We start from the raw sequence: 72089 nt of genomic DNA on the forward strand, positions 1-72089 counted from the left end.
ATTCTGACATTTTGTGGCATTTTAAACTATTGGGTTATCTGAGCAGGTGTGTACATATGACGCTACTAGGTTTATTAAAGTGAGCAATCTACATCTTTTTCTAATCAAAATTACATCAATCACATTTTAATCAGATCTTATGACCCAAGTGGTGTTCTTATGACATCTATCTAGATCTGATATTCCTAACTGGAGTGAGGTAAATCAAAATATATCACATGGTGGGGCGCATGCGCGGCTAAGACCAAGATGGCCGCTAACTAAGGGAGCTCCGCTCACGCCCGGATCTAATCCCGCACTCCGCTACAGTAAGCGCTCGTTTCGGCCGGGGAACCACAGACACAGCCTGCGGAGATGATGAAGAGGGGACAGGCAGCAAAAACGGACGCCCAGAAGGCAAAGCCAGCGCGCATAGACCGCTTCTTTGACGGTGTGCGCAAGAGCCAAGATGGCGCCGGCCGCCAGGGGACACAGAAAGCGGCTGCACAACAAGAACTACGCAGTGCCACAGTGAGTAGCAGGTCACCCCAGCCTAGCAAGGGGGAAAACGTCTTAGGGGATGTAGACTCTGTGCCTTCCTCACCCTCCCCGAGCCAGACCTCCTCACAACAACCCCAGTTAACCCACACTGCAGACATGCTTGAGCAGGCCCTGGAAAAACACAGGTCATCTCTCCTCACCACTATTAACACCATGCTAAATGCAGCAGTATCAGAGCTTAAAAACGAACTGACAGGTATTGGTGAGCGCACTGATGCCCTGGAAAAGAAAGTAGATGAGATGGTTCAAAACTATAATCTACTGGCTGATGAACACGAACAAACACAGGCTGACATTAAATCCCTCCGCTTGTCTCAGGAAGATCATGAGAACAGGGACAGGAGGCAAAACCTCAGGATTAAGGGGGTCCCTAACACAGTCCAAGCAGCTGACATCCGTCCATACCTGGTAGACCTGTTCAACTTTTTAGTACCAGATCAGGAACCTGAAACATGGAGAATGGACAGGGCTCACAGAGCCTTAGGCTCCGCACTTCAAAACTCACAGGCACCAAAGGATATAGTTCTCCGTATGCATTACTTCGAGTCAAAAGAGTTGATAACTACTGCCACACGGAATCAGCATTTAATATCCTTCCAGGGTGACTCACTTTCAATCTACAATAATTTATCTCCAATTACATTGGGAAAGAGGAGAAACCTGCGACAAGTTACTCAGGCCCTCAGGGAAGCGGGACTTTTGTATAAATGGGGCTTCCCCTTTAAACTTATTGTGACTAAAGCGGACCGTACTTTTGTACTGCAGGATATTGATGATTCAGACGCCTTTTTAAAATCCTTAGGCCTTCAGACGGCTGCCCTTCCATCTCCTAGGGGGGAAGCGTCTATATCTGAGCTAGCTGCATCACCCAAGCCCCCACGTATAACACCTACAACTGAATGGGAAACGGTCCCCCAAAAACCGTCCTCGCACCCCAGAAGCCAGAACTCCTCCCCTCTATGGAGCAGCTCTCCCCGGGAGGAAAGGCCTCCCTGATCTTCCTTGATCTCCGCAATGAGAATCTGAATGGTCCGGGCGGGACTGATCCCCTTGGACTCTCGGTCCTTGGTCTACGGCATGGTACCCCTCTTATGGAGACCACCCCGAGACCCAGCAATGATTCTGGGCGGGACTATTTTTTGTTTCATTTTTAGATTTGTTGCTTCAGTGTGTGATAACTTTTTTGGTCTCTCCATGACTTGGTATGATGGTGATAAACCCCAGTCATGGCCACCTGGTTTCCAGATGGTGCTCCCAGAAATGGGTTCCTGGTTCTTGTTCCTATTTTGGTTTATAGTTATACTGTTGGATGCTACTAACTCTTACTTTCACAGGCTTGGCTCGGGACTTCCCGTCCTCTCCTCCCCCTTAGATATACTGTATTATAGCAGGTCCATACCCCCCAATCTCTGAATGGTTTGTATAGTATCAATAAATGTTAAAGGCCTAAACACCCCCCGTAAACGACATTTACTACAACGAGAGGCCAAACGTTTAAATGCAGATGTGATTTTAGTGCAAGAGACACACTTTAAAGCTTCGGACCATCCGTCCTTGTCATCCCAGAATTATCCACAGGTGTTTTATGCTTCAGCCCCGACTAAGAGGGCGGGGGTGGCTATATTGATCCATCGTAGTGCCCCAGTACAAATCCTCACCTCAGTTATAGACCCTCGGGGACATTATATTTTATTACATGCTCGGATTCAGGGGATGGAACTTTTATTAGGAAATGTGTACGCCCCTAACACTGATCAAATAAATTTTTTCCGCAGGGTGCTTACCAAGGCGGAATCCATGTCTAGTTTGCCCTGGTTATTGGGAGGTGATTACAACATGGTAATGTCCCCTTGTGTAGATAGATCCGCACCGGCGGCAGACATATCTCAACGTAAAATAAACTCCCTATCCCGCCTTTTCCGACAAACGTCAAGAGAATACCATCTCCTGGACCTATGGCGTGTGACACATCCCACAGAACGAGGTTACACTTTTTATTCATCCCCACATACAGTATACACCAGAATAGACCATTTCCTGGGTAGTAGATCCCTTCTGCCTCTCCTGGGTAAAGTGGAAATTCAGACAATGACATGGACGGATCACTCTCCGATTACCTTCCAATTATCCCCCAATTCTAAATACATTAAACAATCAACTTGGCGCATGAATGAGTTTCTACTGAACGATCAGTTATTTGTCCAACGCACAAAAGACAAACTCTCGGAATTTTTTGAACTAAATGAGGGTTCAGTGACGGAGTTTTCTACATTATGGGAGGCCCATAAAGCCTTTATAAGAGGGTTCATGATGTCAGAGGCTTCCTGGTGTAAAAGACAGCAGACTAAAGCTCTCCAGGAGGCCATGGCTGGGCTGCGTAGAGCTGAGACTCTGCATCAGCTGAGGCCTAATCGGAGACATTATTCTGCACTTCTGGTAGCGAAAGAAAAAGTCAATGGTTTGCAGTTAGCCCAGGTTGAAAAATCCTTAACATGGCTGAAACAACATTACTATGATAAAGGGAATAAGCCACATACTCTCTTAGCTAGAAAACTTCGACAGCAACAAAGTTTGCGGATAGTACACTCTATGCGACTACCTAATGGTACCATAACTGCAGACCCCTTAGCAATCTCAGAAACTTTCGCAAACTATTATAAGCAACTGTACTCCCTCCCTCAGAGTTTGTCTCCAGAAAACCATTCAGAGAAAATGCTAGAATTTTTTTCATCCCTGTCCCTTCCCAGGCTGTCAGAGGCACAATTAAAGTTATTAAACGATCCGATTACACTAGAAGAGGTACTAGAGGTCCTGAAGTCCCTTCCAGGTAAAAAATCCCCGGGACCCGATGGCTTCCCTTATCTTTATTATAAAAAATTTTCGTCAACTCTCTCCCCTCGTTTGGTGGTGCTAACGAATTTGGTTCTACAGGGGAAATGCCTTCCTGACTCCCTTCAACGATCATTTCTTACGGTTATCCCCAAGGAGGGCAAGGATTTTCAGCAGCCACAGAGTTACAGACCCATTGCTTTACTGAATTCTGACTTAAAAATATTTACGAAGATCCTAGCTAATAGGCTGAATGACATCCTGCCATCCTTGGTATCCTGGGATCAGGTGGGCTTTGTAAAAGACCGCCAGGCGGGAGATAACACCCGTAGAACCATTGACCTGGTTGAGATTATGGGACGCGGTCGGGAGCCTTCTCTGCTCCTAAGTTTGGACGCGGAGAAGGCTTTCGACCGCCTTTCTTGGCATTTCTTATTCAAGACACTTGAGATGTTTGGTTTTGGGGGCTCATTCCTCACGGCAATCCGATCTCTGTACTCTAATCCATCCACCGCATTGAAACTACCTTACTCCCCCCCTAACTTTTTCACAATAAAAAATGGGACTCGCCAGGGGTGTCCGCTTTCCCCGCTTTTATTTGCTATAAGCATAGAGCCCCTGGCCCAGACAATACGAATTAACCCGGATATAAGGGGTATCAGGGTAGGAGACTCAGAGTACAAATTGTCGCTATTTGCAGACGATGTATTGCTCACATTAACCCAACCCCATATATCTCTGCCAAACTTATTAAAGGTCTTGTCCCACTTCGAACAGATTTCTGGTTCAAAGTAAACACAGACAAAACGGAAGCCCTTCCACTGAATATTCCACAGGAGTCAGTCGAGCTGCTCAAGTTAAATTTTCCATGCAAGTGGCAGTCTCGGAGCATCAAGTACTTAGGGATTCATATTGCTTCATCATATGATAAATTATTTGAGCTCAACTTCACCCCTCTTTTTAAAAGAATAAAATTTGATCTTCAAAAATGGATGCAGTACCCTATATCATGGATAGGACGTATTTATGCCCTAAAAATGAATTCTCTACCAAAACTCCTATACTTATTCCAGACCCTACCAGTAAAAGTTCCTCTGACGTCCCTCCGACTCCTACAAACTGATTTTTCTCGCTTTATTTGGAGGAATAAAAAGCCCAGAGTATCCCGTAAGGTAATGATGGCAGACAGAGAAAGGGGTGGATTAGGGGTACCCGACCTGAAGGCATATTATCTAGCGTCCCATTTCAGACAAATTGTAGAATGGACTAAACGACCTCCGCATGCGAGATGGGTTTCTCTAGAAAAAGAAACTATGCACCCCTACTCCCCCTTAGCTTTCATATGGAGGCACCCACATCAGATAAATCCCTCCCTCCGTACTTTTTTATCGTCAGTAAAATTCACTATTACACTATGGCGGCTGCATATGCCAGATGTAAACTGGTCATCAAGCCCTTCTTTACTAACCCCAGTGACCGGCTCCCCTTCGTTTGCTAGATCCCTTTCTAACACATTCCGGACCTACTGGAGCAATCTGGGGGTGGATTATCTCCTAGATATATGCCCCCCTCCCTCTTATAAATTTCTTTCATTTGAGGCCCTCCAAGATCGATACAAGATATCAGGGGATAAACTGTTTGATTATTCACAAATTAGGCATTATGCCCTGAGCCTTTCTCACACTTTAACATTTTCCCCCCCCCCAACGTGTTTTGAACATTTATCTAGAACTACGGAAAGGCAGAAGGGCATGATCTCCTTACTATATGAAGCTCTGACTCTGACCCCTGTGGAATCCCTCACTCCTCATTTGTATATGATCAAATGGGAAAATGGTCTTCCAGGACTGATGAACATTGCTAAGTGGCAAAAGATCTGGGACAATGCCCGTCGAACGTCCATATGTGTGACAGTGAAAGAAAACATATATAAACTTATGTTCCGGTGGTACCGCACCCCGGAGCTTCTCCATGGTATCTTCCCAACTGTGTCAGATAGATGTTGGAGAGGCTGTGGTCACAAGGGCTCAATAGAGCATATATTTTGGTTCTGCCCTAGAATTGAGAACTTTTGGCTTTCAGTCCATAAACTAGTGAGCCAAACCATCCGCAAGGAGGTCCCATATGAACCCTGGACCTTACTGCTAGGCCTCCCTATCCCAAACATTCAAATATCCACGCAGAAAATGGCTAATATTATTTTGGTTGCGGCTAGGTTAACTATAGCAGCCCTTTGGAGATCTAAAGCCTCCCCGACTTTAGACAGAGTCCGATCCAAGATTGAATTCCTTAGGAATATGGACTACCTAACAGCTACTAAAAATAACACAGTGCCTGCTTTTGAAAAGGTGTGGGATTTCTGGGATATTAATGTTGTTATGGCAGAAGCAATTCTTGATTAGATTTTACCTCCCTTTTCGGAAAGATCCGGCCGACTAGACGAATATGGAGGGGATGGGGGGAGAATGCTTGCGGGGGGCCAGGGGGGGGAGAGGGGAGGGGAAGTGCTTGATAATGCCTGTGTGTAATAGCCACTTATCCAACAGAATTAATATAGTGTTAAGGTTTATGTTACAACATGTTAACGGTACTTATGTGCATACGTATACTATTACTTACTATCTGATTTTATTCTCTTAAAAAAAAAGAAAAACTTTGTTGAGGACAATTGTAATTCGGACTCTTTTCATGTCTTGAGTATATGTATACTTTTACTGTATTCTCTTGTATCGCATTTTCCTCAATAAAAAAATCTTAAGTACCAAAATATATCACATATGTTCTTATCTTATTCTAAGAAATTGGCTTGTTCTTAGTTACATCATTAATTAACTGGGATTTTTGAACGCATCCTGTGGTCACAGGTTGTAATGTGTTGATCATATGGCTTATTTTTTCGGTTTTGTATTCATAATAAACAGCCATCTGTTTTAATACATGCTAAATTATATAGAAAGCAAACTTATTTACCTTAATATATAGGTCTATTATTGATCAACTCATTCATTAATAACTCTATGATCACTATACATGATTAACATATATTAGGGTATAGCAGGCTAAGCTTCTGAAGTATGTGTCTCTGATGTTCATAATATGATGAGTGACAGTGCTCCTCTTCTAAGGCTCTTTTAGTATCTGCAAAAAGGTAAACATGCTACACATAGTGCACTACGGCATAAAACACATAGATCCTTTTTCTCCCAGTGACAAAAGTGCAGCACACGTGATCAACCAGTGTAAAATCACAAATCCGGACCCCCAGTATAATTGGCCGCTCACCAGATGATTACCACCTCACATCCAGGTGGATCTAGCGCTTTGTAGTCAACCAGAAATTAGGCATCAGGCTATTTCATTGCAGACAATAAAGTTCTTTTAATCCAGATTCCATGTAAAACAGAAGCAATAAAATTTTCATAGCGTAACTTGATAAAAACTAATGTACACCCTGCGCTATACAGCGCACTTACTCAGTCCTAGTGGGTATTGCACATATCGGGCTGATCAGCCCAGCGGTGATCACTCCCTTGTGTGGCGTCGGCGTCCCGCTCCTCCACCGTGGTGTGCCCGCTAGTTTAAGTGTTTGAATCCTGGCCAGCCGGCGAGTGTTTCCGCAACCTGGTGACGTCAGTCACACCCGACTCCGCCCTACGCGTTTTGTCCTGTGGACTCGTCAGGAGCTGACGTCACAGGTGCGGTCGACGTCTTTTGAGCCTCCAAGTCCCGCCCCTCCCTTGATGGAACACAGTGCATCATAGGGGGCGTAACTGGACTATGATTCTCCTCCCTTCATTTCAATCAACTTTATTCAGCTCGTTTACACATAGCTAAACCCTATTCCCGGCGCCATCTAGTGGCCATTTCTCTAACTGCTCATCCACTTTTTTAACTTATATAGGCAGCTATGCTTGAACAACTAAAGGTTAAAAATTAAATTTAAAAATAGATAAAATGCATTTAGATAAAAACATTAATTGCCATATACCCTCACTATCATCAATTGCACTTGTCCAGTTCATCTGCTATAACAACCCCTTTACTAGTCTAGTTTTTTATGTATCTCATATATCCGTTTTCCAGATTACAACCTATAACTTAGTGTATAAATGGATTATAAGTGTCTGTGTATGCAAAAACTGATGGGCTAACCGCCCCTATTATGGTGTATCGACACCATACCACTCTCTATCCACAGAAACAATTCCATACTGCCCCTAGTGCCTCTGTTTACATCTCACCACTAGACACTAGTGGTCGCCACAGAGGGAGAGTCGTGTATCCCCCTTGGTGATCTCGCCATGCCTTATCCTTTCCCCCCATGGTCTCCACATATCCCATGTCCCCTAGCTCTATGCAGTGCTGGGTCCCATTTGTGTAAAACAGGGTCACAGGACTCTCAGCAATACACCTACTACTTGAACCCCGAATTCAAATATCATTACTAATGAAACAGTTGAGATCAAACTCAACATTTAAACCTCCTGGTGCAAGTGTTTTTAAATAATATATCCAATGGCCCTCGGCTTGGGATATATCCCTAACTAAGCTGGAGCCTCTCCATTTCTTAATGTGTGCTTCTATCCCCATAAACCTCAGACCAGTGGGGTCACAATTGGATGGACCATCGGAACAGGTGGGAATATTCCCACTTATATCAGAACGAAGAATGGGAAGGGGGAGAGAAAAGAACAGGAGAGGAACTAGGGGAGGCCGAAGAGAGAAATATAAAAAGACACAAGTAAAAGGAGAGGGGATTTTTAACATAAGTGGGATCCCTCTAACCAATCAGCAGCTTAAATTGCTGGATAAGGGCCTCAACTACGCTCCCCCCAAGAAACTTAATAAATTTGGTGTCTATTTGGACATCAACAAATATATAAGATGAAATAAATCAGAAAAAATATTTTTTGAATAAAGTGGGCCCAAATACAAGGGCGAACCCGGTTCCGCAAGACTTTGTACATACGGGATTGAAGAATAGATCCCTGTTTAATCCCCAGGACCACACGAAAGAGAGTACCACTGAAACTTTTAAGAAGGCTGTCCTTCAGGATCTAGATAAACTGGAGATCAAAGCACATAAGAATGGCAGAATAATTAGCCAGCAAATTATGGAATTGGCGGAGAACAAAGATTTGATTTTAAAACCCGCTGATAAAGGGGGTGGGTTAGTGGTTATGAATTCACAGCAGTACAATGGTGAAATGAGCAGATTATTGAGTGATCAGCTCACTTATAAGAAATTGACTAGAAACCCCACATTGGAATATAAGATATTAATACAAGGGGAAAAAGACACCATCATTTCCACTAATGAATTGAAATACCTACTGCCCACAAACCCCCGGATACCTGTTATATATTTTAATCCTAAAGTGCACAAAAATGTGGAAAACCCCCCGGGGAGACCCATCGTCAGTGGAGTGGGTTCCCTCACTCAAAGAGTGGGGGAATATATAGACTGGTTCTTGCAGAGTGTAGTTAAGACCTTGCCATATTTATTGAAAGACACGAAACATCTGCTACAGAAATTGCAGAATATACAGATTAATGAGGGAGACATGTTCGTGACAGGGGATGTAACATCCCTCTATACTATCATCCCTCACCAACAAGGAATGGAGGCAGTAGAAGAAGCGCTGATACAGCAAGCAGAGTTAAAAAATGAACAAATCAAATTCATATTACGGCTGCTAGATTATTCATTGCAGCATAACTACTTTTGGTATGACCATACTTATTATCTACAAACCACAGGATGTGCCATGGGGGCCAAGTTTGCTCCATCAGTAGCTAATATATATATGGGCAAATGGGTGGAGGAGATTTTATTATTACCTGGGGCACAGAATATAGCAAGCTGGAATAGATTTATCGACGACCTTGTCTGGAAGGGGCCATTACAACAATTGGATGACTTCTGTGTAGCAGTAAATAATCATTGGACTCCTGTAAAAATTTCGTTTAATATAGCTAATGAACAGGTGGAATTTTTGGATCTGGTTATTAGGAAACATAACAATACGCTAACCATGAAAACGTACTTCAAGCCAACAGACAAGAATGGATACATACCCAAAGGGAGCTGCCACCACAGGAGGTGGTTGGACAACATCCCTAAAGGCCAGCTGCTACGTTATAAGACACAACTGCACTGAGATTGCAGACTTTAAACAGCAGAGCCAGGTATTGGCGAATAGATTCATAGAGAAAGGCTATGAGAGTACGGATCTAGAATGTCAGGTCAACCAAATAGCTACTATAGATAGGAGGATTCTTTTGGAAAACCATGCTGGAAATTATAGTGCCAATAATGAAAAAAATAGTAAGAAGAAAAATAGAGACTTCGATATTTTGTTGGACTATAATGGCCAACATAAGGATGTAGAATGCCTATTTAGGAAACATTGGAACATTCTACAATTAGATGGCACCCTCAATAAGGTCATACCAGGCAAACTGGGCTTTGTATACAAAAAAGCACCCAATCTCAGATCTCAGTTGGTCTCGAGCTTTATTAATCCTCCCCGGATAAAGGAAACAGATTTATTGGGCCAAAAAGGCTTTTTTCCGTGCCGGGGCTGTCGGGGATGCTTAGAGGCAAAACTCAAAAGGGAGCCTCTATTGTATCTAACAACACGGGTAGACAACACCTGATTAAACAATGCATTACATGCAACACGAAGGGAGTTATCTACATCTTGTGGTGTCCGTGCAATTTGGAATATATAGGACGGACCACTAGGAAATTGCATAAGAGGATAGGGGAGCATGTGGCCAATGTAAGGAAGGGCCTAGTCTCCCACAGTGTTTCCAATCATTTCAGGTTGTTTCACAATTGTGACCCCACTGGTCTGAGGTTTATGGGGATAGAAGCACACATTAAGAAATGGAGAGGCTCCAGCTTAGTTAGGGATATATCCCAAGCCGAGGGCCATTGGATATATTATTTAAAAACACTTGCACCAGGAGGTTTAAATATTGAGTTTGACCTCAACTGTTTCATTAGTAATGATATTTGAATTCAAGGTTCAAGTAGTAGGTGTATTGCCGAGAGTCCTGTGACCCTGTTTTACACAAATGGGACCCAGCACTGCATAGAGCTAGGAGACACGGGATATGTGGAGACCATGGGGGGACAGGATAAGGCATGGCGAGATCACCAAGGGGGATACAAGACTCTCCCTCTGTGGCGACCACTAGTGTCTAGTGGTGACATGTAAACAGAGGCACTAGGGGCAGTATGGAATTGTTTCTGTGGATAGAGAGTGGTATGGTGTCGATACACCATAATAGGGGCGGTTAGCCCAGCGGTTTTTGCATACACAGACACTTATAATCCATTTATACACTAAGTTATAGGTTGTAATCTGGAAAACGGATATATGAGATACATAAAAAACTAGACTAGTAAAGGGGTTGTTATAGCAGATGAACTGGACAAGTGCAATTGATTATAGTGAGGGTATATGGCAATTAATGTTTTTATCTAAATGCATTTTATCTATTTTTAAATTTAATTTTTAACCTTTAGTTGTTCAAGCATAGCTGCCTATATAAGTTAAAAAAGTGCATGAGCAGTGTAACGATTGTGGAACTTTCTCCGTGATCAGCGCACAACGCGTGCGCTGATACGGCGGAAATCCTCCACAAGCGTATAATTGCAGGAACCCAGCAAAAGGTGCTACGCACCCGTAGAGGGAAATTCCTGTCGGCAGATGGCGCTGAGGAGTGCAGAGGAACCAGTCCTCTGTACCTCCACAAATGCCAGACAGGAATTGTACGAAGCGCAGAACGCAATCGCAAGAGAAGCGATTGCGAATGAGAACGAGCAAAGGGACAGGTTGTATGTGTGTGCGCTAACCTAGTCGCCACCCCGCGACAGTGCACACACAACAGCAGATATGAAATAGGAACGCAATCGCGAGAGGAGCGATCGCCAGACGTGACACAAGGCAGATCAGAACAGAATACGAGGTTAGCAAAGGCACAGCAAATGATACAATGAGAATAACAAGGAAAATAACAAACGCTAACTGAACGCGAACACCGCACTCATTCGCAACAGTGCACGCGTTTGTACGCGGTCTCCACGTGATAAGCACAATAGAGACAAGCACGCCTAACTAACCATTGACAGACAAACATGAAACAGAGGACGCGAGCGCTTGCTTAACGGTTACCTCACTGAGCCTCCAGCAAGCGTTCGTAGCAGACAAGACAGACACACGAAAACAGGGACAAGCGAGAGATAGGATCCACAGCACTAGCGAAAGTGGCTAGCGCGATCCAGGTACAGAGTAGAAGAACAGAAGGATCCACAGCACTAGCGGAAAGTGGCTAGCGCGATCCAAGGAGACAGAACAGAAGGATCCACAGCGCTAGCGCAAAGTGGCTAGCGCAATCCAGGGAGACAGAACAGAAGGATCCACAGCGCTAGCACAAAGTGGCTAGCGCGATCCAAGGAGACAGAACAGAAGAGATAGCTGGTAGCAACCGCTGCACCAGCTATACTCCAAGAACAGAGATCAGAACGATTTCCTGTCGACCACCATTAGGATAGGACAATCGCAACAGACAAACAAAACAGATAAACAATCCTAACTGCACTAGGGAACCTGCCTAGCACAGTTTCCAGGAATTACTCTATGCTGATCTTCAAACAAAGAGCATGGCTGACACTCTCCTCCAGGAGTGTTACACAGGACAAAATCCTTATGACCAGCCAAGCATTGTGGGAAAGACATAGTACTTATAGTACACGCCTCCAATGAATGTGGCCAGGCAATTTGCATGACAACGTATGCAAATTCCTCTGCAAGCACAAGCTGCAAAACTGACAGAAGCTCTTCTTTCCAGAGTCCTGCAGCATGCAAACCTAAACAATTGTCAAAAAGCTGCCTGCCTGCACAGGCAGCTAAGCGGATTCTCACAGTACCCGCCCTTCTAGGGTCGAATTCCAGACGACCCTCAAAACTGATATCTCCAAACCATTTTAACAGAAGACTCATGAAGGTCGGGACAGCTCGACAAGGTCCAATTCCAGAGTCAGTCTACCCGAAACCGACCTCATCGGAAACAGAGGCCACCGAAACATGCCCATCAGCACTGCAAGTCTCAGCGTAACACTCATCAGGACTGTGGATACCAGAGAGGAAGCCATCGACACCCTCCAGACAATACCCACCACCTTCCAAGGAGCGTCCGAAAATACCAAACTTGCCACAATACCTGTTCGAAGTGTCCCTTACAACACAAAAGCCACCGTTGATCTTATCCAGGGTACCAAGCAAAATTTCTCCCGGAATCTCCCAGAACCTTTTGAAGCTCCACAGAGATCCCAAGAGGGCAGAACAATCACCAGGCTCACATGGAGAATTACCAAGAACCCCCATGGAACCAATGACAATTCCGGATTCAGAATTACGAGGACACCCATCAAGATCAAGACTTTCAGGGACCACTTCTGGTCATGCAAGCAGGCAGGCTAAATCAGAACATGTCTCCACCAAGGAAGCATCTGAGTACGCTGGTAACCGAGGCACACTTGGGCTTTCTGGGTCACAGAGCACACTGGGGTACACCAGCACAGGAGAAACCTCAGGACATGTTGGGGAACTGCCAACCTCAGAGTCCAGCACGACCAGACCAAAACCAGGACCGGGCAGAAAATCATCACGAGTAGAGGTGACGGGTACTGGTATTTCAAAAGAAAACTCGGTCTCAGGCTTAGAGATCTCAATGACTGTAATGATATCTGACAGAAATTCATCATTGACTACCCATGACTGAAGCTCCACCAGAGCTGAAAAGGTAGCCAGCAAGGCAGCAATGCCCACGGAAGAGGGTAACACCTCCGAAGGACTCGGGGGGCAGGAGACATCTCCCACAAGTTCTGCACCCTTTGGGAGGAACTCGGAGACCTCCAGAACATCAAACAAGACCTCAGGAACATCATTTTCCAGGTTTTCTAAGCAGGATTCTGAAGTATCCATGTTACAGGGCTGAACATTAAATACCTCCTGCAGGCAGGGCAGATGTCCCAGGAATGGTTCCACCATAACCTGAGACTGAACTTCATCATAATTAGTGGGATGTACAGGAATATTTACTGGAACACACACTGACTCCCTAACTTCATTCTCACTGTACCCAGAATTCTGTGTGGCAGTCAAACTAGCTTGTAACTCCAAAATTGCAGAAAAACAGGTGAGTATAGTGGCAATACCTAGACGAGCCTCTAGGGACACTGCAGGGGATTCTAAGCAAGGCCACATTGACTCATCCAGAGTACAGGGTGCAGAATCAGCACTTCCCTCAGAACAAGAAAGGGGCTCACAAACGTCAGTGTGAAAGGAAAACATGTTTTCATTCATGGTACAGGGCAGGTTCAGAGAAAGCGTCTCTGAACAAGGCAAAGAAGGTTCAGCATCAGATTCGCAAAACCGAAGCGCTGTCTCTCTCTTAGATTCGGCTAACAATGTCGAATCCGAGGAATCAGAACGCAAAACCTGCGAATCAAAACTCACTTTAGGTTGTGAAACTGATGCTTCCATAGCGCAAACCTCCGCGATCTGCGGAGCAGACTGCAAGGCATCTAGGACCGAAACACTGGAGCAACTGTCATCAGGCAACGGGTCCTTACAGGCGTGAACAGGGTGAGACAGAGACTCATTTGCAGAAGAAATAGTGACATCAACAGGATAAACTTTATTAGGCATATTCATTTTACTTTTGACGCTGCATAGTCGAGAAATGTTCCCCTTAGCAGGGTCACAGACGGAAGATCTCAAAGATCTGTTACTAAATGACAAAGGATCCCACACATCCTTGAGGAAACCGGCAAACTCATGCCGATCACAATCTGCAGGAACTCCTGAGAAACAGGCATCAGATCGCACAGATTCAAACTGCACACTGTCAGGAGAGAATCCTTCAGGATTCGCACAGGAATCAACCACAGCGGCACACTCATTCATTTCAGATTGCACAAAGTCAAGACTCTCATGCTTTACCCCAGAAAGGCAGGAACAATCATCCAACAACGATGTCTCTTTATTGGAATCAATTGGTTGGTGTGTGTGCAACTTATCCAAAATCGTCTGCCACACATAGATCACCAGATCCACATCATCCTTGTCACATTCATCGGAATCAATCAGAAGGTACATAGAATCGAGACAAGCATCCAAGACATCCTTGCTTTTTGCGATGTAAAAATCGCAAAAGGCTTTCCAATCAAAATAGGAATTCCTCCAGCAAGGCCCCAACATCCCAGGAAGCAAATGTGGGTTCAAACAGGCCAGTATCCAGATAATCTCCATATAGGTGGAGTTCAGGAACAAGAACAGATTTTTTAACTGCTTTAATATAGTGTGCGATCCTACCTATAGCAGGATCCACATAAGCTTTGGATTGGGGCAAAAAACCTGGAGATTGAGCAACATCATTATACACATCGTTAGGGAGTGTTTTATTCAGATGCTTGCGCTTTTTAGTTTTTCCCTTTTTTGCAACTTTGCATGTCTGCTGTTTAAAACCTGAAGTGGCAACAGACACATTGAACTGATTGTCATACTGAAATGTTTTGCATGGAAGGGAAAGATCAGCTGACTTATCAGCAGCTACATACTCAATCAGAACAGGTGGTAAGCCAGGCAGTTTAAACCAGTGAGAGAATATCACTGCAAGAAACTGATACAGATTATCATTCCAAGAATTGGTTTTTAGCACATCATATGCCCAGGTGAACAAATCGTCTTTTAAGAGCACATAGGCAAACAAAAGAGCCGATGTGGACGGATCAGAAATCTGAAAGGTGGGATTCAGGCAAAACCTCACACATTCATAAAGAAATTCCGCCTTGGTCTCTGAATTTAACCTTTTAAAGCTCTTAAAGTGTCATTTTTTTTTTTGACTTAAGTTTTCCTTTAAAGACACAGAGGACCCAAACTCGACAAAATCGTACAAATCAGAAATTCCGTCTACACTGGGGTTTTGGGTTGGGCTGGTCATACTGTAACGATTGTGGAACTTTCTCGCGTGCGCTGATACGGCGGAAATCCTCCACAAGCGTATAATTGCAGGAACCCAGCAAAAGGTGCTACGCACCCGTAGAGGGAAATTCCTGTCGGCAGATGACGCTGAGGAGTGCAGAGGAACCAATCCTCTGTACCTCCACAAATGCCAGACAGGAATTGTACGAAGCGCAGAACGCAATCGCAAGAGAAGCGATTGCGAATGAGAACGAGCAAAGGGACAGGTTGTATGTGTGTGCGCCAACTTAGTCGCCACCCCGCGACAGTGCACACAAAACAGCAGATATGAAATAGGAACGCAATCGCGAGAGGTGCAATCGCCAGACGTGACACAAGGCAGATCAGAACAGAATACGAGGTTAGCAAAGGCACAGCAAATAATACAATGAGAATAACAAGGAAAATAACAAACGCTAACTGAACGCGAACACCGCACTCATTCGCAACAGTGCACGCATTCGTGCGCGGTCTCCACGTGATAAGCACAATAGAGACAAGCACGCCTAACTAACCATTGACAGACAAACATGAAACAGAGGACGCGAGCGCTTGCTTAACGGTTACCTCACTGAGCCTCCAGCAAGCGTTCGTAGCAGACAAGACAGACACACGAAAACAGGGACAAGCGAGAGATAGGATCCACAGCACTAGCGAAAGTGGCTAGCACGATCCAGGTACAGAGTAGCAGAACAGAAGGATCCACAGCACTAGCGGAAAGTGGCTAGCGCGATCCAAGGAGACAGAACAGAAGGATCCACAGCGCTAGCGCAAAGTGGCTAGCGTGATCCAAGGAGACAGAACAGAAGGATCCACAGCACTAGCGCAAAGTGGCTAGCGCGATCCAAGGAAACAGAACAGAAGAGATAGCTGGTAGCAACCCCTGCACCAGCTATACTCCAAGAACAGAGATCAGAACGATTTCCTGTCGACCACCATTAGGACAGGACAATCGCAACAGACAAACAAAACAGATAAACAATCCTAACTGCACTAGGGAACCTGCCTAGCACAGTTTCCAGGAATTACTCTATGCTGATCTTCAAACTAAGAGCATGGCTGACACTCTCCTCCAGGAGTGTTACACAGGACAAAATCCTTATGACCAGCCAAGCATTGTGGGAAAGACATAGTACTTATAGTACACGCCTCTAATGAATGTGGCCAGGCAATTTGCATGACAACGTATGCAAATTCCTCTGCAAGCACAAGCTGCAAAACTGACAGAAGCTCTTCTTTCCAGAGTCCTGCAGCATGCAAACCTAAACAATGGTCAAAAAGCTGCCTGCCTGCACAGGCAGCTAAGCGGATTCTCACAAGCAGTTAGAGAAATGGCCACTAGATGGCGCCGGGAATAGGGTTTAGCTATGTGTAAACGAGCTGAATAAAGTTGATTGAAATGAAGGGAGGAGAATCATAGTCCAGTTACGCCCCCTATGATGCACTGTGTTCCATCAAGGGAGGGGCGGGACTTGGCGGCTCAAAAGACGTCGGCCGCACCTGTGACGTCAGCTCCTGGCGAGTCCATAGGAGGAAACGCGTAGGGCGGAGTCGGGTGCGACTGACGTCACAGGTTGCGGAAACACTCGCCGGCTGGCCAGTATTCAAACACTTAAACTAGCGGGCACACCACGGTGGAGGAGCGGGACGCTGACGCCACACAAGGGAGTGATCACCGTTGGGCTGATCAGCCCGATATGCGCAATACTCACTAGGACTGAGTAAGTGCGCTGTATAGCGCAGGGTGTACATTAGTTTTTATCAATTTACGCTATGAAAATTTTATTGCTTCTGTTTTACATAGAATCTGGATTAAAAGAACTTTATTGTCTGCAATGAAATAGCCTGATGCCTAGTTTCTGGTTGACTACAAAGCGCTAGATCCACCTGGATGTGAGGTGGTAATCATCTGGTGAGCGGCCAATTATACTGGGGGTCCGGATTTGTGATTTTACACTGGTTGATCACGTGTGCTGCACTTTTGTCACTGGGAGAAAAAGGATCTATGTGTTTTATGCCGTAGTGCACTATGTGTAGCATGTTTACCTTTTTGCAGATACTAAAAGAGCCTTAGAAGAGGAGCACTGTCACTCATCATATTATGAACTTGGCTGAACCAATTTAATAACGAACACTCTGATTGAGACTAGTGTGGGAAATTGGAACTGATAATCTGGGGCAGGCGCAGTTTGCTTGTTAAGATGTGTCTCTGATGGGCAAGCCTTGCTATGCAGGTATTACAGCCAGAACTTAGTAAAGTCAGAACATTTTTCCAGCGCTATTTTAATATAAACAAGACCTTGTATAGGGAACAACTGGGTTAAATCTTTGGGGAGGCGCCCAATAGAGTAAGAACTATAATAATATATAGGATACTATATAGGAAAAAGGAGGTGTCTTACCTCCAATGAAGACTCACTTGGGTGGGAAAAAGGAGTCTTTATTGAAAAACGGTTATACTGTAGACAATGCATTTCACAGGACTCAGCCCGCTTCCACCGGTCAGTACAAACAGATAACCTTATCTATGAGCCGTGTGGTGCAGGGGCACATAGGTAAAAAAACACTCCTTGTTCCAACCCACGTGAGTCTTCATTGGAGGTAAGACACCTCTTTTTTTGATATATTATCCTATATATTATTATAATTTTTACTATATTGGGCGCCTTCCCAAAGATTTAACTCAGTTGTAACTCCAGGTGAGGTGTTAACCCTCACTACTTATTGACCCAGTCCGTGAGTAGACAGGACCACAGGAGGAGACCGACCGCCCAGTTCCAGAAGATTCTGGGATTACCGAGCAGAAACGGTTTCTTTCCGCATGCACTTACGGTGGTTGCAGGACTGCAACCCACCTTTGTGAGTATTATCACCCACAACATACTGCAATTACAGTGGTTCAAATGATATTGCACCATAAGAGCTCCCTGTCTTCCCTTCTCCATAGGCTAAAGGTTTCCCATTCCCTTTGTGAAGGGATTTCCTGCCACCTGCACCAATACAATATCTTGTACAGGGAACAGACAGCTTACTGCAGAAAATGACACAGGAGGATTATTCTAAACAACAATCTAATCCTGATTGAAGAATAGCTCTGCTTATAATCAAAAAATCTTGTAATTCACTCAGATAATTTGCAAAACATATATAATCAAGTTAATATGACATTTTCTGATGACTCATTATCGTAGTGGGCTGTAATCATTTTTGTGGCAGCTGCCAGATCAGTATCTTCTGTATTTGAGAGGTTTAGCATTTGGCTCCTCAAACGTTGCTGGGATCCATTTGTCTGGTGTGGATGGGGTGAAGGAAAGTGCTGCACAATCAACTGCTCTGAGCCCACGTTGTGATGTACCAGGCTGATTCAGGGCTGGAATAGCTGAAGTTGCATCCGCCAATTTTTGGGCCTTGTTTAGCAGAGCTGACCTGCAACAGCCCCAGAATAGTTGCTGCAGCATGGTCTCTGGCGCTGTTTTGGTGGTCTTCCCCTTCCTTGGCATGTCCTGCACCGTATGCGGGGATAATATAGCCACTCGCTGCAGCGTTACAAAGCCTGTGTTCCCCCTTCAGGCACAGAGCTGCCAGAGCTCTTATCTGCTCTCCACGCATGCACCCCCTTGTAATGAATAGCGGAGATGCCGCCGCATGGGCAAGCAGCATGGCGGCTATCTCCGCATTCCAGCCGGCGGCTTCTGCCGCGCAGCAACATGTTGCTGGTTCGCCTGGTCCTTCTAGTGCACACAGATTGAGAGCTATGCACGTGCGTGCCAGGTGACAGGACCTTTATGCTAGCAGAAGGGGAGTCAGCTGGTCATGCCGATCAGCTGACCCCAGCTATGCTCTGGATTGGCTGAGTGACTGGGGCCGCGCTGTGGAGCGCTCTGGGTATATATATGACTTGCTTGTCAGTTGCAAGTTGTCTGCTGTTGCGAATGCTTATGTGTGAGCGCTCAGACCCCAGTCAGATCTTACAGTGTGTTAGAACCAGCCGGAGCTGGGAATTCACACTTAGTCAGATTCCATTGATAGCCTTAAAAGTGTTATTGTATTAGTCTAGTTCCCAGGTGTTGAAACCAAGGACTTCACACCTAAGACTAGGAGATTGCTACATTGCTATTGTTTATGTATTAGACTAGTTCCCAGGTGTTGAAACCAAGTACTTCACACCTAGATTAGGATTGTTATATATACTGTTACCTGTTATGATCTCTGGCTTTCCTGACCACTCTCCTGCTTACTGATTCGGTACCTTTGCCTATCTGATAACCTGTTGCCGACATTGCCTGTACCCAGATACCGAATCAGTCTTCCACCTCTGTACTTTATCTGTCCGTGTGTTGCCGACCTGGCTTGTCTGACCTTTCTGGCTGTCACCCAATCCTAGGGTGATCAGCCTTACTGTACTTTCCGTGACACTTGCTCTTTAGGTGTTCATTAGCTGCAAGGGTCACCTGCTCCTCAGGAGACCATCTTGCGGCTCAGTCAGTGGTCTCTACCCACTAGGAGTCTACTGGCTGCAGTACAGTCTGATTCCCTGTCCATTAGGGAGTCTCTGGCTGCAGCCCGATTGTATCTCTCGTTTCGCCAGTTATCACGCTTGCAGTCCAGTCAGTGGTCCCTGCTCCTCAGGTGTCCACTGGCTGCAGTACCATCTGATTTCCTGTTCCTCAGGAAATCCTCGGCTGCAGTCCTATCATATCTCTCTTTCACCCAGTTCTCTCTCCTGCAGCCCAGCCAGTGGTTCCTGCTCCTCAGGTGTCCACTGGCTGCTGTACAATCCAAGATTCCCTGCTCCTCAGGGAATTCTTGGCTGCAGTACAGTCTGTATCTCCTCTACATAAGGAGATCATATTGCAGCACAGTCAGTGGAAACCTGCCCCTCAGGGGTTCACTGGCTGCAGTGCAGTCTGGTTCCCTGCTCTTCAGGGAATCCCTGGCTGCAGTAGTGTCTGTATCACCCGCTTCTCGGGAGATAACTTCTCTGATTACTGTTGCACCAAACACTAAATCACATTGGGTGTCCTGTGTCTAGCGATACTAGTATTATTGGTGATTCTGCAAATCACCACATAATCAGGTATAGCATCTGTATTATTGGTGATACTGCAGATCACCAATAATCAGAGAAAACTCTGTGTTGTTGACACCGATCGTTACACCTCTCAACTTGCATTTTTAAATACAAAAAAATTAAAATAGTATGACAGCCTAAATATCCCTTTCATCACAGGCAGATGTATTAGTACTGGAGATCATCCGCTGAAGCCATGAGAGGGCCCAGGGCTGTGGGGTTCCCCAACTAATTAAACTCCCTCCTTCTGATAAAGGGTTCCCCCTCCAGAGCATATGTTGAGTTTATATTGGTGTTTGCTCTGCATATACTGTATATAAGAGTTTAAAAGATTAAAGAGACTCTGAAGCGAGAATAAATCTCGCTTCAGAGCTCATAGTTAGCAGGGGCATGTGTGCCCCTGCTAAACTGCCGCTATCGCGCCGCTAAACGGGGGTCCCTCACCTCACAAATACCCTCTGAGCACCCGGGGATCTCTTCCTGGTTGAGGCAGGGCTAACCGCCGCAGCCCTGCCCCACGCACGTCTGTCAGCGCGTATCTCCGCCTCTCCCCCGCCCCTCTCAGTCTTCCTGCCTCTAGGAGCAGCAAAATATACAACTAATTTGGGCGTTGATTTTGCGGGGGTGGGGGGTTGGGGGTGAAGGGACCCCCGTTTAGCCGCGGGATAGTGGCGTTTTAGCAGGGGCACACGTGCCCTTGCTAACTATGAGCTCTGAAACGAGAATTATTCTCGCTTCAGTGTCTCTTTAAATTACAGTGTTCCTATGCATAGGTGCAATCTCCGTAAAATTGCAACATTGTGCACTTTGCAATTTTAATAAAATAAAATCACTCTACTGTGAAAACTGATTATATAGTCAAAGCACTTTGTGAATCATCGGCAATCAGAAAATTTGATAAAAAAAAAAAAGCACTTGCAGTGTGAAACAGCTATAAATGTGTCCATAAACAGATATAGTTACATATGAGATGTATAACTCCTCCTCTTCTGATGTCACACTTCAAGTGACCCCAGTCTCCTCCATCAGCACCAGAAGTTATAGTAATAAAGCCAGAGGAGGTGCTCCCTATCTGAGTGCCAGTTAGTACTGCCCAGAGAAATCTCATACGGGTCTAGACTGTGCCAGCAATTCAGTTTGTTTGGATGTTTTGTTTCAATCAAGGCATCATGACACGTATATAGCCGAAAGCTTACTCTTATATATTTTTAAGTCAGCCAACAAATGGTATCATCCCGATTCAAAACTTCTTGTTTAGTCAAAACTGCTAACACAGCCAAATCTATTCAATCAAAACAGTGAGTAAACGAAATATAATTCAAGTTAGGGTAACAACAATGGTTCGATGCATAAATAAAGTAATGTAACATTCCCTTATGCTAGGAAAACTCAGCTTCCAAGTCATCTTTTCATTTTTATCATTACTTGTAAACATGTCTGACAGCATCTCTTATCAAAGAAAAGGGATTAAAATGCTTATTTGTACCTATGTTTGTTGTGCTAATCATTTGCAGCAATTATAGCACCCCCGGAGAAGAAAGGCGCTTATGTCAAGTCGGAGACTTCCTGTCTGTACTGAACTGCTCTCAGATGAGCAATGTCACTGATCTATTTATTGATTGGTTTCTTTCCTCTTTAAATCATGACGACTTTCTGGAATGCTGCCATGCCATTGTCATAGTGTCGTCACTGTACAGTAAGTATGTACACACACACACACATATATATATATATATATATATATATATATATATATATATATATATATATATATATATATATATATATATATATATATATATATATGGGAGTATAAGCCATATTTCCTTTAGTTTAAGTAAAGCAGAACTAAAATTAAGCCCGATTTTACTCCGCAAGGAAGAAAGTAAATTCTCAGAACAAATGTGTTAATCAGAGTAAATTATGTTTATTGCATTTTCAATATTTTATTTAAATACTCCGACTATTCCAATAAGGTTTGCTTGCAAGTTCATTCAACTTGCATCTAGAACTTTGCTTTCCAGGGAGGTAAGTACAAACTTACCAAAACATTTAAGAAATGTTTTAATTTTCTTTAGGGTGCCAGGCAGTCTGCCATTCTGCCCTGTAACCTTTACCTCCATGGCTGAGCTATCTCTTACTGTGTGAGAGCATGTTTCTTCCTTTCAACATATCTTGTGAGGCGGGCAGACTTTGTCCTACTAAAGACAATGAGAAAGTCCCCTGGTAGGATGCAAGAAATGCATAGCCTTCAGTGTATGACGTGGATGTCATCCAGTGGTGCTGCTTGGCCCAGGCAAACTAAGTAGGCGCTTAGGACCTCACCCACAGCAGGGGCATCCCTTGCTTCCAGGGCCAGCCGGTCTGTGACATTTTAGATGTGGGTGTCATTTCCTGCATTCAAAGTGTGCAGCATGGTTACTGTGCGCTGCTCCCCTCTCTTTGGGTTGCTGCTGATCTGCAGGTCTGTGTGTGTTGGGGATAAAGGCAGCAGGAAGTTACATGCCCTCACTGACACTAATGTGTTATATGGGGGGGGGGACGTTTGGCTAACAATTCATGGGGTGGCTATATATACTGGGGAGGGGGGGGCACCTTGGCTTCCTATACTGGGGATTGAGCTTCATCTGAGCAATAACCGAACATTAAGGGTGATGCTCCTGTAACCCAAGTGATGGTAAGCAATATGGAGGAGACATTTGTGCCATGGAGCTGTCCTTCAGCACCATGGCACTGCTGCTGCCTTACTTGAATATCAAAATAAAGTGCAAAAGCTCATACAAAATAGACCAGCTTTAATCAATGTCAAATACAAAAATAGACAAACCTGCCTTAAAATCACATTAAAATTGCTGCGGAGCGCTCCTCATTGCATAGCCCAACATACATCGCCATGCCACAACTACATTGGTACCAGTGCCACCCAACACCGATTTATCTTCAGAGTGGGGAGACAGAGATTGTTGAGGCATGCGGATGAAAAGCAAGCTGCATATGACATTGTAAAGTCATCAAGCAAATTTAGTTAGCTTCCATGCAGGCATAAATGCAAGCGGATCACAGCTGGTATCTCACCACTCCTGTGCCCGGTCAGTAAGTCACATAGGCCACCCGCTCTAATAGGGCACATATTGCAGCCATCTATCTTCAAAACTGCCGCTCTACACAGCTATAAAACACCAGCGGGGAGCAGTAGTAGGCAGAGAAGTTCCAGTCACAGTTTCAGCCTGTGAGAGCGCTCAGGGCGCAGTGCAGGATGTGATCCCACTCATCGATGCATTGCACCCGCCCCCTGCTGCCTTATTTCCTTGGGAGATGCACATGTGCCTATCACTGTCGCTTGATGTCAGGCGCTAGAGCCAGCAGGCTCCCAAACACTCCTCGTCCGCGCTGTATGAGAGGAATCTGACATTATTGCCTCCCATCGCTCTGCGCTAGCCAAGCACCAGCCGTGTAGCCCCCTGTGCCCTTTTCTCTATCTGCCCTGGAACCCCAACAAAAACATCTCTGAAGCTGCCGCTGAGGCTGCCCATTTCTCCACGAGGTGGACCAATGAGAATCATCTTCATCATGATGGTATCCTAACTCTTTGAAACCTTTGAGTGAAAGTGATGGATTACTTAAAATAGAAAATTGTCTCCTGAACGATGGTACAGTATTCTCAAAGGTTTTTCCAGATTTTTTCCCAAAAAATCCTTGTGCCATTAAATACTACAGGCACAGAAAAAAACATCTTCTTTTTTCTTTTTATTAATATATTGGAAATTGCAATGTACTATAAAGATGTCATATGACTGTATCCAATCATAACACATACAATAAGCTGACATCAAGTGCATGCAGCAGAAAGAAGCTTATATCAAAACAAATATCCCTAGTTATGATTATTAAAGATGAGTGTTCTCTAATTAAGGTATATTCAGAGATCATTAAGGTATATTCATAGTTGTAATCAGTAAAAGAAAGTATACCTAAATGTACCCATAAGGTGTTGTGAAATGTATCACCCAGCTAGACAAAATACATGTTATTGCAGAAAAATAAATGAGCCATTCTAGTGTACATTCATGTAGCTATCAGTGTACTTGCTTTATAGTTGTATGAAATCAGTGTTTACACAATAATGGCCTATTAAAGAGAAACTCCAACCAAGAATTGAACTTTTTCCCAATCAGTAGCTGATACCCCATTTTACATGAGAAAGACAATGATTTTCACAAACAGACCATCAGGGGGCGCTGTGTGACTGATTTTGTGCTGAAACCCCTCCCACAAGAGGCTCTGAATACCGCGGTACTGCTGGCAAACTGCCACAATGTAACAATGTTCAGAGACAGGAAATAGCTGTTATTAGCTGTCTGTAACAGACAGAGCAGCTAGAAACAGCTAAATAACCTGCCCACAGTAACAATGTCACCATGTAATAAATGTCAGAATGTTAATCTGGGAGAGGAAAGATTTTACAATGAGCAAACACTGACTAAATCATTTATACATAATTATGGTAAAAAATGAAGCACTTTTTTTACTACATTATTTTCACTGGAGTTCCTCTTTAACGACACTTTTTCTTTTATTGTGCATGTTTCATTTTGTTCAAGATAAATCATGTTGTTCTACAAGTTATGGGTAAGGTCAGCATCCAGACTGTTTATGAGACGCTGCAATTACTTTTTGAAGCTCTGTCCTTGGTCCTTCAAAGAACGTTTCCATGGTTGCACATGTTCCAATCATTTAAAAGGCGTGGAGAACAGAAGGTATGATCATCTGGACTAGTAACAAAGCCTGCACAACACTCCCATCAAGCGCAGCTCTGTAAGTACAAGATCTTTGCCCATACTTACAGCTTCTTTGCAGACTAGCACGTTTGATCTTACTATGCATTTATGCATTTACACACACACACACACACACACACACACACACACGCACACGCACACGCACACACACACACACACACACACACACACACACACACACGCACACGCACACACACACACACACATTTTATTGTTACATCTGATTCATGTATTTTATTTGGCATGGCATTGGGCAGGCAGAGTAATATTTAAGTTATATATTAGTTCTATCTTTTTTATTTTAATGAATGTACCAATTAATGATGAAAGTCGATAATAATTAAGATAGGTAGGGGGAAGGTCATTCTTAATTTTGGCATAACTAGTAATATATCAGAGGCCTGCCATCTAATAAAACATGTTATATTGCTTTAAAGACTAAAATTCATGTTATGAAAATGTAATGATACTTTGCATGGGGACTTTGTCCAGTTGTGAGTTTTCCCAACAATTAAATCGATTTATAATCATCTGTCCCTTTTTGATTATAACCACAGGGACTTTGTAAGAGCTTTGCAGAGCAGATAATGGGCTCAATGTATGTTTTAGACAATATAGCTGTAGGCAAAAAAGAACCTGAAAAGAGCACTATGAATGATACAGCACATGTCATTCAAAGTAAATTAAAATAAAAAAGTCAACATATTGAGGAGATGAATTGGTGTAGGAAGATCTTAACATATGATTTTAAGCTTAAAAATGTCTACACCATTCCACAATAGTTCATTTGATTCTTATATTGCTTTGATTGGAAGTGTTTGCTTTACCCAAAATCCTTATGATCTATTTTTAGGGACACTAACATGCTTGTTTTCCATTGGGGGACAAATTCTCCGCTAAGTGGAACTGTGCCCACACACTGGATTATCTTTGAACTTTCATTCAATAAGGTGCAGGTTTATCTATATCATATGATTCAGATACTATTTAAAGAAATGTGGGTAAACCAATTTGTAGTTGGCAACAGTTCTTGGACTATCATAGTGGATCATTTGACGGCGCAATATATGGATCAACAAAATATGGTTTCCATTTATTTAATTTATTTTCAAAATATGTTTCTCTTTCTCTGACCTAACCTTTAGATCTGGAAGGGAAAGGCAAGAGTTGTTAAAAAAGCCAAGGCACACACAGACAAATGCCCGCTCAGCAACATCTTTTCTGGTGATAAATCAGCAAACCTTCACATTGTGCCAGAAGTCTCACTAACTACTGAAAAAAGCAAAGCCTTTTTCTTTTTTACCTTTCTGACACATTCCTGTCAATGTTTCAGCTAGGGATGGAGCAATGATTTTCCTGTTACAACGGGACTGCTGGTTTAATTATAAAATGATGGAGTTTGTTCTCAATCAGTGATCATGTGTCACCAAATGGTGTAACATTATTATTCATGTAACGCCATAAAGTATTAACAGTGCTTAACATTGTCCCGTAGGGAACTGCTTTCAACTTAAACGGTAGTAAGCCTGTTTACTAGCTTTATCAGCACAGCAACACTGAGTCCCCAAAGGCTGATGAAAAATAATTTATAGACTTGAAAGACCACTTGATGTTCTAACACTCTGTGGGAACACTGTTTGGTCTTTGCACTGGTGCAGATTTCAGTCTATGAAATGCTTGAGAGTAAGTGGGACATGACCAATGCTGAAGGCAGTATAGCCAGAGTGGAAAAAGGCATGCCATGGATGGGTAGAGGTGGCCAGCAAAACTTTCTTTTTAGCACTTTGTCATTTAGGTGCCATGTGCTCCTCAGTATTGCATGTATCAGTGATCTTCTTGTTAGAGAGCTTAGAAAGGTCAAGGAAGGTTTAGGTTAGGAGGCTTAGGATAAAGGTGTCCACCTATTGTACAATTTAGATAGTATAATTTCACCAAATGTTAGAAGGGTAAAATGCGTGAATATACTTTGAATGGATACTTAAAGTAGTCCCTCATATTACATGCAAGTGGTATCATTAGTGGGCACCTTTAGGATCTTGGGAGGTCTTAAAGGCAAGGTAAGGTTAGGGTAAGCTTTATTCTTTTGGGATCCCCACAGCTCTTTTTCTGTACCCCATACATTGCTGTTGTTGCTGTTGCAAAGTTGCTGGTTGAGGTGGACTAAGTCCTGCCTGACTCACCAGCAAAATAAATGGAAGAGAAGGAGTGTCTTTGCCCTAAGTGTGCTATTTCCCTGACCATAAAGTTATACACAGGGGCATAACAATAGGCCCTGCAAGGGATGCAGCCACAGGGGGGTCCTTAGGGGAAGAAGCCTGTGGGGGGGGGGGCATGGCTCTGGGACTCTTCAGGGCCATTTTTAGGGGCAGGAGGGGACACAGGGCAGGAAGGAGGAGCAGTGAGCACACATAGCGGCAGGGAGAGGGGCCCGACCCCTTCACCTCGGGCTCCCCCTTCAGCACTACCCCCTCCAGAAATGACAGCATTGGCAGCAGGCAGGGAACATGGACTTTTCTGCGTTACATGCGATGGAGTTGTGGTGGTAGGGGGCCCCTATCCAAAGCTTTGCAGGGCAGCCCAGTGATTTCGAGTTACATCCCTGCTTATACACCACCATCAAGATCACCTAGTGCACCATAATGGTGATGTACTCCCCCTGGCAATGTTTGCTACTCCACATATGAGTTGTAATGTAGACTTGGGGACTGATCTTGTAGTTTAGAGCAGATTTTACCCATCTTTACCCCTGGGAAAAGAAGTTACAGCTTGCAATGTGCCACAACAGGATACAGTTTGCATAAAGCGGGTGTGTCAAGTGGACTAGAGGAAAAAAACAAAAGAAGGACAGGATCCCAAAATAGTGTAGTAGGTTATAAACCATGAGTGGTTATGAGGAAAATTAAAACAGGGTTCTCACAAACCTGGGTTGCTGTAGTGCAACCACCTTCTGCGCATGTTAGGAAAACTCATCCCGCACTCAGAGTTTGGATTGGTCTCTCTATGGACTGGTCACTCTCTCTAAAAACTGATGGGGGCAGTGGCGGCTCCAGGAAATTTTTTTAGGGGGTGCTATGCAGGTTCTGGATCTTTTTCAGGGGTAGCTGTGAACTTGCGGTGTGCAAAGGGGGCATGGCCAAAAACCAGGGGGCATGATCAAAAGGGGCATGACTATGCACTGGAAAGTGGTTGTGTATGAGTAATAAAGTTGCCCCAGTATACAGTAGGTAGCATAGTTCCCCAGTATAAGTAGTACAGCTGCCCCAGTATAGGTAGTATAGCTGCCCCAGCATAGGTAATATAGCTGCCCCAGCATGGGTAGTATAGCTGCCCCAGCGTGGGAAGTATAGCTGCCCCAGCATAGGTAGTATAGCTGCCCCAGCATAGGTAATATAGCTGCCCCAGCATGGGTAGTATAGCTGCCCCAGCGTGGGAAGTATAGCTGCCCCAGCATAAGTAGTACAGCTGCCCCAGTGTAGGTAGTAGATCTGCCCCAGCCAGTAGGTAGTATTCTGCCCCAGCCAGTAGGTAGTATTCTGCCCCAGCCAGTAGGTAGTATGCTGCCCCAGTGTAGGTAGTATGCTGCCCCAGCATAGGTAGTATGCTGCCCCATTGTAGGTATTATGCTGCCCCAACCAGTAGGTAGTATTCTGCCCCAGTGTAGGTAGTAGATCTGCCCCAGCCAGTAGGTAGTATTCTGCCCCAGTGTAGATAGTATTCTGCCCCAGTGTAGGTAGTATGCCGCCCCAGTGTAGGTAGTATGCTGCCCCAGCCTGCTCCCCCCTCCACTCCCATGGTCACCACTTGTGCATTCTTCATTATTTGGATGCAAGTCTATGTTGGATGCTTGTCTATGCTTGATTTTGAGTTTAGAGTGACCAGTCAAAAACAAAAAAAAGTATTCTAGTTTTATGATCAGAAGATTAAAAAAAAAATGACACAAAAAGTCTTGCTTGAAACTTTGCAAACAACTTCAGATAATATTGACCGGAAGTAAAGCTGATGATTTGTACTGCAATGGCAGATTTAGGGTTACCAAAGATATGTGAAGTCCAATCATGTTAGAGAATAGGCTGAAGCCTATGACAGCCGATCATGCTGATTGGCTGGTGGGGGGAGGGAGGGGGGAGTAAAAAAATAAAAGCAAAAATAGTAAAATGTATTTAAAAAAATACATATAAATATTTATGAAAAAAAATAAACATTGGGTGAGCGATCAGACCCCACCAGCAGAGAGCTCTGTTGCTGGGGAGGAAAGGGAGGATCACTTGTGTGCTGAGTTGTGCGGCCCTGCAGCTAGGCCTTAAAGCTGCAGTGGCCATTTTTGTGAAAAATGGCCTGGTCTTGGGGGGGGGGGGGGGGGGTAAAAGCCTGTGGTCCTGAAGTGGTTAATAGTTCAGGTTTTTATGGGTTCTGTTTTCTTCTTCTTTGTTATTTCTCACATATTGTTAATAGTGCCCATACATGGTACAATTTTGTTCGATTAGATAATTTTGTTCAATTATTCCGTTAAATTGAATATAAAGATTTTTCCAACATGTCCGATCGGATGGTATTGAAAAAATTGGATAATTGATTCTTTTTTTCCAGATCGAAAAAAAAGATTCTTTTTAACTTTCATTCGATTTGATAATTTTGGTTGAATAAATTGGAAAGTTTAATGTTTTTATCCTACCATGTATGGGCACCGTATCACTGATCTCAAACTTCAAATACATTATTCATAGATATTGAATAACACAGCTCAAATGCACAGAATGATTTATGTAACCATGGAGTGATTAATCTGTTTTGTGCCATCCTGCTGTTAACAGTACTAAACTAATTAATTTTATTTTGCAACACAAAATAGTTTACAGTGGATCAAAGCTATTAAAAATGAAATTGTTTCACATCACCGCAAGCGCCTGTACTACATGATACAGTCACATGTAGTGTTGTCACTACATGCACCAGTTGTGCATGGTACAGGCACTTGCCTATGCCATGACACCAGAGGAGTCAGGAGTCGAGCCAGCGGAGAGGTGAGCTTTCAACACTGCACACGGCCATGGTGGTGGGATATATAAACACTTGGGGAGACACTGACGCCGGTCGCAATATTGACCAACTGGTGCACACCCAATCAAGCCCTTGCAACCGACATTTTTCAGCATGTCCAAATTATCCTTTCAACCGATTCCAGATGGAAATCGATCAAAAGATCGATCAGGTCACCATGTTGCACCACCAATTCTTATCAGAAAAAAATAATATTATGGAATCCAAAGGTTTATCGGCCCAAAAAATCAACTAATGTACTGTATATATATATATATATATATATATATATATATATATATATATATATATATATATATATACACATATATATATATATATATATATATATACCTGATAATAAAATAAAGGGCACCTCCTGTATAGGCACCTTTGAAGACATGAAGGAGGGGACAGCATTTTCTAAAATGTACACAATACTTGATCAGAGAAATTGTTAAACTACAATGAGAATGCAGATATTGGTTAATTGTAATCTAAATAATCCCTGGACTGAAAATCCCTGGACCTATCCCAGCTATCCTACCATTAGTGTGCCCAAAGATCGCAAGTGTGTGTTTGTGTGTGTGAATGTGTGTGTTTGTGTGTGTGAATGTGTGTGTTTGTGTGTGTGAATGTGAATGTGTATGTGTGTGTGTGTGTGAGTGTGTGAGTGTGTGTGTGTGTGTGTGTGTGTGTGTGTGTGTGTGTGTGTGTGTGTGTGTGTGTGTGTATGTGTATGTGTCTGAGTGAGTGTGTGAGTGTGTGAGTGTGTGAGTGTGTGTGTGTGTGTGTGTGTGTGTGTGTGTGTGTGTGTGTATTTGTATGTGTGTGTTTGCCTACAAGCTGGAATGTGAGTGTTTTTGTGTATATGAATTTATTGCCATCCAAGTCAAACTCACCTGATTTGCCTTTCCTTGTGTGCCTGCCACTGCCATGGCAGCATAAATTGAGGATATTTTTTCCCCAAACAGAGCCCAGACATGTTCACACCTTTTCTAATAATAATAATAAAGAAATCTACTGGTACATTTTACACATGAGATCCAAAATATCATTTACAAAGACATTTTACTGTTCATAGTTATACATGTCAGAATGTGCAGCATAAAATGTAACAATATGCAAAGTTAAATGGTAACAACAGCTGTAAAATGGAACATTGTATACATTTTTATTCAAGATTTGGAAAAGATCCAACCACATTGACGTATTTTACTATTTTCTACACACATTTTCAATGTTTAACTACAATTTGTAGGAATAAAAAATAAATAAATATATAATTAACATTGGTTACTTTCACCATTTGAATCTGTTTATCTTCCCAATAATAGAGAAAGAATAATGTCAACAGAATTTGTGCCGCCACTGGATATCTCTGAAGACATACTGGATCAGCGAGAACAGCACTGCAAGCTTTTAGGCAAGTACCATTATTGGTAATTATTCCTCAAGGTTCATGATATAATGATGAGTCATCCACAGTCATCATGGAGCACAGTGGAAATGATCGACCCTGCTGAAATTTAGAAACCTGATATCACTTGTCTTCTGGTAAAAGACATCCTGCCAGATGGGAAGAGAAAGTGTTCTGTTTCTCCTCCTGGGGTCACAAGTGAATCACTAGAAATGTTAACTCTTTACTAGGCCAGTTCAATAAGCAGGGCCTTTTCTCCCAGTTCAAAGCGCATCAGTATATGTTCTTTTTTTCTAATAATAAAATTATAAAGACTATAGTAATTTTCATGACAAGAATTCAGGCTATGATGAAGTTATGGATTTATTATTATTGATTTATATAGCGCCAACATCTTCTGCGACACTGTAAATGTTTATTTACTGTGCAAGTTACATGGACAAAAAAGCACAATGAGAAGATAGAATAGGAGTGGAGAAAAGGCCTTGCTTATTTGAGCTTACAGTACAAGCAGAAAGTTGTACATGAGATGGGACTATGTTTTATGCAAAGCTTAGTAGGAAACAGTGGAAGCCCAGATCATACACTTGCTTGAAAAAATAAACGTTTATGTTTTTTCCTGATTTTTCTGTTAGATTTTCTGTTAGATTATTTTCTGTAAAGTACTGGTAGAAACTGGTCATTATCTCTGGTGCATTGTCTTCTGGTTATCTCCTGCTGAGTAGAACAATGTCGAATTACTAGGCGGATAGATGGGTAGAGAGATAATTTCCAACATGTTGGAAATTATCTATCTGGCAGGTAAATCTTAAGGGGCTCATACACTGGTCGATTTCAGCCATAAGTTGATCGATTCTATCAAATCTATCAATCGATCGATTTGTGGCCAATTTCGATCGATTTCAATGGATTTGATCTATATGACAGGATGGAAAATCTAGGTCAATCTGCTGCTGGTAGCAGATCCATGGCCCATAGAGTTGCATTGGATCTAATGCTGGGCATGCACGGCTCGATTTTGCCACTCTAATCTTCCACTCGATCATTTCGCCGCTCGATTCCGCAGTCAATTATCTTATCTTCTGCTCAGTTTTCTTATCTTTTTCCATTCACTTCAATCCGGAATCGAGCGGCGAAACAATCGGGCAGGAGATCGGACATGTCGGAAATGATCCATCGAGCCACCTTAATGGCTCAAAATTGAGCCGTGTATTCCCAGCATAATCGTCCAATAATGCATTTAGATAGATTTCCAATAGATTTTATTCTGAAATCTATTGGAAATCTGTTCCTAGTGCATGGCACACAGCAGATAGATTCCTGTCAGATTAAAATTGACAGGCATCTGACAGAAATTCATCTGATGGTCAAATCTGCTGCAAATCTATAAGTGTATGGCTACCTTTACAGAAAATCTAACATAAAATTGTATGGTGTGTACGTAGCATAAGACACTGATTGGCATTTTGTATAATCCCCAAAATAGCCAGACTGTGAGAGAAAAAAGAAGCTGTCATCATCAATATCACCCATCTTCTGGTTTGTAATACTACAGCTCTTGGAGACTTATGAGGCAATTTTCATCTTGTAGACCATGTGCAAACAAGTAACCAAAGTTCAGTGAATGTGTAAGCAGCTGGCAAGGGAGAGGTTCAGCAAGAAGGTGGGTAGTCAGACAGCAGAGGTCCGGCAGCAAAGTGAATAGGGGCTGATCTTAAAGGGAACCAGAGAGGATGCAATATACATACCTGGGGCTTCCTCCAGCCCCATACGCACAGATCGCTCCCACGCCGCACTCCTCCGCTGCCTGGATCAGCCGCCACCGGGTCCCGTCATTGCCGCGAGTCGGCAAGTCGGCCGGCGGACGCGGCCAATTCTCCGCATCACAGGGTGCTCTCCCCATACAGATACGCATGTGGCTGTTAACTGCGCAGCCACATGCGTACATGTATGGAGGGAGCCCCTGTGATGCGGACAATTGGCCGCGTCCGCCGGAAGTGACGGGCCCGGTACCGGCGGATCCAGTAAGCTGAGGACGGCGGCGTGGGAGCGATTCAGGCTTATGGGGCTGGAAGAAGCCCCAGGTATGTATAAAATCTTTTTCTTTTTTCACCCCCGTTCCTCTCTGGTTCCCTTTAAGTGATTTTTAAGTTATGGTCTGTGTTTTTTTTATATTACTAATGAGTGGAGGAGTGGCCTAACATGGAATGTGAGTGACTTCACCTACACTTGACTTGTGGAGTGAATGCTAAGTCTTCGAAGCATTATTATGCAATTAGCAAATTTGTTGTATAGGTATTTTGCTGAATGTATTGAAGTGTTTGCTTAGCAATCTAGTGGAGAACTCACAGGCTAAGGTGGCCACACATCATACAATTAAATGATCCAATTTTTTCACCAATTCAATCATTTTGATCGTTTGTCCTGAAAAATCAAGAGCTTTTCTTTGTTTTCAATCAATAAATCCAATCAAATTTCCCATTTTTTTTTTTTCAATTTTTGGAGATTGGACATGTTGGAGATTTTGGAATTGTTACAATCAGTCAGAAAAATTGATTGCTATTCTTGAATTGAACAGATATTTTAAAAATTGTATGGTGTGTGGGCACCTTTACTGTATTTGAATTCAAAGATCTGGATTACCATATAACTGCAGCGATCCCACAAAAAAGTGTCCGTGAATTAAAGCATTAGTGTATTGGTGGCACAGCCAATTCAAACTTAATGTGTAAGAGAATAATATGTAAACCGGTAAGTCATGTCTAAATAAAAATGATAAAATGCATATATCAATTTCTTGCTTCCAGAAAACCTTTCTGAACAGTTAATGAGGAACTGTGATCTTCAAATAAAAGCAAGAACAGGAAAAAACCCTCAGATAACGACAGCAAGCAATGAAATGGATCAAAAGCAGCCTAGAAGAAAAGATACACCAGCCTTGCATAAGCCGCCATTTGTACCAGGCAAGTAAAAAACATTTAAAAGAGCTTTATAATGTTGCGCATAGGAAGGGGACATTGCTTTACATAAACTATGGTAAATCATCATTAATTATAATACAGCAATCATTGGAAAATTCTGAAGGTACAATATTGCGAATACATATTGTTGCGGCAACAGGCAGTTAGGCGCAGGGAAAACGGAATGACGGCCCTCCCTGCTGCTGCTAAACTCCGAGGCAATGTTTAATACTATTCTCCCTCCGAGTCGTTGCAACTGAGCCGCCGGAGCCGCGAATTACCATTACGCGGGATGCACAGCATAGCATTGCTGCTATGCCACATGCCAAAATAACCTGCTTCGCAATATTGCAATTACAAAGAATAAAGCAGGGAACACACTTGTGTTTTTGAGTTTGCAAGCGTATTATTGTTTTCCTGCACTCTGAGATTGCATTTTCAATCACATTTTCCACAGACAATTTTTTTTTCCATTGTGTCAAGATTTTTCAGTTTGCGACAGAATGCATTGAAATTGAAAACGTGCGTGATGTGCAAAAACAAACAGAACGCTATGCAATTTTTAAATGTGTAAAATAATGCGCAAAGGGACTGTAGATGACCAGTGCCGCAATGCACATTTTTGACACGTAGCAAAACGCATGCAAATCATGCAAATGTTCCCTGCCTTAAAGAGGCAGTACAGAGAAATATAGGCTATTGAGATTTCTACTAGAAGGAGCAGCACATATTAAATAGTGCTGTTGTTTACAAAGGCACTCTGGAAAAGATTTATAACTCAGATTCTGGCATCGCAAGGCAAAGGAAGCAACGTACTCTGTATTCCAGGCATTCCCAACCTGTGTGCTGCAGCAGCATCGGGGAAGGATTGCCGCTCACCGCCCCACTCTGTCTCTCCCCATTTCTCCCTGCATCCGCTCAGACTGTAATAAAAGCAGGGCTACAAGAAAATGGCCACCGATATCCACAAATGCGGACATCAGTGATCATTTTCTTGTAGCTCTGCTCTAACTACAGTCAGAGCGGAGGCAGGGAGAGAAGAGTGACATCAGCGCTGGAACGAATGGAGCTGGTGAGTAAGCCGCCACCACCAGCACATGCTGCTGAGGGCTCCTACACCTGACTACCTATACTTAAGGCACCTATGCCTGGCTACCTATACAGGGTCCTCCTGCACCTGAATTCCTATACTGGGAACACTTATGCATGGCTTCCTATACTGAGGGCACCTATGCTTACTGATGCCCCTACACCTGCCTTCCTATACTGGAAGCACATATGCTTGGCTACCTACTTATACTAATGCACCTACACCTAACTTCCTATACTGGGGGCACCTGTAGCTGGCTACCTACACTGAGAGCACCTACACCTGGCTATGTATACTGAGGGCACCAACACCTGGCTACCTACCAACCTAAACTGAGTCTGAGGGCATGTTGTTTTGGGGGGTGCGCTATGGCTATAAAGCACAGTGCAAATTGTCGGTGCTGTGCAATCATTCCAAATGGGGTGGGGGGAGGGGGCTAACTGTCCCACTGATTGTTTTTATTAATATCTCTGAAATGTTCTAGCCTACATTTTCAGTGTATTCAGGATAATGCATATATTTTGTGTTTTTTATTAGTCGTTTTTCTATTGTGAATATGTGATGTGTTATGGAGAATTGACCATTTTGCGTGAAGTGTCACTACTTCAAAAAGGTTGGGAACCACTGTATTCAGTTAGGCAGTGTGATAAAAAAAATGTTTGTGATTCTTGTAATGCAAGCCTATTCTCCTAATGCTGTGAAAGGTGTTAGGTAAATAACCAGTTAGCCTGTTTATTTACCTAGGACATTTCACAGCAAGGTGATTGCTGCTGAATGAACTTGCATTAGGCGAAAGGGCTTTGAACTGACAAAGAGGAGAAAGATATTAGCTGTTATCACACAGCCTAGCTTTCATTGCCTTGGCAATGGCAGGATCTGTATCTGAGCTATAAATTATCCAGATGACTTCTGTAAACAAAAGCACCTTCTAATATGTGTTGCTCTTTCTAATAGAAACATGCTACTAGGGAAATTCCAATAGCCTATATTTCGCTGTAGTGCCACTTTAAGGAAATAAATAAGCTTTGCACTAATTACCATTGCTGTCTATGGATCACCTTCATTAACCTGGTACCATTTGCTTGCAGTGTAGTGCAGAACCATGCATCTGGACACATTTCTTACTTGTATAGAATGGAGTAGCATGGCTTCATGCTTCATGTTACCGTCTTTCCCCTAAAATAAGACACCCCCTAAAAATAAGACCCCTCTTATATTTCAAGCATGCTTGAAATATAAGACATCCCCTGAAAATAAGACCTAGCTGTAACACTCTAACATATCCTTGTTTCTGTCCGTACTTCCATACATACTGCTGGAGTCTGCTGCTTCCTGATTAGGACATGCCCACCAATTAACACGGACTCTTCCGTGTTTCATTCATACACTGATTGCCTCCTCCTCCTCAACACCCACTGCTGTGAGTTAACAGACATGGTATTTTACAAACACAGGCATTGCTCCCATACTTTCAGCAATTACACAGTCTGTGGCTTTCAGCATTTCAGCAGCTGCTCAGTGATGTGCTTCTCACTGCTACTATTTGACCAGGACTGATCAAGAGGAGCTCCATTGCCTGAGTCCCCTGCTCTAAGATGAACAAATGCCTTTATGGTGACAGAAGTCTATTGGTGAGTCAACAACTGTCGGAGGTGAGATAAATCCCTGGCAGACTTGCCAGGGATTTCAAACACTCACTGAGTAAGCTTTCATTTTCTCTCTCCCTGTTCCCCCATCCCAGCCTGTCTATGCAGATTCAACATGCCATTGGATTTGGCATTGCTTCGACCTAACCTGCATCCCTGGTAACCAATCCAGATCACTCCTCCTGGTTCCCAACAGGAGTAACATATACCTGCACCACTGTATATGGGATGTCACTCCATATCTTCCAGTACAGTAGTGACAGTGCAGAAAGAGCAATCCAAGGGTCTCACTTTCCTCTGTTGTAGAGGGCATCATAGTGTATGCCCATACACTAATGTAGCATCCCCACACATCTCATACACTAACATACAAAACATACCCCTCAAAATATAAGACATTCCCAAAAATAATATAGGTACACTTTAGGGTAGAACAACACTCGACACTCAAAGCTGTGTCTTCTGAGGGAAAAAGGGGGTCAGTCTGCACTAGTGCGGGTGTCTATGTATCACACTCCAGAAAAGCACCTGTACAATGGCCTTGTCAGACGAGCTGAGTGATGTGCAGCTGGAAAATTGAGGGCGGAAAACATTCAGCAAGGATTTCTCTACATTAAGACAGACTGTCACTATAATTGCTTTTATTTCCTCTTGTTGCCATGCAAACAGTGTATTGCCATGCATATAGTACAGTCACATCTGTCATACATCGGTAATTCAAACCTTGATAGATGATGGTGCTGGGGTGCTGGGGATGCCGGTGACCAGGGGAGAGATGGACGGCATGGAATTGTGATAAACCACTTCTTGAAAGGGCCCAAGGTAGGGCTAGGAGCAAAGACAGGGCCTCACTCCTCACTAGAAATGCGAGGAGCAAGGAAAAGAGTCCCTTCACTTTTACATTTGATTATACCCCAATGTCCAAGAAGCTGACAGAGATTATGAAGAGGAACTGGGTAGTAATAACGAGGGATCCCACTCTTCAGGGGGTCTTTCTGGCCCCCCCTAGGGTGGCGTTCAGGAGAGCCCTCACCCTGGGGGATACCCTTACTCGAAGCGAATATCGCTCACCACCGGTTCATAAGGAGAGGGTGAATGAGCACTTTAAATCAATCAAGTCAGGAAAGGGCTGTCCAAGGCTCATTAAACATGTGAGGGAGATCCATGATGGGAAGGCCCAATGTTTGAGGTTCGCCGGCCTCTTGCATGTCTTTCCCTCATGCAGGGGAGGTGACCGCGACCGAGAGTTGACCCGACGTGAGTCGCGATTAATTTTGCACACTGAAGCCATGGGACCTTTGGGCCTCAATGACAGGCTTGAACTGTCCTGTTTTCTTGACCCATGTATGACAGATGTATGACAGATGTGATTGTACTATATGCATGGCGATACACTGTTTGCATGGCAACAAGAGGAAATAAAAGCAATTAAAGTGACAGTGCCCGGTCTGTCTTACTGTACAGAAATCCCCAAAAATAATCCCTAGCACATCTGTTGGGCGTACATCAAAAAAGGGCGTCGGGAAAAAAGGGCGCGTGATGTAAACGATAAGCAGTATTATCGTTTATAAAAATATTGTGTAGAAATTCGTTTACAAATGGTGTTTTAACAATTTATAAATCGTTAAATAATGTGTATGAAATCGGCAATTCTTAAAACGTTAATCTTCCCTGTTTCTAAACTGAAACTTATAATTACGTTTGTTGAAAAAAGAGTATTATTTGTTTAAACATTATAATTATATATTGTTATGAATAATCTTGATTTATCGTTTATTATTATAATAAAATGTGAAAATATTGTTTATAACCCTCCCTGTACCTATCCCTAACCCCTAGACCCCCTGGTGGTGCCTAAACTTAAGACCCCCCTGGTGGTGCCTAACCCTAAGACCCCCCTGGGGGTGCCTAAACCTAAGACCCCCCTGGTGGTGCCTAAACCTAAGACCCCCCTGGGGGTGCCTAAACCTAAGACCCCCCCTGGTGGTGCCTAAACCTAAGACCCCTCTGGTGGTGCCTAAAACTAACCACCCCAAAGCCCTCCCTGTACCTATCCCTAACCCCTAGACCCCCTGGTGGTGCCTAAACCTAAGACCCCCCTGGTGGTGCCTAAACCTAAGACCCCCCCTGGTGGTGCCTAAACCTAAGACCCCCCTGGTGGTGCCTAAACCTAAGACCCCCCTGGTGGTGCTTAAACCTAAGACCCCCTATGGATAATAATGTTTTACAAACATTAATAAATAACAAATGTAAATCATTTTTTTGGGTGGATAATAATGTTTTAGAAATGTTTTAAAAATAGTGATTGTAAAAAATATATTGGAATTTACGTTAGGTACTGATCGCTATATTTTGGGAATAATAATGTTTTACAAACAGTAAGGGTTAAAATGTTAAATAATGTTTTAATTAAATAGGATAAATATGTTTAGTATTTTTATAAACGTTATTCCTCACGGGCTCATTTTGTAAAGTTAAATCATCACAAGCACAGTTATAAAACTTTAAAAATCTCTGGGCGCCGTTTGTAAAACGTTAATAATCTCCGGCGCCCTTTTTTCCCTGTTCGGCGCCCATTAAACGATATTTATAATGGGAGTGAATGGGGCGCCCTTTTTGTCCACTTGTCTCATGCGCCCAAATCTCCTGCTTCCTCTGTTGGAGGAAAAATTATTATAAGACAGTGTCCATGCAAAAAGGGCTGGCACCACAGAATAAAACTAAGCTCTTTATTGACATGCCATTAAAATGAGTGGCTTGAGAAAGAGCTATCGAAACAGCGGGCTGTCACCGCCAAAGCCTATTTTTTGACTATTATGTCATTTTAATGGCATTTCAATAAAGAGCTTATTTTTGTTCTGTGGTGCCAGACCTTTTTGTATGCATGCTGTATGGGCCTCTCTGGTACTGAGACCTTTGGCTTGGGCACACAGGAATTTCTCCTTTTACTGAGTGCTCCTCCACTCCACGATTTTTATAAGACAGTGTAATATTTTTGAGGAAACACAGTAGCTGTGAGCTGTGTGTATGAACATGCTTGATCAGCCCCTTATCATGTGCAGTTTTTGTAACTGAAGCCTACTGTATTGTTCTAGAGATGACCCGAACGGTCGCCGGCGAATGGTTCCCGGCGAACTTCCATGGTTCGCGATCGCTGAGAACCGCACACTTTTCTGGAAGTTCGGTTCCCCCCCATAGTGCATCATGAGGGTCAACTTTGACCCTCTACATCACAGTCAGCAGGCACATTGTAGCCAATCAGGCTACACTCCCTCCTGGAGGCCCTCCCCCCCTTATAAAAGGCAGGTAGCATCAGGCATCGAAATCACTCGTGTGCCTGCATTAATTAGAGAAGGGTGCAGAGACTTATAGGGAAAGCTTAGTTAGGCTCTTGTAGGCTTCTTAGCTTGCTCCTTGCTGATTCTTATTGCTAAAAAAGCACCCCTCAACAGCTCTTTTGAGAGGTAATCTTGTTCTTGTGATCTATTTTTTTTTTTTTTGTGTGGCCCACTTGCATTATATACAGCCCTGTCAGTCAGTCGCAGCTGGCCTTTGGCCCCTTGGTGGTATAATTACTACTGTGCCAGTGCCAGGTGCACATTGTAATACCCATCACTGCATATACCTAACTATTGTTCTCAGTGCACCCACCTACCTACGTGAGCGCACGCAGTGTAACTGTGCCTGTCCGGTACCTGTCTGTGTGTGACAGGTGCACATTGTAATACCCATCACTGCATATACCTACTTGTTGTTCTCAGTGCACCCACCTACCCACGTGAGCGCACGCAGTGTCACTGTGTCTGTCCGGTACCTGTCTGTGTGTGACAGGTGCACATTGTAATACCCATCACTGCATATACCTAACTTGTTCTCAGTGCACCCACCTACCTACGTGAGCGCACACAGTGTCACTGTGCCTGTTCGGTACCTGTCTGTGTGTGACAGGTGCACATTGTAATACCCATCACTGCATATACCTACCTGTTGTTCACAGTGCACCCACCTACCTACGTGAGTGCACGCAGTGTGATATACCAATCCGTGCATACCTGTTAACTGCACCTGTGTGACTGACTGCACATTTTATTAGTCAAGTCAGTGCATACCTTTCACTTCATACCCCCAATATGGACAAAACAATAGGCAGAGGCAGGCCACCTGGCAGGTCTGTTCGAGGTTGCGCTGTCGTGATTTTGTGTGGCCCTCAACCAAATTACAGTGTTCAGAAGAAGGCACGTGCCATCAACCCCCAAAATTGTCAGGACGTAGTTGACTATTTAACACAGAACACCTCATCTTTCTCAGCTTCTGCACGGAAGCGTGAGATATCTAACTCTATACCTGCATTTAAAGGGGGCTTAGATGCTTTCCTTGCGTTGAAAGACATCCATGGCTACAATTACTAGGTAATGCCTAATGATGTTGATCCAGGGATTTTATCTGATTGCCATCTGGAGTCAGGAAGGAATTTTTCCCTTTTGAGGCTAATTGGACCATGCCTTATGGGTTTTTTTTTCACTTTCCTCTGGATCAACAGGGGTATGTGGGGGACGGGCTGGAGTTGTACTTTGTACTGGTTGAACTCGATGGACGTATGTCTTTTTTCAACCAAAATAACTATGTAACTATATATCTTCCTCCTCCTGCTCTGATTCTGGCACCCCACTTAATACTCAGTCGGCCGCCACCACCAAAGTGTCATCACCCCAGGGCTCAGCGGTGTGGAAATTTTTTTGTGTGTCTGCCTCAGATGAGAGCAATGCCATCTGTACTTTCTGCCACCAGAAATTGAGCCATGGAAAGACCAAGACCCACGTGGGGACAACTACCATACGAAGGCACATGATTACAAAGCACAAACTGCAATGGGATGACCACCTGAGGAAAAGCAGCACACAAAAGCAAAGCCATACACCGCAGTGGAAGATACCAGGCCGCAATTTTTTCTCAAAAAAGGCGATACCTAAACTATACCGTGATGTTGAAAGGCAAGTGGTGACATCTCTGGCACATAGCGGTGGGTCAAGGGTCCATCTGACCACGGATGCTCAGGCCTGCCTGAAGACTAAGTCAGTCCAAACACACAGCATCTCTGCATGCACGCCGTGTGACTGCCTGCCCCATGACTAAGTCGCTCCCCACACAGCACCTCTGCCCACAGGCCGCTTGACTGCCTTTTCCACCACCACCAACAGGGTCCAGTACTCCAGGTGGATTCCTGAATTTATAAGGCCACTATACTACTTTTTCTGGTGCGTGTACATGCCTGCCTAATTTTTCTGGACTGCAGCTGCAACAAAACAAAAGGCATGTACATGTGCCAATTCCCCTTCGTGATCAATACCATGCTGCGGTGAAGGGGCTTGCATATCACAATGACGCAATGACTGACGGCGATATAAGTGTCTCGGGGGGGGGGGGCACACCCAAGATAATAAGGTCGTCGCTTCATTGTGGACAGACCAAATTTGATCAGCTGGATAGTCACTTTTGTTCTATCATTGAGCTACCACAGTCCGGCGACCATATGGGCTTGAAAACCGCCACGCCTGCACTCTCGCCATGGTGCGCACCAGTCCAGCATGGCCGTCACTACACAAACAGCTGTTTGCGGTGCGTTACACAGTGAGTTTGGTGTGTCAGTGTGAAGCAGTACTCTAATTACACCCCCTAATTGATGTATACACATGCAAGATGTTTTAAAGCACTTTAGGCCTGCAATTTAGCATTCAATGTGATTTCTGCCCATAAAACGCTGCTTTGCGTCAAATCCAGATTTTTCCCTGGGTGTTTTGGCATCTATCCCACTCATCCATGCCCCGTCCAGGTGTTAGACCCCTTGAAACATCTTTTCCATCACTTTTGTGGCCAGCATAAGTGTTTCTAGTTTTCAAAGTTCGCCTCCCCCATTGAAGTCTATTGCGGTTCGCAAAAGTTTGCGCGAACCAAATGTTTGCGGAGGTTCGCGAACCGAAAATCGGAGGTTCGGGCCTTCTCTGTATTATTCACTGTGTACAAAATCTGCAACAATGTTGTGTGATCCAAAAACTAGTTATCAAGTATTCCTACTTTTAAATTTTAATTAATTTATTAGAATTCTTCTCTCCCATGATCCAAATGTTTATGGGTGTGTAGAAGACCACACGACACTTTCATTCAAAAAGAGCATTCTATTGTTAAGATGTTGCAAAGTTGGAAGATATAGCTAGAATCACAATACATTTAAGATGTAATAAAGTGCAAATAATAATAGTAATATTTTTTTTAGATATTTCAGAAATCTTATTGAAGAGATTTGATGAGATTGAGAAACAGCAAAAGACAAAGATGTCTCCTATTTTCAACAAAGAGCCAAGCTTGATGAAACCCAGAAGAAAAGACACACCTGCACTGCACACACTGCCACTTCTCGCAGGTACAGGTTTTACTCAGAAGGTACTAAACAAAATGTTAAATACACTGGCAGTCTGTTTAGTCAAACTCATAACAGGTCAACATGCACACACTGGGAGAATCAGCACATACAATAGACAAAAAGGCAATACATACAGTCAAGGACAGACGTTTCAGGTTCACTACTGTACCTGCAGAACCCGGGACTACAGCAAGGCTTCTATGCAGTTGCAGGGATAGATAAGCATTAGAACAAACTCATGAGGTTACACAATGTTTCCATTGGATGTGGTGTATAGACAGGCATCAGTAATGGCGTACATATTATATGGCCGCCGGTGAGTTGGGCGCTGGGCTCTCCCTGCTGCTGCTGAACTCCCTGGTGGTGTTAAATACTATTCCCCCTCTGAGTTGTAGCAACCTTAAAGGGAGATGTAATTTGGGGTCTGGCAATTGCCAGATCCCCAAATTACTCTTGTGCGGGACATGTATCAAAGCATTGCTGCTATGACAGCGCCCAGTTTCAGGCCTGGCTCTTCTACTGACCACATATGCTATTTCAGGCATTGTTATTGCCTGATGAAGCAGGATTAAACCTGCAAAATGCATTGCATTGTCCCCCGGAGTATTTAAATAAACTTGTTGTATTTGACAAACACATTGGCAATTGTTGTGCCTGCTTGGAGGAGGTAAGTCCACCACTGCCTTCCCATGTTTCAAACTTTTTAGATACTTTTATCCTTTTGGCACCTCTGTATCCATACTACGCTATATCAAGTCCACCCCTGGTGGAGGGATGTTACCCCCTTTTTTCCTCATCTATGGAAAGCGAGTTCTTAATCCTGAGTTAGGTCAGGTCTAATCTGTAATCTACCCACCTACCTATGCAGTGGTTGCCTTTGAGGTAATCCTGCTTTGTGAATGTAGCTTATTACTCTATCATACTTCATTTCAACTACCAGTACATACTACACTATATTTGGCTCTTGGTGTCCCTACTCTGTATTTAAACGTTTTAGTTCTCTTTTATTTATCAGCATCATTTGCTTACCCAAGCAACACTAATTTGTTTCTTTTCACCAGCTAAGGAGCTCTGGGCCCCGATGCAAGTTTTACAACGGGGCCCCTCAAGCACTCTATACATAACAATTGATACGGCACACTAAAACCTGCCAATGGCAACTACAGTGTCAGAGGTGTAAGAAGGGGATGGGGAACAGCTTGTTAATGATTACCGCTATTCAAAGTATCTATAGAAGTGATTATTATGAGCACAGGACCAATAGAAAGCTAATTCTGCAGTTTAGGGAGGGCCCATCGGGGCCCCTCTGGCCCAAGGGCCCTGATGCGGTCGCAACCTCTGGAACCCCTATTGTTACGCCCCTGCTGTTTACGCTTCGGGAAAGCTGGTGCAGCATTTGACTTTTGATTCAATTCTTTCAAGGCAAAAATAAATAAATACATTAACAAGTAGCCATGAGACGGCTCTAAGTAGGCTTAATGATATAGGGCTTGATTCACAAAAGAGTGCTAACTGTTAGCACGGCCGTTTTCGCGCGAATTTTCGCATTGCGCGCGATCGCGAATTTTCGCGCAAAACGATCAAGTTTCCGCGCGCAAACGTGAATTTTCGCGCGAAAACCTTACCGATTTCGCTGTAAAATTCGCGTTTGTGCGCAAAAACGTTATCGTTTCGCGTGAAAAGTCGCGATCGCGCGCAATGCAAAAATTTGCGCGAAAACGGCCGTGCTAACAGTTAGCACTCTTTTGTGAATCAAGCCCATAGTGTATGTACTCATGTTTATCTCATCATGGGTAGATTCATGAATTACATGTGTGTTGTGCAAGTCGCACAACTTATATCATGTATACATGTATACAACAGCATATGCTCTGATCATATACCACAGGTAATGCTATTTCCACAATGCAATAGTATAATAGTATACAGCCAGCATGTGTGTTGTATACATAACCTGTGTTACACTAGTTCTGCAATGTCTGTTATATTGGTGGCATAAGTACTGGCAAAATGTTCCAGATGTATTGGGGTTTTGTGAATAAGCCCCCATGTCACCTGCCAGTTCAGGTATGCTTTAAGAAATCCTACACTAATAGAGAGAAGCAATGCGAACCACTTTTTTAGAGAATAGTTGCATGGAAAAGACATAGAAGGCCATAAAAGGCTTTCAGTAAATTCCATTCCAGCGTCAATCTTGCAGCGACGTGCAGAAATCTCCTCGTTACATTTGTCCAGGCTTTTTCCTCTGTACTATTATTTGTAATAGCTCAATGCTGTCACTGCCGTTAATTTGGTTAGTAAAATACCCACTGAGTAGCAATCTTTGTGCTGTTTAGTAGGGGGCTATAAGTAGTAGCTATGGAGCTTTGGCAGGCTGAGTGTTGCCTTATATCACTGTACATTGACAAAGGGGGTCTGTGCATCCCTGAAATGATTATTATTGTACTGATGCATTATGGACAAAAAATAATTATTGTACTGAGTGCGTGGACCTTCTCCTTGATCTTTGGGTGCAGTCTGTGCATCGCTAATTGGACACTGCTGCTTTAAAGATGTTCCTCTCAGTCCAAGCGACAGTCTCACATTGCACATTGCATATTGATAAACGGTTGTAATCACCACACCCGATATGTCAACACTCACCAAATATATGAGACCACCAGGGTCTTCACACGCCTTGGGGATATTACCAGGTCACCCCCAACCTCTCACAACCAAATCTCCTTCAAATATCGATTATCCTCTTCACAATGCTTCTCTTCAGATACCCCACATCCTACAACTGCTCACTGTTAGATGTCACTTCTGCCTCCACATATAACCTCAAATAAAAAATCTCCCATAGCGTAACTCCATTAAAACTTTAATATATATAACATGTATTGCACTCACATAGATTGCATCGCAGTAGCGGGTGCAGTGGAGGTGATTACAACTGTTTATCAAGAGAGGGTCACTTGGACTGAGAGAACCATCTTTGGACAGTTGTATTTGAGTAGGGGGGCGCACCTTATTGTATGCAGCTTTAGATATAGAGGGAGTTTGAACGCACTGATATAGTTCCTACTGCTGCTTTAAACAATGATCTATAACATAAAAATGAGTATGTAAAATAGTAGTAAATTAGAGAAGTATCTTTCTCAGAGGCACTAGAAATACACACTACTGTGTACATTTACTCTTATGATACAGGCAAACTGCATATCAATTCAAAATTTGACAAATGTACCTATGTACAGTAATCTTCTTTATTATTTGTATATTCTTAAATGTCATAAAAACTAAACAACTAAGAAAGTCACTGTTGTTTTTGAGCCCGCTGTAATAATCCAACCAGCATTCCAAAAAGATAATTCATAAACCTTAGAATACGAGCTAAATAAACAGTACAGAGGGCATTACAGATAAATGATGATGTTTTTGTTACAGTAATGATTTCTGAAGTGCCTCTTGAGATGCTGGTTCTTAGAACTACAAGTAAGTGATTTGTAGCTAAAATGCACAAAACAAATGAGCAACAAAAGTACATACGCTTGCAGTAGTCTATCAATATAATTAAATGTGGCTGTCAAACAGGTTAGAAAAACCCTACCATGTATACAGAATAGAGATAGAGCAATTCCTTACACTCTGCAGTGTTGTTATCAAATTAGAACAACAATTACAAAGCATTATAAGAATGTACTATGATAATTTTTCATATACATTAATTAAAACACAAAATTAAGACACAAAAAAACTCTGTGTGGGCATCGATTTTATCTTCTGTTTCAAATCTACACATCTCTGTTACTGTTAAAACATAATAGACTACATTAGCATTCAGTGACATTATTAGAATGACTGGCTAGTCATCCCTTCAACCAGCCTTCCAAAAGTAGTGTCAGGTCATCTCTTTATCCACGCTCCCTTCACCTGCACCCACCCACCCTTCCCACATATGTAGTGCTGAGTCACAACCCTTTCCATCAACCAACTAATCTGAATTGTTCTCTCCATCTCTGGATGGGTAATCTCTACGGATTTAACCTGGCTGCCACTAGAAAAAAAGTAATCCATTGCCTGATATGGTAGCAGTCCGTGGTTTCTTGCTGAATGCATTGAAAAAGTGGTCACTTAGATTCTTTGCCCTGGGACAGCATTTACCAACTATTTGTACCAGCATGTGCATCTTGCCACAAGTACGCACGCCTTAATCAGCAGATTGAAGGTGCCTACTGTTTCCCTGAGTATGTGCATGTTGCTCAATTAGAGGCTGAAGTTAGAGAGTTAAATGAGTGCCTGGCAACAGTGAGATTCATAGACAACATGGAAAAAAGCTTGCGTCTCACAATCCAGTCTCTGATTGGAACTACTGAGGATGTGGAGGGTGGAGTACAGCTGGAGCAAGAAGCAGAGGTGGCTGCTAGTTGGGTCACAGTTAGAAGGGATAGGAGAAAAAGTGTAAGTGGGGCTAGTCCTGAGTTGCCTCTTCCTAGTACAGTAAATATGCTTCTTTGCATGATGTTAGGAATGATGATTCTGGAGTATAGATGTTGCAGTAGTATGTGTCCCTTAGCTACCGAGAACAAGACCGCTACAATAAGAATGGGAATAGGAGTGCAGCATAGGCTAGACAGATTCCGGTGGTAGGGAATTTATTATTAGGCACACAGATTGAATATTCTGTCGAAGAAACTGTGAATGCCTTACAGTGTGTTGTCTTCTGTGTGCTGGGATATGGCATGTAGTGGAACAAATTGACAGATTATTGGGTAGGGCTGGGGAAGGCCTGACTGTCATGGTACACAGTTAAACCAATGACATATTTAGCGGGAGATAAAAGATCCTCAAAATGTTTTTTAAGGTATTAGGAGATAAACTTAAAGCAAATACCTCCAAGGTGGTGTTTTCTGAAATACTACCAATGCAAAACGCTACATCTAAGAGAAAGAGAAAGCTTAGGATGTTAAATAAGTACATTATAGGTCACCACATATCCATGAAAGTTCAGAATTGCAACTACTACAGCAGATTGAAACAGCTGCAAGTAAAAGTGAGGTCATACTGTAGTTATGGGTTGGACTTCAACTATCCAGTCATTGATTGGGATATTGAAGCTACTCGTTCTGGTGAAAGTGGCAGATTTCTGGAAGCACTACAGGACAGTTACTTGACTCAAATGGTAACTGAACCAACTAGAGGGAATGTGCTACTGAATAAGGTAATGTAACAATAGTGTCAGCAGGATAACAGGTTTCCGATTATGTGGTGAGTGATCTGCAGTATCACCATTAATACAGATACTATATCTGATTATATGGTGATCTGCAGAATCACCAATAATACAGAAATAGTTAGCAAATGGCGTGTAAGACGTGACAAGGTCACTAGCTTTATTGCACAAAGTGTAGTGATTGGTGCAAACAGTAATTTTCTGATAGATCCTCAGCGGTAACCTCACCAGTGGCGATGGAGATTACAGATAGAACCACAGCGGTAATCTCACCAGTGGCGAGGGCCCACTGGTGAGAGAAAGTAGTCGGACAGATCAGGTAGGCAACAGACGGGCAGACAAGGTACAAAATCGGCAGGCAGAATCAAAGTGGAGTTCAGTCAAAAGTCGGTAACAAGATCAGATGGGCAGAAGCACAGAATCACAAGGCAAAAGGATAGTCGAGAGTTCAGGCAAGGTTCATACACATAAAGACAATAATATAAATTATAATTATAGCTATCAAACAATTCCTATCTCTGTGTGAAATACCCAGTTTCCTCCCGGATCAAAGCACACCGGAACTATCTAAGGTCTGAGCGCTAACACAAAGTATTCACAACAACAGACAATGAGCAAATGACATCTCCCAGCTTAAATACAGAAAGCAAACTCAAACTGCCCACCCAGAGGGCTGGACCAATCAGCAGCGTGTGATTGGCAGGTTGGTGTCAGCTGACTGCAAGATCAGCTGACCCGTCTCCTCAGATTATAAAGGTCCTGCTGCCCCGCCCGTAAGCGTGCTGAACTAATCTGATGTGCAGAGGAAAGACCTGTCCTGCCAGGGGCTGTGCAAGATGACTGAGAGGATGCGGCCGCCGCTGGGGCGACGTCAGACGCGGAAGCGGCGGCCGCAGCACTCTCCGTTGGTAAGGTAATACTGCTATACCTGGCAGGTAATTTCAAATAGACTAGATAATGAACCAAACATGCAGGTTCAAGAATATTTGGGGAATAGTGATCACAACATGATAAAGTTTGATCTGGTCATGGAGCAGTGGACAAATTAAAACTATGAATTTAAGAAAAGGAAAATTCAACCAACTCAGGCATGCACTAAGGTTGGTGGACTGGGAAAGTATACTATAATGGAAGACTTTTAAAATGATTCTCAATGAATATTGTAGTAAATATATCCTATATGGAAACAAAACTTCTAGGAATAAAAAAGGCCTTTATGGATGAGTGGAAAGGTTAGATACAGGTATAAAATGAAGTGAAAAAAATAATGCCTAAAAGGCCTTAAAACAGTAAGAGACCAAAGCTGCATTAAGCAATTATAAGGAGTGCAATAAAAGTTGTGAAAAAAAAGGCTGTCAACGATTGAAACTGAAAATTGCTAGGGATATCAAATCAAATACAAAGAAGTTTTACAAGTATATCATCTAAAAAAAAAAAAAAAAGGTGGACATCCTAAAGCATGAGGTAAGGAATTTGATGGTGGATGACCGAAGTAGGGTGGATCATTTGAATGCTTGGTTTGCATCTGTCTTCACAAGGAATATATTGTTGTTGCAAATTAAATCAAAACTGATAAGTCACATGACCCAGATGGCACACATCCTCTGGTGCTAATGCTGGGAATACATGTTTCGTTTTTGCCTTCGTTTTAGCCTTCGATTCGTTCGGTAAACGGATCGAGTGTTGAAAACGTATGTGAAAATAGTCATAATCTCATTATAGTTTCGATTAATAGACCCCAAAAACGAACGACTAGTGATCGAACATGTTTGATATTATCTCTCTTTATCCATCTAATCGAGCCATTGGTAGGCTTGATGGCTGTTCAGATCGATTATATATTCGTTTATGCCGTCCGTCCCTGTACTACGTTTCGTTTCTTTGCAGCCTTCGATCATTGGAAAAACGAAACCATCAGAATCGAAAAAAAACCGAAACCGTGGGTGGTGATATTAACCGTACGGTCGATTATTTCGGGATCGAAAAGGACAAAAGGCACAATCGAAACGAAGGTTTAAACGAAGGCAAAAACGAAACGTGTATTCCCAGCATAAGGGACTTAAGTTCAATTATCGATAATCCCTTTTTTTTTCTTTAGTGATTCTGTTTCAAGTGTATTATTTTCTATAGATTGGCGTACAACCCACATTTTCACATTATTTAAGAAGGGTAAAAAATATTATCCAGTCCAGAAGATTATAGACCTGTAAGCTTAACATCGGTTGTGTGCAAACTATTTAAGGGGTTCCTAAGAGATGCGATACAAGACTTTATAGCAGAGAATAATCTAAATTCTCAGCATCAACATGGGTTTACTAAAGACCGGTCTTGTTTGACTAACGTGCTCAGCTTATATGAGTGTTATGAACAGTGCACATAGATTTGCACTAAATATAGATTGTCACTAATTGTGGAAATACTGAAGACCAAACCAGGGTTAAGGTGAAATAAAGTAAAGGTTTATTTACAAGTGCCAGATATATACAGGTGAAAATGCAATTGGTGCATGAACATACATACAAGCGTATTCAATCAACTGTACAAAATAGCAATACGACTGCAAACAACGGGCAATACGATTGTAGGCAAATGTCTTGCGATCAGACATACAACAACCCAGATATAATATATACAGTGTGCACACAGGGAACCCCGGACCCTGTCTAACTAAGCTAACTAACTAATATATATACACAATAATATACAGTGGATTGCAAAAGTATTCGGCCCCCTTGAGTTTTCCACATTTTGTCACATTACTGCCACAAACATGCATCAATTTTATTGGAATTCCACGTGAAAGACCAATACAAAGTGGTGTACATGTGAGAAGTGGAACGAAAATCATACATGATTCCAAACATTTTTTACCAATAAATAACTGCAAAGTGGGGTGTGCGTAATTATTCGGCCCCCTGAGTCAATACTTTGTAGAACCACCTTTTGCTGCAATTACAGCTGCCAGTCTTTTAGGGTTTGTCTCTACCAGCTTTGCACATCTAGAGACTGAAATCCTTGCCCATTCTTCTTTGGAAAACAGCTCCAGCTCAGTCAGATTAGATGGACAGCGTTTGTGAACAGCAGTTTTCAGATCTTGCCACAGATTCTCGATTGCATTTAGATCTGGACTTCGACTGGGCCATTCTAACACATAGATAACACATAGATATGTTTTGTTTTAAACCATTCCATTGTTGCCCTGGCTTTAAGTTTAGGGTCATTGTCCTGCTGGAAGGTGAACCTCCGCCCCAGTCTCAAGTCTTTTGCAGTCTCCAAAAGGTTTTCTTCTGAGTTTGCCCTGTATTTGGCTCCATCCATCTTCCCATCAACTCTGACCAGCTTCCCTGCCCCTGTTGAAGAGATGCAACCCCCGAGCATGATGCTGCCACCACCATATTTGATAGTGAGGACGGTGTGTTCAGAGTGATGTGCAGTGTTAGTTTTCCGCCACACATAGCGTTTTGCATTTTGGCCAAAAAGTTCCATTTTGGTCTCATCTGACCAGAGCACCTTCTTCCACATGGTTGCTGTGTCCCCCACATGGCTTGTGGCAAACGTCAAACGGGACTTCTTATGCTTTCTGTTAACAATGTCTTTCTTCTTGCCACTCTTCCATAAAGGCCAACATTGTACAATGCATGACTAATAGTTGTCCTATGGACAGAGTCTCCCACCTGAGCTGTAGATCTCTGCAGCTCGTCCAGAGTCACCATGGGCCTCTTGACTGCATTTCTGGTCAGCGCTCTCCTTGTTCGGCCTGTGAGTTTAGTTGGATGGCCTTGTCTTGGTAGGTTTACAGTTGTGCCATACTCCTTCCATTTCTGGATGATCGCTTCAGCAGTGCTCCGTGGGATGTTCAAGGCTTTGGAAATCTTTTTGTAGCCTAAGCCTGCTTTACATTTCTCAATAACTTGATCCCTGACCTGTCTTGTGTGTTCTTTGAACTTCACGGTGTTGTTGCTCCCACTATTCTCTTAGACAACCTCTGAGGCCCTCACAGAGCAGCTGTATTTGTACTGACACTAGATTACACATCATCAGGCAATGTCTATGGGCAACTGACTGCACTCAGACCAAAGGGGCTGAATAATTATGCACACACCACTTTGCAGTTATTTATTTGTAAAAAATGTTTGGAATCATGTATGATTTTCGTTCCACTTCTCATGTGTACACCACTTTGTGTTGGTCTTTCATGTGGAATTCCAATAAAATTGATTCATGTTTGTGGCAGTAATATGACAAAATGTGGAAAACTTCAAGGGGGCCAAATACTTTTGCAACCCACTGTACATTCAGGCATAGTACATAATGCAGCAGGCAACTGGAACGTCATACAAGCCGAGATTAGATACCAGGAAGTCAAGCAAATAAAATCGATAAACAATAGAATAGTCAAGCAAGCCAATATCATACACCAGGGAGTCAAACAATCAGGTAACAGGGATCAGGAAACAGGTAACAGAAGCAGTGACCAGAACACAGGCTCTTAGGCTATCCACATCAATGAACTAGCAACAGTGTTCTGTTGGAGCTGGAATACAGAGACCTCTGCTGGTGGGCAGAGGAACTTCAGGAAGACTGTAAAAATGTTCTTGATGTGAGGGGGGACATCTGCTGGTGAACAGAGGAAGTCCATGCAACAGTTCCCAAATGTCACCAGCATGAACAGATCATAACAATGAGGTGATGAATGCTACTGTGGATATTAGGTATGCTGTAGATGTGATATACTTGGACTTTGCAAAGGCCTTCAATACTTTTCCACACAACACTCTGGTGCAAACGTTGAGGATGTAAGAATCTGTCTGCATGAATAGGGAACTGCCCAATGGAAAGAAAGGAAGTAGTTGTGGTCAACAGATCATTTTCAAAACAAGTAGACCTAAGCCCGTTTAAAAATGGGCTCTAGGTCTCTCTCACCGCTGCCACCGCCGCATGTCAGCCTGTGCGCATGCACCCCCCCCCCCCCGCCACTCTTCGCCCGCACCCCCTGGCCCCGTCCTCCTCCTGTCCCAATGGCTACACATGCGCAGTAGTCAAAACGCACGGGACACAGGGACAGGAGGATGAAGCAGGGACAGTTAGGGTTTTATTACATAGGATGGATGACTGTTCGCAGTGGGGTCCCACAGGGATCAGTACTGGGTCGAGTACTCTTCAATTTATTAATGACCTAGTAAATCAAGTAGTAAGTAACATTGCTATTTTTGCAGATGATAGAAATTTTTTGCACAATTATCAACTCTCAGGAAGATAGTGATATATTGCAGTAGGATTGATATATGGACACATAAATAACAGATGAAATTCTAAGTTAAAAAGTGTAAAGTCATGTATTTTGGTCATACCAACAGTCTAGCACCATACCAAAAAAAGGGGATACAGATTAGGGACATCAAACTTGGAGAGGAACTTTGGAGTACTCATCGACAACAAGGCCACATCTGAAATACGGAATTCAGTTCTGGGCACCGCATTACAGGAGGGACATTGCAGTTTTAGAGCAGGTTTCTCAGCATGCCGTTATTGCAAGTGCCACCACAGAGGCACTTCCATTTTTTTCCTTTGCAGCAAATACGTACTTTTATATTAAACAGTATGTTAACTATGATACTAAATATACTGTTTATGTTATCTCATGTACTAGCTGTCACATACGGTATATGGGTTGTACTAGTCATAATCTTCAAGCAAGAATAGGGGAACACTACTGTGGGACAAATTGAAAAACATTTTGAAAATCTGCAGTGTCAAAACATTTCGAAACGTGCCGTAGAGGTGATATGGCCTAATTTATTTTTCAGGGGGTCGAGAGGGTGTCCTGCCCAATTTGGGGTGGTGATCCCCAGAGGCTCCTCCTCAAATGAGAGGCCTTCTGGATACACCAGATGAGTACCCATCCTCGGAGGCCTTAATGCCCAATGGGATTTGAGTATGATGTATGACTATTATGCAATTTGTATCTCATCGTATATTTTTTCCCTTTTTGTATATATATCATTGCTATTTATTTACCAGCTAGAAACTTTTCAACACCTGTTTCTTACAATATTTTGTATTTGCTCTTTGTAAAAGGTGTTTTTACAGAATAACGTTGTTTTTTATACCTATATATTGTAATTTAACATGTTATATGTGCAATGTGTATCTGTCTCTTTAAGATAGGTGGCCTCTTTTTTCTTTAGCTCCGTGGAGTTCTCCCTCTGCCCATCTATAAAGATTCCACCTCTCTACAGCAGCGGCGGCTCCACGGGGGGCTCAAAAGGGGCACAATGGCTGGCTGGCGGGGCTCACAGGGGACATTTGCATCTCGCTAAAAATGGGCGTGGTCATGACATCATGTGAACGTTTCCCCAGTAAATGCACATAATGACAGACAGCGTTTCCCCAGTAAATGCACGTAATGACAAACAGTGTTTACCCAGTCAACGCACGTTATGACAGACAGCGTTTCCCCAGTAAATGCACGTAATGACAGACAGCGTTTCCCCAGTAAATGCACGTAATGACAGACAGCGTTTCTTCAGTAAATGCACGTAATGAGAGACAGCATTTCACCAGTAAATGCACGTAATGAGAAACAGTGTTTCACCACTAAATGCACATAAGAGACAGCATTTCACCAGTAAATGGATCAATCAACAATCTTGTAATGAGAGACAGCGTTTCACCAGTTAATGCATGTAATGACAGACAGCGTTTCACCAATAAATGCACATAAGAGACAGCTTTTCACCAGTAAATGCACGTAATGACAGACAGCGTTTCCCCAGTAAATGCACGTAATGACAGACAGCGTTACTTCAGTAAATGCATGTAATGAGAGACAGCGTTTCACTAGTAAATGCACGTAAAGAGAAACAGTGTTTCACCACTAAATGCACATAAGAGACAGCGTTTCACCAGTAAATGGATCAATCAACAATCATGTAATGAGAGACAACGTTTCACCAGTTAATGCACATAAAGACAGACAGCGTTTCCCCAGTAAATGCACATAAGAGACAGTTTTTCACCAGTAAATGCACATAATGACAGAAAGCCTTTCACCAGTAAATGCTTTTAATGAGAGACAGCGTTTCCACAATAAATGAATGTAATGAGAGACAGCGTTTCACCACTGAATGCACATAAGAGACAGCGTTTCACCAGTAAATGGATCAATCAACAATCATGTAATGAGAGACAGCGTTCCACTAGTTAATGCACGTAATGACAGACATCGTTTCACCAATAAATGCACATAAGAGACAGCTTTTCACCAGTAAATGCATGTAATGAGAGACTGCGTTTCACCAGTTAATGCACGTAATGACAGACAGCATTTCCCCTTGTAAATGCACATAATGACAGAAAGCCTTTCAACAGTAAATGCATGTAATGACAGACAGCATTTCCCCAGTAAATGCACGTAATGAGAGACAGCCTTTCACCAGTAAATGTATGCTGAGGAAACAGAGGGACAGGGGTGTCATGCTGGGAGGAAAGGGGGTATTGTGAGCTGGGGATGTCTCCCAAGCACATGACACCCATGTCCCCTCCAGCACAAAACCCCTGTACCCCCAGAAAATGACACCTTTGTCCCCTCCAGAACATGCCAATACTGTCCCCCTCAGCACATCACACACCAGTCCCCTCTAGCACATTACACCCCAGTCCCCTCTAGCACATCACAACCCAGTCCCCTCCAGCACATCACACTCCTGTTCCCTCCAGCACATCACACCCCTGTCCCCTCCACCATATCACACCCCTGTCCCCTCCAGAACATGACAACACTGTCCCCCTCAGCACATCACACTCCTGTCTCCCTCAGCACATCACACCCCTGTCCCCTCCAGCACATCACACCCCTGTCCCCTCCAGCACATCACACCCTTGTCCCCCCCAGCACATCACACCCTTGTCGCCTCCAGCACATCACTTCACTGTCCCCTGCAGCACATCACACACATGTCCCCTCCAGTACATCACACCCCTGTCCCCCCAGCATGACACCCCTGTCCCCCAAAACATCACACTCCAGCCCCCCCCCCCCCAGCATATCACACCTCTGTCCCTCTGTAACCCCAGCAGCACATCTCATTCCTGCCCCCAGCACTGACCTCATCCTTCAGTCCAGGACACCCCAGCAGCTGGTACTTGAGTGGCAGCGAGAGCAGTATGTGGCTCTCATGGTCCCGGGTCCGTCTGGGGGCGTGGAGGAGGAAGAAGCCATCTACCGCTGCATCAATCACCACCTGCAGCTACTTAAATATACCCCCCTCGTTCTCCCCTGTGGTGGTGCTGCTGCCGCCGCTAACACAACTCAGATCGGCGGCGAGCAGGAGATAGGAGTCAGCCAGACCGGCACATAGCAGCCGCGCGGTGAATTCAAATGCAGGAAGTGACATCATCGGTCACGTCCAGCATCTAAAGTCCACCGTGCGGCTGCTATGCGCCGGTCTGGCTTATTCCTATCTCCTGCTCGCCGCTGATCTGAGCAGTGTTAACGATGGCAGCAGCACCACAGGGGAGAACGAGGGGAGTACATTTAAGCGTTTTTTTTTTAAAGTCCACTCAGCTCTAGAGGCTTTATGGGGAAGCTTACAGTTTGTCAGCTGGGGCTTCAGCCCCGGCAAGCCCCAGTGTAGCGCTGCCACTGCTTTACAGGTTCATTGAAACTATGACTAAGGGCGTATTCTGAGCACAGCACACATCAGTTTGATCCTGTGGTTGTCTATGTCTTCATGTGTGGATTGTCCTAAGTAAAGAATACCAGCTTTTCTCTAGCCCACTGTGGTTTGCGGATCCTCCTTTTTCCGGATCTTAAATACATGTGGTTGACCATCTTTTGCCTGTAGCTGTTTTAGAATGTCATTGTTCTTCCTATAGTGAGATGTACAAAACTGTATCTCATTCTCCAAATGTGGCCTTACAGGTGATTTATACAGAGGAAGAAGTACAACGGAGTCTCATGATTTTCCCCCCATTTTATGCTTCCTAGAATTACATTTCTTCTTATTATTATTGATTTATAAAGCATCAGCATATTTTGTAGTGCTGTATAAAGTAAGAAACAAACATGGTGTAGCTAATAACACAGACAATGGTATACACTGAATATAAACGCTGGTACAAAATGTATAACAGATTGCAAGATACAAAAGGAATAACAAATTCCAAGACCCAAAATGGTAAGAGAGCCCTGGCCTTGCGAGTTCCAATCTAAAGGAATGAAGGAATGGGGACAAGAGGTGGGGTAATATACAATATTCATACCTAGTGGCAGTGCATTTTTAGGTTATCAGCTAAGGTGTACAACTTGGCCAGAGAGGGAATGGCTCTAACTTAAGAACTTCCATTATTTACAGAGCACTAGACAGACATAATTGATTATCTAAGTTGTATTGAATGGCCATGTATTATAAATTGCTGCATACTGACAGCCTTTCACTAAAATTCTCAATTCTTAATTAATAGGTGGCAAGCTTGTGAAAGAAAATCATGGAACTATTATTGTGGAAAGTGAAGAAAATGATGGGTAGAGAGCAAAAACGACATTAATAACAGCTTAATTTATTAAATGTAATGACTGAAGGAAATGTTATAGGTATGTTATAGGTCATAAGTTATAACTGAATACAAATATTATAGGTATTAGCTAGTTAAAAAATAACAAAATAACAACTGTACTGGATCATTTTGTAATTTTTATACTTAATTTGTATACGTTTATGTAAGATTTGCTGCCATAAAAGTTTGATGTTCAATCGTAGTATTCTGTGTGTCTTTTTAAATAGCTTAAGAGACTGCAGGTTCTGGTCAGTCAAAACAGGAAATGACTGCTTGATTTTCGATTCTTGGACGGCCAGAACGCAACATGACTACATGTGGCCGGACAAGTCCTGAAGTGCCTTCCCTGCTACCTCTTAATGACCAACTGAACAGTAGTCCAATCTATCATTGGCCTCTCAGTCACCATCATTACTAGTGCTGTGCTTCTCCCCTGGGCCAGGCAGTGCCGTGCTCCCATCTCCTCCATAGAGTTGGATTTTCTCCACGTGGTTCAGGGTCCAGTTCACCGGAATGACCCAGTGCTGTGACAGGTCTCTGGGAAAGCTGAATGACCTTGCCGGGAAGCCATGCTGGTATGGGGTGGCAGCCCCCACATCCCCCCTTCCCTAGGTGGAGCCCTGATAACTGAGGCCATCAGAGTTTTCAGGCTCCATGCTACTGGGAGTGCTCCACAGCTGTGCACAGCAGCTTCGGTACAACGGGACTTGGCCAGGCAGAAAACAATGGGTAGAATGCATGCAGTCTTCTTGCATTCTGGCCCTGCCAAAGTCCAAAAAACAAAGCATTTTGTGTATTGGCTGCAGCAGCCGGCTATTTCGGGCCAGACCCGAAGTAGCTGGATTATTTAGCATTTACTGTATATAGCACCAACATCTTTCACAATGTTGTACAGAGTATATTGTCTTGTCAAGAGAATTAGAAGTGTATTTGAAAAAAAACCCATACTACTCCCGATACTACCATCCGCCACTACTACCGTCTGCCGCTACTACCGTCCGTGACCATGGTTTTTTTCTCTTGTTTATTTACCTTTCTGAGGCTCCATCCACTAGCACCCGCTTAGTGTCACCCCCCCCCCCACCCTGCAGCACCCAATGTCACCTTCTCACCTTGCAGTGCCTAGTGTCAACCTCCCTTTTACCCTGCAGTACAGCGTCACCCTCCCTCCCAACCTGCAGCAACTAGTTTCACCCTCCAACCCTGATTCACTCAGTGTCACCCTTCTCCTCACCCTGCAGTGCCTAGTGTCACCCTTCACCCCACCCTTCAGCACCTAGTGTCACACTCTATCCCACCCTGCAACACCTAGCATCACGCTCCCTCCCACCCTGCAGTATCCAGTGTCATCCTCCCTCCCACCCTGCAATGCCCAGTGTCACCCTCCTCCCTGCCAAGTGTCACCCTCCTCCCCACGCAGTTTCACCCTTCTCCCCACCCAGTGTCACCATCTCAGCAGCACCTAGTGTCACCCTCTCACCCCACTCAGCAGCTGCATCCCACCAGCACCCAGTGGGAACATTTAATGCATGTACACTATGTCTGAGGTAACATTTACTGCAAAAAAAAAAAATAGACAACAAAAGTGACAAAAAAATTGAAAAGAGGCCTCACGACCGTGGACACTGCAGCTAATGCAGTTTTTGCATTGACCTGAAGAAACGGGCAAGCACCCGTGAAACATGTTTTAGTGCATGAATGAATAAAAAATGTATACCTATCCTAGTGGTTTGTCCATTAAGGAGGTAAGATTCTTTTTATTGCTAATATATATGCTGTATATATATATATATATATATATATATATATATATACGAAACAAAATGTCATTTATATATATCTTATAGGAGACACACACAGTGATATTTGAGAAGTGAAATGAAGTTTATTGGATTTACAGAAAGTGCGCAATAATTGTTTTAATAAAATTAGGGAGCTGCATAAATGTGGGCACTGTTGTAATTTTATTGATTCCAAAACCTTTAGATCTAATTGGAATTCAAATTAGCTTGCTAAGCTAAGTGACCCCTTACATACATACACAGGTGAATCCAATTATGAGAAAGAGTATTTAACCTGCCTGGCGTTCTATTAAGATCGCCAGGCAGGCTGCGGGAGGGTTTTTTTTTAATAAAAAAAAAACTATTTCATGCAGCCAACTGAAAGTTGGCTGCATGAAAGCCCACTAGAGGGCGCTCCGGAGGCGTTCTTCCGATCGCCTCCGGCGCCCAGAATAAACAAGGAAGGCCGCAATGAGCGGCCTTCCTTGTTTTGCTTACATCGTCGCCATAGCGACGAGCGGAGTGACGTCATCGACGTCAGCCGACGTCCTGACGTCAGCCGCCTCCGATCCAGCCCTTAGCGCTGGCCGGAACTTTTTGTTCCGGCTACGCTGGGCTCAGGCGGCTGGGGGGACCCTCTTTCGCCGCTGCTCGCGGCGGATCGCCGCAGAGCGGCGGCGATCAGGCAGCACACGCGGCTGGCAAAGTGCCGGCTGCGTGTGCTGCTTTTTATTTGAGCCAAATCGGCCCAGCAGGGCCTGAGCGGCAGGCTCCGGCGGTACTGGACGAGCTGAGCTCGTCCAGACCGCCCAGCAGGTTAAGGGGGTCAATTGCAAGTTTCCCTCCTCTTTTAAGTTTCTCTGAAGAGCAGCAATATGGGGGTCTCAAAGCAACTCTCAAATGACCTGAAAATAAAGATTGTTCACCATCATTATTTAGGGGAAGGATACAGAAAGCTGCCTCACAGATTTCAGCTGTCTTTTTCCAGTTAGGAACATACTGAGGAAATGGAAGACCACAGGTTCAGTTCAAGTTAAAGTGAACCTTAAGCCTGTGAAAAAAAATGAGATTAACTCACCTGGGGCTTCCCTCAGCCCCCTGCAGCCGATCGGTGCCCTCGCAGCTCCGGTCCGATGCCTCTGGACCCGCCGGCGAACACTTCCGGTTTGGCCGTCACCGGCCAACAGGCATGGGAACGCGAGTGATTGTTCGCGTTCCCAGCCTGTATATCGCCCCCTATGCTGCTATTGCGACCTACTGGCCGCAATAGCAGCATAGGGGGCGATATACAGGCTGGGAACGCGAACAATCACTCGCGTTCCCATGCCTGTCGGCCGGTGACGGCGAAACCGGAAGTTGTCGCCGGCGGGTCCAGAGGCATCGGACCGGAGTTGCGAGGGCACCGATCGGCTGCAGGGGGCTGAGGAAAGCCCCAGGTGAGTTAATCTCATTTTTTTCACAGGCTTAAGGTTCACTTTAAGGCTTGAAGTGGCAGACCAAGAAAAATCTTGGATAAACGGATGTTGAGAACATTGCACCAAAACGATACACCGCTCACCACCTTACAGATAAAAGAGTTATTGTCCGACTTGCTGCTTGCTGTCATAAAGATTAGATGGCTCCTTCCTTTTACAAATAGTCATTCATCACAGCCGCGCTTTCTGGCATATAATATGATTCCTAAAAATAATCAAATGCAAAACATAGCAGGTAACTTCCAACAACAGTACACCCTGTGCTCTGCACACACACTGTGTCGGGGTTAACTCCACCACATGCAGGGATGGGGCACACACACTCCCCGTCAGTCCCCTGCTCACCAGATAGTTTCTTGTAGGAAAGCGTATCACAAATCACTTGGATCACTAAAGGTAAACACAAAGGGCTTGATTCATAAAGCGGTGCTAACAGTTAGCAACCTGGTGAAAAGCCCCTATCACGCCTAAACTCGGTTTAGGCGTGATAAGTTAGGCGTGATAAGTTTAGGCGTAATAAGTTTAGGTGTGATAACTATAGCATTAACTGGGTTAGCACCACAGTGCACAGCTGATCAAAAGTTTTGCGCTACCAAAGTCTGGTGCACTTCGCATAGAGTTTAATGGCACTGCTTTGCGCACGGGACTTTTCGCGCGCTCTAAACTTATCTAAACTTATCACGCCTAAACTTATCACGCCTAAACTGGCTTTTCACCAGCGTGGTGCAATGGTTATCACGCCTAAAGTCTTTTAGGCATGCTAACTGGGTTAGCACCGCTTTGTGAATCGAGCCCAAAGACCGCTTCTCATTGTGTAAAAAATTTCATTTAATATGGCTCACAATCCCTGCTAACAAAGTTCTGCGTACCAAATAGTAATAAAAAACCAGCATATCTCACATAACCGGTTACTGACAGGTCAGTCCACGCCTCGTCCGGTAAACCCTCCGTCTGGCAAGTGTATTGGGGAGATGTAGCAGGCAGCGTACGTGTCTCAGGCTCCGCCAAACGCGTTTCGTCACTTGGGGGCGTGACTCCCCTGATGAGTCACGCCCCCAAATGACAAAACGAGTTGGGCAGAGCCTGAGACACGTACGCTGCCTGTTACATCTCCCCAATACACTTGTGAGACGGAGGGTTTACCTAACGAGGCGTGGACTGACCTGCCAGTCGCCGGTTATGTGAGATATGCTGGTTTTTTATTACTATTTGGTACGCATAACTTTTTTAACAGGGCTTTTGAGCCATATTAAATGAAATTTTTTACTATATGAGAAGCGGTCTTTGTGTTTAAAATAGTAAAACAGTAGTGCTGCGCTCAACATACAACAGTGTTTCCTTAAAATAGTAAAACAGTATTGCTGCGCTCAACATACAACAGTGTTTCCTTATAATATAGCTCAACAGTCTTTAGTGTCCTCGAGCATTCACATAAATCACTTTCACCATCTGCAACAGAACAACTGTCCAGTCTTAAGTGTGTATGCGGCTCTTCCTCCAATTATAAGCAATAGAATACGCTCACCAGATCTCGTGGCTGATTAGTTATAGTCAGCAGTAATCATATGTAGTACTTCCGTGCCTCCTGGCCTTCCAGACCTCAGCAGTTAAATACTCGGAAATAAGCAGAAAAAAACAGACATAGCGTAATCTTGTTTGTGATCAAATCACCGTGAATTCCACTGCACACTGTGTCACACACCTCCACCACACTATGCATTAGTTTTCCCCTGTGTGACAAAGGCTATGCAATCTGCTCACCAGATAGCTTGGCTGATCATGTAAAAACAGCAATCACGCTTTGCAATGATGTTCAATGGTCAATCCGGCTCCTTGTCCCTTAAAGACTCAAATCAAAAGTGGCCATAGCATAATACCGTTTAATCAAGTTTTAAAACACATACAAAGTGCACTCACATTCCATCCGTAAAAATGCGCATATAAAATCCCTGGACGTCCTAACAGCCGCTGCTGATAATCTCCGCGTCTCTTGCACCACGACGCGGGGCCTCGGTCGTGGTGCAAGAGACGCGGAGATTATCAGCAGCGGCTGTTAGGACGTCCAGGGATTTTATATGCGCATTTTTACGGATGGAATGTGAGTGCACTTTGTATGTGTTTTAAAACTTGATTAAACGGTATTATGCTATGGCCACTTTTGATTTGAGTCTTTAAGGGACAAGGAGCCGGATTGACCATTGAACATCATTGCAAAGCGTGATTGCTGGTTTTACATGATCAGCCAAGCTATCTGGTGAGCAGATTGCATAGCCTTTGTCACACAGGGGAAAACTAATGCATAGTGTGGTGGAGGTGTGTGACACAGTGTGCAGTGGAATTCACGGTGATTTGATCACAAACAAGATTACGCTACGTCTGTTTTTTTCTGCTTATTTCCGAGTATTTAACTGCTGAGGTCTGGAAGGCCAGGAGGCACGGAAGTACTACATATGATTACTGCTGACTATAACTAATCAGCCACGAGATCTGGTGAGCGTATTCTATTGCTTATAATTGGAGGAAGAGCCGCATACACACTTAAGACTGGACAGTTGTTCTGTTGCAGATGGTGAAAGTGATTTATGTGAATGCTCGAGGACACTAAAGACTGTTGAGCTATATTATAAGGAAACACTGTTGTATGTTGAGCGCAGCAATACTGTTTTACTATTTTAAGGAAACACTGTTGTATGTTGAGCGCAGCACTACTGTTTTACTATTTTAGTTATAGGGTGGTGATACCAACCCATAGTGTGGCGAACCATTCTGAAAAGTGTGGCGATATTTTGAATTTGTATATTTGGAGTAAAGAGGAGCGCACATACCGCTACAATATATTAAGGTCTTTGTGTTTACCTGTAGTGATCCAAGTGATTTGTGATATGCTTTGCTACAAGAAACTATCTGGTGAGCAGGGGACTGACGGGGGAGTGTGTGTGCCCCATCCCTGCATGTGGTGGAGTTAACCCCGGCACAGTGTGTGTTCAGAGCGCAGGGTGTACTGTTTTTGGAAGTTACCCGCTATGTTTTGCATTTGATTATTTTTAGGAATCGTATTATATGCCAGAAAGTGCGGCTGTGATGAATGACTGAATGTTGAGAACAGTCAGAGTCAACCCACAGACCAGCACCAAAGACCTACAACATCATCTTGCTGCAGATGGAGTCACTGAGCATCGTTCAACCATTTGGCACACTTTACACAAGGAGATGCTATATGCGAGAGTTTTGCAGAGGAAGCCTTTTCTCCGCCCACAGCACAAACAGAGGCGCTTAAGGTATTGCATTTAAACAAGCCAGCTTCATTTTGGAATAAGGTGCTGTGGACTGTTGGAACTAAAATTGAGTTATTTGGGCATAACAAAGGGTGTTATGCATGGAGGAAAAACAACACAACATTCCAAGAAAAACACCTGCTACCTACAGTAAAATATGGTGGTGGTTCCATCATGCTGTGGGGCTGTGTGGCCAGTGCAGGGACTGGGAATCTTGTCAAAGTTGAGGGACGCAGGGATTCCACTCAGTATCAGCAGATTCTGGAGACCAATGTCCAGGAATCAGTGACAAAGCTGAAGCTGCCCCAAGGCTGGATCTTTCAAAAAGACAACGACCCTAAACACTGCTCAAAATCCACTAAGGCATTCATGCAGAGGAACAAGTACAATGTTCTGAAATGGCCACCTTAGTCCCCAGACCTGAATATAATTGAAAATCTGTGGTGTGAGTTAAAGAAAACTGTCCATGCTCGGAAGCCATCAAAACTGAATAAACTACAGTAGAGATGTTTTGTAAAGAGGAATGGTCCAAAATACCTTCAACCAAAATCCAAACTCTCATTGGAACCTACAGGAAGCGTTTAGTGGCTGTAATTTCTGCAAAAGGGGGATCTACTAAATATTAATTTCATTTCTTTTTTGTGGTGCCCAAATTTATGCACCTGCCTAATTTTGTTTAAACTATTATTGCGCACTTTCTGTAACTCCAATAAACTTCATTTCACGCCTCAAATATCACTGTGTGATAACTGAAAATGTTTCAATCAGAAACTGTTACTGGTGTGCTCCTCTGGATGGGAAGGTAGTGTGCTGTCAATACTGGACATTGGAAGCTCTTAAGGGACACATAAAATGGGAAAGAGGGCTGCATTCGGCCTGTGGGCCTTGAGTTTGACACCTGTGGTATAGACTGTAAGTATTACCTTTGGAACTAAACTATTCAGATAAAAAAAGTTTTTTTTAAACCTCTAGTGCCTCAGGTGTTCCCTGCTTTCAGATTGAAGTTTTACGAAAAATTGCTATCTATTTCCTGTGAACTATGACTCATAGTACAAAATATGGTCTGAATTGCAATGCAGCAGGGATACTGTAAAATGCAGTATTGTGCTTCCTACCTTTGGCACCACAAGGCCACGGACTGAATCCAGAGAAAAACCAAGCTAAATTGCTGTGGTAAGGAGATTTTCACAATGCAATTGATGACAGCCTTCTCATTCCATTCATTACATAATTAATCACAGCAAGGTCTCAGGTAGTGATGCTCGGATACCCCTGATCACCGATTCGGCAACAGCAGAATCAAAATCCGGATAAGTCATGATTTTGATCCGGATTTGAAATGGACTTGCAAAGAAAGGTGGCTATATTGGTCACTGATTTGTTTTTGTTTTGTTTTTGAATGTCAGAAATGTATATTTGTGAATGTTGAGATGTTATATTGGTTTCACTGGTAAAAAATAAATAATTGAAATGGGTATATATTTGTTTTTTGTTAAGTTGCCTAATAATTATGCACAGTAATAGTCACCTGCACACACAGATATCCCCCTAAAATAGCTAAAACTAGAAACTACTTTCAAAAATATTCAGCTTTGATATTAATGAGTTTTTTGGGTTCATTGAGAACATGGTTGTTGTTCAATAATACAATTATTCCTCAAAAATACCACTTGCCTAATAATTGTGCACTCCCTGTAGAGATGTTTTGTAAAGAGGAATGGTCCAAAATACCTTCAACCAGAATCCAGACTCTCATTGGAACCTACAGGAAGCGTTTAGTAGATGTAATTTCTGCAAAAGGGGTATCTACTAAATATTAATTTCATTTCTTTTTTGTGGTGCCCAAATTTATGCACCTGCCTAATTGTGTTTAAAGAGACTCCGTAACAAAAATTGCATCCTGTTTTTTATCATCCTACAAGTTCCAAAAGCTATTCTAATGTGTTCTGGCTTACTGCAGCACTTTCTGCTATCACAGTCTCCATAATAAAACAATGTATCTTTCCCTTGTCAGACTTGTCAGCCTGTGTCTGGAAGGCTGCCAAGTTCTTCAGTGTTGTGGTTCTGCTATGAACTCCCCCTTGCAGGCCCCTCTCTGCACACTGCCTGTGTATTATTTAGATTAGAGCAGCTTTTCTCTTCTCTCTTATCTTTTACAAGCTGGATAAATCGTCCTCTGAGCTGGCTGGGCTTTCACATACTGAAGAATTACAGACAAGGGCAAAGCTGTTTGCAGGAGAAAAAAGAGCAGCCTGAAACTTCAGTGCATGAGAACTGCAGGGAGAAAGAAACACACAAATGATCTCTTGAGATTCAAAAGGAAGGGTGTATACAGCCTGCTTGTGTATGGTTGTATTTTCTATGTGTGGACATACTGTACATCAACCTACTTCCTGTTTTGGTGGCCATTTTGTTTGTTTATAAACAAACTTTTTAAAACTGTTTTTAACCACTTTTAATGCGGCGAGGAGCGGCGAAATTGTGACAGAGGGTAATAGGAGATGTCCCCTAACGCACTGGTATGTTTACTTTTGTGCGATTTTAACAATACAGATTCTCTTTAAACTATTATTGCGCACTTTCTGTAACTCCAATAAACTTCATTTCACGCCTCAAATATCACTGTGTGTGTCTCCTATATGATATATTTACTGTAACTGACATTTTTTATGGTAACAACCAACGATTTATACAGGAAAATAATGACAGTTAACAAGGTTGCCCAAACTTTCGCATCTCACTGTATGTATATATATATATATATATATATATATATATATATATATACTGTATATATATATATATATATATATACTGTATATATATATATATATATATATATATATATATGTATATATATATTTATACACATATGTATATATATATATATATACCTGATAATAAAATAAAGGGCACCTCCAACTGTGTATTTAAAAAAACAAAAGCTAGAAATACTTCTGACCCTAACAAATGGGTCTCGTGGGCTATTGCTGCATCCTGACTCAAATTGAAAATGTTTCAATCAGAAACTGTTACTGGTGTGCTCCTCTGGATGGGAAGGTAGTGTGCTGTCAATACTGGACATTGGAAGCTCTTGAGGGACACATAAAATGGGAAAGAGGGCTGCATTCGGCCTGTGGGCCTTGAGTTTGACACCTGTGGTATAGACTGTAAGTATTACCTTTGGAACTAAACTATTCAGATAAAAAAAGTTTTTTTTAAACCTCTAGTGCCTCAGGTGTTCCCTGCTTTCAGATTGAAGTTTTGCGAAAAATTGCTATCTATTTCCTGTGAACTATGACTCATAGTACAAAATATGGTCTGAATTGCAATGCAGCAGGGATACTGTAAAATGCAGTATTGTGCTTCCTACCTTTGGCACCACAAGGCCACGGACTGAATCCAGAGAAGAGCCAAGCTAAATTGCTGTGGTAAGGAGATTTTCACAATGCAATTGATGACAGCCTTCTCATTCCATTCATTACATAATTAATCACAGCAAGGTCTCAGGTAGTGATGCTCGGATACCCCCGATCACCGATTCGGCAACGGCAGAATCAAAATCCGGATAAGTCATGATTTTGATCCGGATTTGAAATGGACTTACGAATTTGACTCAGATTTTTGCCGTGATTGCCGCTAAAATCCAAGATCACGGCCGTGATCCGGATTTGCCTTTAACGTTAATAGCAAAGTCCCCATACATGCTACAATCGACAAAATTGCATGGATTATAAAGGTGATCAGTGTCTACAACTTAAATTAAAAAATTTCAAAAAGACTTTATAGTTTTTGAGAAAATTTAAAGTTTCCAATGAAAAAGTATTGGTGATTAAATCCTGCCAAAACCCGCTGACTTAGTGGTTAATAGCAAAGCCCCCTTACATGCTCTAAACACCAAATTTGCAGGATATGCTAAGTGGAACAGTGGGAACAAGGCATACTTTTTTTTCAAAAAGACCTTATACTTTTTAGAAAATTGATTTTAAAGTTTTAAAGGAAAATAGTATACATCTAAATGACACTTAATGTATTTACCGCATTTACATGAATACTTTTTTCCTTTGAAATTTCCTTTGAACCTTATATTATTGTTTATATTATGTAAGTGGGCTTTGCTATTGACCGCTAAATTGGGCGTTTTTAATCACGGATATTTTTACGCAATCACGGCCGTGATCACGTTCTGAATACTAGTAACCACGGCTAAATCCGTGATTGAATTCCGTGATCGAGAATCGATCACAGAATCAGATCACAGCCGCGGATAGTGAAAAAATGCTCATGAATGACGGCTATTCCGTGATCACGAGGTCGTGATAAGCAGTACTGGTCTCAGGTCCAGTTCACGTTGAAAGAAATATTGGCCTATATGCAATTCATTATTTCTCCTGAGTTTTCTCCTGAGAAATCATTTTTAATCTCTCTCTTTAATATAACTTTCCAGCACATTGCAATTGAAAAGTACCAAAAAGTAGGTGGAAAAGCATTTTCAAAATTATTTTGAGTACCGTATATACTCGCATACAAGCCGAATTTTTGACCCCCAAAAAGGGGGTCAAAAGTTGGGGGGTCGGCTTGTATGCGAGTCTCTATTGTGGTGGTCCGCGGCGTCCCCCGCCCGCTCGCTCCCTCCCTCCGCGGCCGCCGCTGCTATTACCTCTTCAGCCGGCGGCCGCTTCCTCTACTGCGGGTGCCCCTCTAGCTCTGCTCACCGTGTATCACAGCAGCGCGCCCAGCGCTGCTGCTGTGACGAGGCAGGAGAGAGCGGTTCCCCTGGTAACGACGTCGCCGTTACCAGGGGAACCGCTCTCTCCTGCCTCGTCACAGGACGCCACGCCGCCCCGACCGCTGCAGCTGCGACCCCTTCACTCACCACACGCTGAGTTCCGTTTAGACAACTGGGAATTTTGGAACCTGGATTCATGTTCGATTTACCTGCCCTTACATCCCTGATGGATATGGACTACACCACCCAGCAGTAAGACAATGAGGCAGATACATCGGTTCCTGGTGCTGTCTCCATGATGTACATGAAAAACCTGATGCCGGTCCGGATGTGGTGAGACTATACAGCCTGTGCAAACAGCTCTGAGTTGTGAAAGTTTTGTGATATGATGATATCAACCTGCTGACTTGATATACAACTGTTTATTGGTTCTGCACAGACTGTGACCACTAACCCTGCTTTGCTAACGTGACACCATTGCTGATACAGGAACTGTTACTCCAGCTTAATTGCTTTGCCAACATGCACTAATTTGCTTGCTTGGGTGGTGCAACTTTTTCTTAAAAAGATCGCTGGAACTTTACATTCATCTATCACAGGAAAAATTTTTTATGAGGTTCCTCTCTAAGCCCTAAATCTCAGTATGATTCAATACGGCCGTTGAATATGTGTGTGGGTGTATGGTGAGTTGCATTGGGTGGTTGTGACGGGGTGGCCATCCCATGTTGTTTTTAATAGCACTCTTGTACCTTAAAGCTTAATAAATTTGCTGTTTTTACTGGTTCATCATTGTAGGAAGGATTATTGATGATTTAATCTATGAATTTGGTAACAGATACGTATGTCTCACTGAATCATTGCCACTTTCAAGCTAATCTGTGCACTATACTTGCTATACTGGACACTTTACTGGCTATACTGGGCAGTTTACTAGCTATACTGGGCATTATACTGGCTATAGTGGCAGAGGAGGCAGGAAATAGAAGGAACCGGCACTGCTGAAAGCTGTATTTATTGGCTAATAGGTGGATAATACATGCGATGCAAAACAGGCTGTGAGCGCTGTGGTACAGTACAAATATAAAGTTCAAATAACTTGGTAGGATACCTGTAGTGGTGCGGTGGGTGCTGGGTGCTTAAGCCTGACGGCCGTTTCGCGCACGTCTGCGCATCTACGGAGGCTGCCAGCCTCCGTAGATGCGCAGACGTGCGCGAAACGGCCGTCAGGCTTAAGCACCCAGCACCCACCGCACCACTACAGGTATCCTACCAAGTTATTTGAACTTTATATTTGTACTGTACCACAGCGCTCACAGCCTGTTTTGCATCGCATGTATTATCCACCTATTAGCCAATAAATACAGCTTTCAGCAGTGCCGGTTCCTTCTATTTCCTGCCTCCTCTGCCACTATGAAAATGTCTTACTACCTGAGCACGCTAGGCTGATGCAAGTAGGAATACCGTTACGCCACCGCAAGAGACCCGCTCCAGCAGTAGTGCCAACCTGCTTTTCTCTTTCGATCGTGATTATACTGGCTATACTGGGCACTATACTGGCTAAACTGGGCACTATACTTGCTATACTGGACACTTTACTGGCTATACTGGGCAGTTTACTAGCTATACTGGGCATTATACTGGCTAAACTGGGCACTATAGTGGCTAAACTGGGCACTATACTTGCTATACTGGACACTTTACTGGCTATACTGGGCAGTTTACTAGCTATACTGGACATTATACTGGCTATACTGGGCACTATACTGCCTAAACTGGGCACTATACTTGCTATACTGGACACTTTACTGGCTATACTGGGCAGTTTACTAGCTATACTGGGCATTATACTGGCTAAACTGGGCACTATACTGGCTAAACTGGGCACTATACTTGCTATACTGGACACTTTACTAGCTATACTGGGCAGTTTACTAGCTATACTGGGCATTATACTGGCTATACTGGGCACTATACTGGCTAAACTGGGCACTATACTTGCTATACTGGACACTTTACTGGCTATACTGGGCAGTTTACTAGCCATACTGGGCATTATACTGGCTATACTGGGCACTATACTGCCTATACTGGGCACTATACTGGCTATACTGGGCACTTTACTAGCTATACTGGGCACTATACAAGCTCTACTGGGGCACTACCTACCAATACTGGGGCACTACCTACCAATACTGGGGCACTATACTA

The 72089-nt window shown here is 43.4% G+C and overlaps 1 protein-coding gene across 2 annotated transcripts; it reads left to right on the forward strand.

The window, feature by feature from the left end:
- The first annotated feature begins 25260 nt into the window (after nucleotides 1-25260).
- On the forward strand, nucleotides 25261-58738 carry PPP1R17 (protein phosphatase 1 regulatory subunit 17). Of its 2 annotated transcripts, none has more exons than XM_068234553.1 (5): nucleotides 25261-25293; nucleotides 31652-31740; nucleotides 34542-34697; nucleotides 43702-43868; nucleotides 58529-58738. In XM_068234553.1, the coding sequence occupies exons 2-5, from the start codon at nucleotides 31662-31664 to the stop codon at nucleotides 58541-58543; spliced, it is 417 nt and encodes a 138-aa protein (XP_068090654.1). In that variant the 5' UTR covers nucleotides 25261-25293; nucleotides 31652-31661; the 3' UTR covers nucleotides 58544-58738. The 2 variants fall into 2 exon arrangements, with proteins under 2 accessions (XP_068090654.1, XP_068090653.1); XM_068234552.1 differs by having other exon boundaries at nucleotides 43702-43848.
- Nucleotides 58739-72089: the final 13351 nt, after the last annotated feature.

Source organism: Hyperolius riggenbachi, chromosome 5 (genome assembly GCF_040937935.1).
Source record: "Hyperolius riggenbachi isolate aHypRig1 chromosome 5, aHypRig1.pri, whole genome shotgun sequence".
Lineage (NCBI taxonomy): Eukaryota > Metazoa > Chordata > Amphibia > Anura > Hyperoliidae > Hyperolius > Hyperolius riggenbachi.

Excerpts from the sequence above, each read along its gene's own strand:
- PPP1R17 (XM_068234552.1), top strand. The coding sequence starts at position 31,662 with ATGTCAACAGAATTTGTGCCGCCACTGGATATCTCTGAAGACATACTG. Across the intron at positions 31,741-34,541 it reads ACAGCACTGCAAGCTTTTAG|AAAACCTTTCTGAACAGTTA; the intron begins GCAAGTACCATT and ends TCTTGCTTCCAG. Across the intron at positions 34,698-43,701 it reads TAAGCCGCCATTTGTACCAG|ATATTTCAGAAATCTTATTG; the intron begins GCAAGTAAAAAA and ends TATTTTTTTTAG.